Consider the following 72,089-nt stretch of genomic DNA (forward strand, 5'->3'; position numbering starts at 1 on the left):
CCAAGTCCCCTTTAGACCATGCACAGATTCAGCTGAAGTTACAAAAATTCCCTGTTTTGAAATCTTCAACCCCCTTCTAAGGCAATGAACTACTGATCTAATAAGCTAGAAGGGGATATATGGTGAATATCTTCCACACTTAAGTTGTGGAGATTGATCTGTTATTTATATTATTATGGAAGTACAATGTAAAACAGAAAATGGTTATGATCCTAGTAAATAGCTAAGACCTGACTAGATCAATTGGACTATGTAACAAACGTTGCAGCTGGCAAAGAGTCTTGCTGAAGACCTGGGCTAACACCCTCCCTCAAGTTGAACCGGAGTTGACGAATGTTCAACTTGTCTCGGAGTAGTTGGAACCTTGGAGATGATAGTCCTTTGGTGAAGATATCCGCCAGCTGATCCTTGCTGCTGACAAACTTCACATGCAGTTGTCTGCGTGAAACTCTTTCCCTCACAAAGTGATAGTCTATTTCTATGTGCTTTGTGCGAGCATGGAAAATGGGATTAGCTGTGAGATACGTTGCCCCTAGATTGTCACACCACAAAGTTGGTGAAGCACACTGAATTCCCAGCTCGCGCAGCAACGACTGAATCCATATAAGCTCAGAAGTAACAATGGCCACACCCCGATACTCAGCCTCTGTGCTTGATTTGGAGACGGTTTTTTGTTTTCTTGCACTCCAGGTGATGAGATTTCCTCCAAAGAATATACAGTAACCACTTGTGGAACGCCGATCATCAAGACTACATGCCCAGTCTGAATCAGAATAAGCATACATAGTATAATCTTGACTAGGTTTAATGAAGACACCATAATCTATTGTATGCTTCAAATATCATAGGATTCGTTTAACTAGCTCCCAGTGTTCGACATAAGGCTCATGCATAAATTGACAGGCTTTGTTCACTGCCACAGATATATCTGGCCGTGTGATATGCAAGTACTGGAGAGCTCCAACAACACTTCTATACAGAGTGGAATCCTCAAACTTCGTAGAACCCACCTTGTGAAGCTTTGCATTTGCAGCCATGGGTGTGCAAACTGGCTTGATGCCATCCAGTTTTGTTCGTCTTAACAAATCTGAGATATATTTTCTTTGAGAAAGCACTAGAGACCGTCCTTGTTGCAAAACCTCAACGCCTAAGAAGTAAGACAATGTCCCCATATCTTTGATTGCAAACTCACTACCCAAATCTTGAATTAAGTTAGCAACCTTGTTTGAGTCGGAACCTGTGACAATGATGTCGTCTACATAAACCAGTACATACACTACTGAGTTACCTCTATGTTGAAAAAATAACGAAGAGTCTGCAATGGAGTCTGTGAATCCTAGTCTTCAGAGATGATTGCTGAGGCGGGAGAACCAAGCACGAGGAGCTTGTTTAAGGCAATATAGCGATTTGTGAAACTTGCAAACATGATTTGGATAGTTAGGGTCTATATATATCCAACACGTTGCTTCATGTAGACTTCTTCCTCTAAGACTCCATGGAGAAATGCATTCTCCACATCTAGCTGACAAAGAGACCATCCTCTCATAACTGCAAGTGTCAGAACCAACCTTATTGTACACGACTTAATAACAGGCGAAAAGGTTTCTTCATAATCTATACCTTGTTGTTGGGTAAAACCTTTCGCTACCAAACGAGCCTTGTAACGTTGTATTGTGCCATCTGGATTTCTTTTAATTCGGAAAACCCATTTAGATCCAACAATATTCATCCCTTCTTTGTACTCAACCAAGGTGTATGTGCCATTTTGAATCAAAGGATTTATCTGCACGTCCATTGCATCACGCCATTCTGGTATCTGACAAGCCTTAGAGTAACAAGTAGGTTCCATGAAGTCTTGATCAAGAAGTGGATGTTTGGTGTCAGTCAGACAGAGTCTCTGTATTGGCTTTGAAATCCCGGCTTTGGCTCTTGTGACCATTGTATGCACTGGAGCATCTACAACTTGAGCTGGCTCGTTGCCATTCTGGTTTTGAGATACTTGAGGTGATGGTAACACAGGTGATGTTGCAGGAGTATGTTGAGGGGTGAAATCCCGTAGTATTGCTTGGGAGTTCGGCTGGACATTAGCCGGCTGTACATTATGCTGAGGTTGCACTGTCACTGTTTGATTATGAGGGAATATAGAAGACCCAAAAATATCAGTACTGGTTGCATGAGTGTCAGACCTTACCTCGGGAGTACGCTCCAGGGAAGAAGAGAATGGGAATATGTTTTCTTCAAATCGAACATGCCGCGATATATATATTGGCGATTGGTTGGTAGATGAAGGCAAATGTAACCCTTATGAGCTGAACTATATCCTAGGAATATGCAGGGGAGAGACCTAGGTTCTAGCTTGTTGGCATTATATGGTCTTAGGCATGGATATGCTAAGCAACCAAAAACACGCAGGAATTGGTAGTCTGGTTTTTTTTTTAAAGAGTAACTCAAGTGGTATTTTGTGATTAGACGACTTGTTTGGTGTCCTGTTAATCAGATAACAGGCTGTGGTAAAATCCTCAGGCCAAAAATCTTCTGGAATATGTGCTCGATATAATAGAGCTAGACCACTCTCTGTGATGTATTTGATCCTTCGTTCTGCTAATCCATTCTGAGCTGACGTATGAGGGCAGGAGAAACGATGATGTATGCCTGTGTTACTTAGATATGTAGTTAGTTTCTTGTATTCCAATGCGTTATCAGACTGAAAGATTTTTATTTTATGGCCTGTGAGGTTTTCTACTTGTTTTTGAAACTGAGAGAAGATATTGAAAACAATAGATCGTTGCACTAATGGATAAATCCATGTATAATGAGAATAAGCATCCATGAATATCAGAAAATAACGAAATCCATTACGAGATGTTTTTGGTGAAACCCAAATATCAGACACAATAAGACTTAAAGGAGTATCATAAGTTGTAGTACTAGGAGTAAAAGGAAGGCGCCTACTCTTGCTTATATGACAAGAGTGACAGAAGCCAAAGCTCTTATTTTGAACTGGAAGGGAAAACTTTTTGACAATACTAGAAACCGTGCTCAGCATTGGATGCCCGAGCCGCTGGTGCCATACTGGAATGCTTGCTGAAAGAAAGGTTGCGGGAGATTGAGATGACTGCACGCCACCATCACTATCCAGCACATATAGCCCATTCTCATTCCTTCCTGTTAGCAGCGTTGCCCCCGTGATTTTGTCCTTCACAACAAACAAATTAGTGTGAAACACAAAGTATACATTGTTATCCTTGCAAAACTGATGAACAGATAGCAGATTCTTTTTGATCTGAGGCACATGATAGACATTATTTAAAGCAAAATTTCGATATCTAGAATTGAACTCAGTGTTACCAATGTGTGCTATTTGTAGAGCATTGCCATTACCAACTCTCACTTGATCAGGTCCATCATATTCATGTGGTATACACAAATTCTGAGCATCAGCAGTCATATGATTTGTCGCACCCGTATCTGTGACCCACTGAGTATTAGTTGCGTCAGGAAAAGCAACATAAGCCTCTGCAGGCCTCTGCCGATTGTCATTGCTCCTATCATAATGAAACCAACAACGATCTGCAGTGTGATTTCTTTTCTTACATATCTGACAGTATACATCCCATTGAGGAGAACCACGTTGCTGGTTAGGTGGACGACGATTGTTATTGTTTGCTGGTGAATTTCGTCTTGGATGATTGTTGTTCATCCTTGGTTGATTTCTGCTGGAAGATGCTGTACTCGCAGTTACAAGATTTGCTATGGGTTGGGATTCCTGAGACAGTTGATTCTCTTGACGCATCTCGTAGGTAAGGAGATGAGACTTAAAAGTCTGGATATCCATATTATCAGCAGTACCCAACACAGTAACTATTGGATCATAAGACTGATTCAATCCATTACAGATGGATTGTTTCATTTCATTAGCAGGAACTGTGTAACCAGTTGCTGCAAGTTCATCAAACAAATGTTTAGCTTCATTTAAATAAGCTTTCAAAGACTTGTTACCTTTGGATAAGTTATGCAGCTTCTTCTTGAGATTCATCTGGTGAGCAAACGTCTTAGGCGCAAACTCAGTTTCCAGTGCATCCCATATTGCTTTCGAAGTATCTAGCTTTGCAACAACGCTGAGATCTTCTGGTGTAAGGGTGGAGTTTAACCAACCAATGATTAACGCATCTTGTGCCTCATATGCAGTGAAGGCAGGGTTGATTTCATCACTGTCTGGAAGAGTGCGTTCTGGTATTTCTTTTGATCCATCAATGAATCCAGTTAGTCAATGACCCTTTAGGATAGGTTTGAACTGAGCTTTCCATAGGATGTGGTTTGTTTCAGTGTGTTTCAAAGTGACAAGATGATGTATTTGAACTTGTCTAAGAGCGTTTGTTGTATCTGCCATATCTGTTTCTGTGATAATGGTGTTTGTTCTTCACGTTTTTTTTTGTGATATTTGCGGAAGGTGAACTTGGATCGAGAGCCTGATACCAAGCTAGAAGGGGATATATGCTGAATATCTTCCACACTTAAGTTGTGGAGATTGATCTGTTATTTATATTATTATGGAAGTACAATGTAAAACAGAAAATGGTTATGATCCTAGTAAATAGCTAAGACCTGACTAGATCAATTGGACTCTGTAACAAACGTTGCAGCTGGCAAAGAGTCTTGCTGAAGACCTGGGCTAACATAATACGTTATATACCGACACCGCTGCCACTTTACTTCTACAATGACCAGCAAAATACGAAGAACACCACCAGCATTTCCTCGACCCTTTTCATGATTTTCATCATCAACACCATCCTTTTTTTACTCGCACTGTCTAGTCACTATGCTACCGCCACTTCTTGTGATTCTTCGATTTCCCACTCTGGAACATCACGGCTGCTGCCAAGTACTAGCAGCAATAAATATAGACCCGCAACCACCGTACATTCATCATCAGAATCATCAGATGTTCCCAAAAATGACATCGACTTGTTAGAATTCCCATTGAATATTTAGAGTATCTTGAAGCAGAATTTTTCTTGTGGGGTGCTTTAGGCTATGGACTTGATAAGATTGCTCCTCAGCTAGCCCTTGGAGGTCAACCACCTAAGGGTGTGAAGAAAGCAAGACTTGACAGTTTTACTCGGGATATCATTACACAATTCGCGTTCCATGTTGGGCAACCATCTAAGTTAAGCAACATTACTCTGGGCGTGTATTAATTCTTTTGGTGTACGCATATCAAAATAAACATGTACATGAACACTGGTTGCAGGGCCATAAAGGAAGTCGTAGGAGGTGGATTCCCGAGACCATTGCTTGATCTGAGTGCAAAAAGTTTTGCAAAGGTGATGGATAGTGCCTTCGGTTTCGCATTGGTACCACCATTTGATCCTTATGCTAATGAACTCAACTACCTTCTAGCAACTTACCTGGTTCCTTATGTTGGACTTACCGGTTATGTTGGATCCAGTCATCTCTTCAAGGGTGACCGCTCTAAGAAGGTAAGTCTACTGCATATGTAGCAATAAACGAAGAAAAATGAATAAACTAACTTCAATGTTCAAACTGCATGCAGCTTGCTGCGGGGCTTTTAGCCGTAGAATCAGCACAAGATGCAGTAGTTAGAGCATACTTGTACGAGAGAGCAATGCAGAGGGTGCGGCCATATGGTATCACGGTTGCAGAGTTTACGGCCAAGATTTCACAGCTAAGGGACAAGCTGGGTGGTGACGGGCTCAAGGATGAAGGGATTGTTATACCACCTGCAATGGGTGCAGAGGGGAAAATAGCCGGAAATGTGATTGCCGGAAATGATTACTCAGTGGCATTCCGCACAGGAAATACTGAGGATAGTATATGGCGGCAATGGGGACGAGCATGTACCTGGTGGATTCTTCCCTAATGGTGCTAATGGCACCATTGCTACGTCTTACTTATTATAGGCAAGGGGACTGAAGCTAGACACTTGGGGTGATAAAGCTGCAAATTCGGCTAGGTTATTTTTAGATCAGAGACTAGATTTCCATGTTGCACATGGGGCAGCATGTGATGAGCAGCACAAACATTATTTTTTTTTCCATTCAGCATAATTAGTTGATTAATCAAGAACAATAATATTTTTAACCAGTTCTAAGCAATTATCAGTTGTTTTAATTCTGTCAGAGTGAGGCGGTGATTGGGAATATTCTTGCAAGATTGGTCGTTTTGTCTGTCACAGATGGCAAACTTTCACATGCAAAAACACACCAATAAGGCTGCCCACTAACACATACTTTGTACTCTAATGCGCATTCCCCATCATGCATATTCCTTCCGCCAAAACGCTACCTGCCCTTGCCAAATGATATAACTACTACTATTACCAATTATTAAGAGATGAGATCTTTCACTCTATAGTGATCTATAAAAACGCACTGCACAGTAATGAGAGGTCACATATCAGTTGATCTTTTTTCAACCAGGGTTCACATATCAGTTAAGAAACCCAAGATCTTAAACTTTACTAAGAGATTGAGGATGGCTTCTCAGAATCAGTTTGAAGATGTATTTTTGGAGAGCATGAACAATACTAACAAGTGGGTGCGTAATCATCAGCGGCACATGAGCAGTGGTCTGAGAATCATGAAGCGATCGTTGTCGATGAACGACTCAAACAGCCCGAGGTCAGTGAACAAGCAGCAACCACAGGCATGCGTCTGTGCTCCTCCTACTCACTCAGGTTCATTCAAGTGTAGATTTCACCGTGTTAATTCTCTTGGACCACGCAACCCGAAGCAGCAGCTATACTCACCGTCATCAAATGAACGTCATCCTAATCATCTCACCTCATCATCTACTACTACTACTACTACGGTTGCACCAATTTCATCAACTGTATGTATGAAACAGCAGCAAGCTAGTATGATGATGAACAAGACTGCAGCCAGCTCCGTCGAGGCCCAATAACTAAAAAGATTTTGGAACTATTCAAAATCATATGCTTGTTTTATTCTTTCCAAAATGAAAATTACGTGTGTACCGGTCACTTGCCTTATGGTGTAGGTAGTAGTTTTCTGGTGTCTGGTCATTTGTATGGGATGAACAAACTTTGGCTGTAAAACAAAAAGAAGTACATTTCGGGAAATGTTAATTTCAGTTTTTCAATTTAATTTTTGCGGACAAAATATATTTACTGTTTTTCTTTTATTATTTAGAAAAATTATTAATTAAAAGAATAAATATTCACACAGATATTAAAATTGTCTAGTGTGGCGCATAAGTAAAATGGTGCCATGGCACCCGAAGGCATAAAACTATGTTGATGTGGTGCATTTGAGAAGGGAAAAAATACGGTTTAGTCCAAAAACGCATTCAAAAGTATGGATTAGTTCATCCGAGTTAACTAGGTACAATTTAGTCCAAAAATTATTTAAAATATGAAAAATACATATATAACCTTCTTTATTTACCATTTAGTCCAAATATTTACAGTTTAGCGCAAAATGACTCAAAATGATGTCAGCAATTTTAAATAATATAAAAACAATTTATCTTTGGAACCATTTGTCCAAAATTCGCAAACCTTATGTATTCGGAAAGCTCTTTTAGAGAGCTACAAAAAGAATACCCATATGACTATATAATTCTCATTTTTTTCTAAATCTTAGTTTACATTGGTGTATAAACACGTACACATCTATAAAAATCCAAAAAATCCATAGACATGACAATGAGATAAAATGTAGGTGCAGGCATAGATGCACCAGATGTATTTGCACGATAGAATTTACATGCTAAACCAGGTACAACTGTTGGTGCAAGAATAGATGCACCAGATGGATTTGCACGATAGAACTTGCATGCTAAACCAAACTTGCATAGTTTCGTCTTCATATAATACGGACACTTTGTCTCAACCTAGCATTGTAAAACAAAAGATTAGTATCTGAATATGAGCTTATTATAGCAATTTGTGCTCAAAACGGCAGGTATATAAAAAAGTTTTGCACCTAAAAATGACATGTTGCATTTGACATCTATGCTTACTATAACTACACAAGGTTTTCGCGTATAACGTTTACGCTAACCGCGGAATTATTGATCACTACAGAAATAAGCATTGGTCAGCTACATGCAAGTTCTATCAAGCCCCTTTTTCTAGAGTTCATCTTTTCTAAGTAGTACACCACGAAGAGGTAATCAACAATCACACTGTCATCTTGCCGGCAAGAAATTCAACCATAATATCCTACAAGTAATTATCTGTAATGAGAAGACTATATTATGAAACCGCATGTGCACCAATTTGTACATCCTAGTTATTTTCTGAAGTCACATTTGCTAACCTAATACGAATACCCAAGCAAGCGCGTATAATTGACTATCATTTTCTTGAATGTTATAAAAGAAGACTAATAATCAATTTTACATATAATAAATTATAAACTAGACTCAATCATCATCATTTACTGTCACAATCAACCACAACAACAACATCTCTTGGACAGAGAAAAGAGGGGATGTAAGAAATTCTTCTTTCCTGGCTCTCTTGAGTTAAAATACAACCCAAACTTCTACATCATCTCGAGCTCCCGATTCTTCGAACACAACCACCAAAACCCATTTAATCAATCAGTCCCAGATCCCCTTTTCTTTGTTGATTTCAGTTTTGCAACTTCACCAAATTCCTTATCTGATCTTCTAAAACTTCATTCATAATCAATTACAATCAATTACATCAACAAATCAGACCCTAACTTCTTCCTCTCAAACATTACCTCAACTGCAGATGATTCGAATCACAAACGAACCCTTGAATACACCCAATCCAGTTGACAAACGGACCCAACTTGGTTGCTGCAATTTCTAATCTCAATCGAGATTTTAGACTCCTTCGGCAGATAGGAAAGAAAGCTTTAGGGAGATACGAATATGAGAAGAAGAAGAAGAAAAAAAAGACCGAAACATAATTTCAAAAATTATGGGCTTGAGAATAATTTTCTTCCAGAAAATGGATGCGCGCCTGTATTTTTCTAAGCGTGGGTTTCATAATGGAAAAGTATGGGAAAATGGGTCTCCCTTTAGTTTTCACTTGTCGAAAGCCTAACTAATTTGGAATTAAACGTCTATTTCTATTTTGAGAAACGGATAGAAAGAGAAAAAGCCCTAGCTATATCATATCATTTAGCTATTACTGTGAACAAGTTTTCTTTATCAATCCCCCTCTCATGGATCGCTACGAGTATTTACAGAAAGATTGTGCTGAAGAAGATGATGATAATGACTATGATGATTCAGTGAGTAAGTACTTTTGTCCATCCTCTTACAGAATTACAGTCAAATTTGATGTCAAATGCATGTTATATGTCTTCCAAACAATCTTCAGTTACAGTTTCACTGAGTTCTAGTGCTTTTCGCAATCAGCCTTCTTCAAATTTTCTTTTTACGCTTTTTCAGTAAATTTGATTGAGTGACTGGTACTTGGTTTGACTTTTATTAGGGTTTTGAACCTCCATTAATGGAGGTTTCATAGAGCTTCAGATCCTCTGCTTGAAATTCAGTTATCTATAGATAAGTAAAAATGATGGATTGGTTGATATTAATGTGTTGTTATTTAAGAAATCAGGGATTTTATTAAATTTTTGACCTAATCAAAAACTTAATACTGTTAATTTTATTGATAATTCAACACAAGTTATATCAATTAATTTTGTTTATGTAGCTCATGGTGAGGGTAATTTTGATTGTGAGGGTGATGATGAAGAGGGCAAAGGGAATGACTAATGAGATGTAGTCCTTCGGGACTGTTTCGAACGATGTCGCCATCTTAGCTGATGAGCGGAGAAAACAAGAAGTGTTGGGAACAAGAATGGATACACAATTGATTTTACATCATCACCACAGTGGTGGCAAACTAGTTGAACTTTTTTCTTATTCGTATGATTTTATAGTTTGTGAGAAACTCAACAAACTCTGAGTGAAGTTGCTCGTGACATTTAGGTGCCTATGCAGAAGTTGGCCATCTTTAATTGAAAAAAGATCCCTACTTCACTGATCAAACTCTAATACTGTCCGTTCTCGGCAGTTTGCATGTATAAAGAATCTGTGAAGATTTGTTATTAGCGGATCCAATACTACCATCTGTCTCCAGATGGTAGAGGAGGAGGAACAGATGCGATATAATTCTACTTAGTGAGTTGTTGGAGTCCATTTTCTTTGTTTGCTATTTACTTAGATATTCCTGTCCTGTTTAATAACATTTTGAAGTACTGGACCTACTAGTTAGTGGATGTCCTTCTTTATAATGGTCTTGTACGTTGGTTTGATCCTTCAAATTTACAGATGAAGAGAAAACTAACATGCATATTGGAGATGGAGCTTCGGAGGAGAATATGGAAACTGAGAGGAAAAAAAGGGAGAAGCGCAAGTCATGGGAGGATGGGGTTGGATCGGAGCAGAACGGCGGCATTGAAATTGACATTGAAGTGAAGAGGAAAGAAAGGTCTATAAGTGAAAGGTGTGCTGCAGATGCTCTCAAAGACAATTTCTTAGACACGGAGATTGCAAAACAAATTGTCGAGATTTACGCTAAGATGAATGCGGCACAAAGACAGATTTTGTTGCACCGCTTGGAGACAGCCCTTGACACTTTTACAAAGGAGATTAATGAACCCATTAAGGGCAAGCCGGTTGGTAGGCGAAATATCAAAATGCCCAGGAAAGAGGAGAGAAAACTCAGGAAGTATAAGTAAGTTTATCATATATATGTTCTTATTTTCTTTGTTGGTAAGTTAGCTATTTAGAGGTGTTTTAGCAAGCACTGCCCTTATATGTGTTTTAGTATTAAGCTTTTGTTAGTCATCCTATTGTAGAATTGACCATATACAATGTATAAGATGTCGTGGAAGCTGAGAGATCGCACTGGATGTTGCTGCAATGAATGCAGTAGTTGCTCAAAACAGAAACTTATCTAGAAATCGGTTGTTTTGTGCATTGCTGCGCTATGTTTTACACAACATGCTCCCTTGTGTTCTTGAGTATTCCAATTTATGTGGGAATGGTTGTTGGCAAAACACTGTGACTTGTTAAAGTTACAGATTTGTTCTTAGGCATCAGTGGTTTGTCATTCAAGCTGTACAAGTACCCATTTTTGGTTTCTTTAAAAGATCTCTACTAAAAAGCAGATGGTGTGTTTTGTAATCTTATTTTTGTTTTATAAGGTAAGAGTTGTTTATGATTTTCTACGCAACTGCAAAACCAGTGTCCGTAAGTGTCGTTCTAGCATTTGGTATGATCTTTGATTCCTGTGTGTAAATTATCGCAACACATTGCTAAATTTTGAGTAACCTCTAGGCTTTGCCTTCATGGATCCCTCCCTCTCCCTCTCTAACTGTTCTTGAACCCTAAATGGAGAATTTTTTGGTGGCTAAAGAACGGAGAACTTATAAATGTATCAAGTTTTTGCAAGCTCAAATTGGTGCTCTTGAATTCATGGGCTCAATTCAGGTAAAGCTAAATCATATTAAGCCTGCCAGTGCGAGTGAAAATTGACATTTCAAAATCGTGCCAGGACAGCGGGCGCAAAAGCAAAATTGTGCCATGGAAGCGGACGGAAGTCACGGAACAAAACGGATGTGTGGTGATGGGACAGTAATGTCATTTTAGCTGTTTCACATGCCCCTTCTTCTCTTTATAACCTTTTTGTACTCGACAGTAAGACAGATAAAAACCCTAGATATTAGCGTGAGCAAATTGTGATGAAGATTTGAATCAGCATGGATCTCGGTGCGTTTTTAGATGAAGATTATGATTCGGATGACTATGATCATTCAATAAGTAAGTATTTTTCATCCTTTTTACAATCAAATGCATGTCGTCCCAAATACCTACAGTTTTTAGATTTCAATTTCATCGAGTTTTAGTATTTTCGCGAACATCATTTTCCAATTTCTTGATTTTTTTTTTTCTTTTTTACTGCACTTTTCAGTATTGAGTTCTTCTTGTGGTACCTGTTAGGGTTTTGAATCTCTATTAATGGAGGCTCCATAGAGCTTAGAATGCCCTGCTTTGCATTTACTTATGTTATAGGGTACATAGAATCAATTGATTGATTGAGTGTTGATTTAACTTGTTTGTGAAATTAGGATTTTGTTAACTTTTAGCATAATTAAAATCTTGCTGATGCTAATTTGATAGTAATCAATATCAATTAATTCTGTTTATGATTGCAGATTATGGTGATGGTTATGATGATTATGAGGGTGTAGATTTTAGTGAGTATATTGATGCTGAAGAAGGTGAAGGGAGTGAGATGTCACCCGTGGGGACTGTTTTAAAGGATGGCACATGTGACGAGAAGAATAAATCAGATAGGTCAGAAACAAGAAGGGATTCTCAAATTATTCTACATCGTCACAGTGGTGGTAACAATCTCAACTTTTCTCTTGTTTATATTAGTAGCTGTGCTGTAGTCATCCTCTAGCCGCTGATGGTTTTATAGTTTGTGAGATACTCAGCAAAATCTGAGTGAAGTCGCTCGGGAGGTTAAATTGCTTGCGTAAGTTGGCAATCTTTAATAGAAAAAGATTCCTACTTCACTGATTGAAAACTAAAGAAAATCTGAAGTTCTATTAGCATATCTTGTACTACCATTCGTAGATGGCCGAGAAAGATGAATAATGAAGCAGTCGTAACTCTAGTTAGTGAGTCGTAAGAGTCCATTTGCTTTGTCAATTCCTTTGTTTGCTATTTACTTAGCTATAGGTTTTGAGATACTCAGCAAAACCTGATGCAGTTGCTCATGAGGTTCAAGTGCCTCCGCAAAAGTTGGCAATCTTTGATTGAAAAAGATCCCTACTTCATTGACCGAAAACAAACACTGTCCATTCTCGCCAATTTGTGTATTTAAAGAAATTATCAAGTTCTATCATCAGATAGAGTACTACCATGGCCGAGAATATGAACATTGAAGTAGTCATAAAGTCTAAGTAGTGAGTCGTAAGAGTCCATTTGCTTTGTCGATTCTTTCGTTTGCTATTTACTTAGGTAATTCTGTTGAAAAACATAACGAAATAGTTCTGGTTAGTCAATATCCTCCTTTATAATGGTCTGATACACTGATTTGTTTCTTGCTTGTTTGTAATGAATTTGCAGATGAAGAGAAAACTAACATGGATATCGAAAATGGAGCTTCAGAGGAGAATATGGCAACTGAGAGGAAGAAAAAGGAGAAGCGCAAGTCGCAGGAGGATGGGGTAGAATCAGAGCAGAACGACGGTATTGAAATTGCTATTGAAGTGAAGAAGAAAAAGGATTCTATAATCGAGAGTAATGTTTAAGTAAGTTTATCATAAAAATGTTTATATTTTCTTTGTTGCTAACTTAGCTAAGAGAGGTGTTTTGGTAAGTACTGCCTTCCGGGTTTAGTACTAAACTTTTGTTAGTCAGCCTATTGTTGGATGGACCATATATAATATATTCTGCAGCTATTATTTCATATTTAAATTTCGTTCTCCGGTTATTGAGTTTGAATTTACCATAGAAATGGATGGAGAAATGAACTGCCATGCCTCTCTCTGTTCATGTACAGTTGTTGAAGAACAATATGCTTTCACAGTCTAGTTTTATTGATGGGAAAAATGCAAGTGTACTATAGAAGTGGTTGCACACATAAAAGGTACAGCGCATAAATCAACTAAGAAAGTGTCATAAGGAAACTCAAAGTAGATTTACAATCTGTTTTTGTGAAGGCAGAGCAGGCGAGTAATAAATATGACAATTCATCTGTGTTGTCATCATCAGTGTTTGGTTCACTTAGTCTAATCCTGCATCAGCACTTGGATAAATCCTTCAAAAAATGACATCTGTTTCTGTTGGAAATGCATGCATCTTTTTATCATAAGGAAATGATTAATAGAACGAGACTTTGTGCTTAGATAACCTTAGATATCTGGCCTAGGTTCTAATAAGCAGACTAAGCAATTAGATGTTATCTGACAAGGAGCTCTGCACTTCTACAGTTCTACACAATAGCAACCAGTATTCTTGTTTTGTTAATCCCTTTGTTTAAAGAAATTGTGAAGATTTATTATTAGCAGATGTGTTGATGCCCGCGGGGGATTAATGATCTGCAGTCCTAGTTCTAGTCAATGAGTCGTAAGAGTCCATTTGCTATGTTAATTCCTTTCTTTCCTATTTACTTAGATGTTCCTGTTTAATAACATTATGATACAGTAGTGGTTGGTTGGTATCGTCCTCTATAATGTTCTGGTACCTGGTGTGTTCCTCACGTATTTGTAATGGATTTTCAGATGAAGAGAAAACTGGCTTGGATATCAAGGATGGGAGATTTAGAGGAGAAAAAGGAGAATAGACAAAGGAGCATGGGGTCAAATCAGAGCAGAACGACGGTATCGAAACTCCATTGTTGTGAAGAAGAAAAAGAAGTCTATAACCAAAAGTGAAAAGTGATGTTTAAGTAAGTTTATTTCTTTGTTGGTAACTGGTAAGTAAGCTATAGAAAGGTGTTTTCACAAGTATCGCCTTTGTATGTGGTTTAGTATTAAAGTTTTTTTAGTCAGCCTATTGTACAAATGACCATATCTAATGTCTACAACTAAGTTTGTGTGAATAACTTTTTGCAGGTTATACACGAAGATAAAGCCATTAAAGAACGAAGTCCGTCCATTCTTTCAACAAGATGTGCAAAGGCCGCCTACTACTCCAGTGCGATATCATTCATTTCGGACTTGGGGACGGCTGAAAGGCAGGACATTTCTCTGTCTATATGGAAATATTGGTTGGAAGGTGTTTCTGGAATGCTGTTTTCTCTTGATTAGGTAATGCCTCTTGCCGAGATTCAGGGAGGTTTCATTTCTGGATTTTAGGTTTCTTACCTCCACATTTTTTTCTAGCTTCAATTCCTTCTTTATGAACTTTTCTTGATAAAGGGTTTATGTATCTTTGGGTTTAATAGGTAAACATTTGCTGCAGGTTATATATGGCACGAGGCACAGGTTGGCTGCTTGGAATGTTACCTGGGCCTTCCAGAGCTGTGAACTGTGCTGGATGGAAACCGTGGAACCTGCACATGCTGGTATTATTTGCAAGTGAAGGCCGTACTGTTCCAGTTAGAGGTTCAATATGTGTTAGCTTGAAGCAAAAAGAAACCCATGATAATCGGGTCGTCTGCCATAGCAATGGATGGAGCTCTTCAGTATCAAAAGATGATATGCCAATCATCTTAGTTCGGGTAATTTTCTCTTTGTTTCCGCTAATAACATTGTTTGCTGATTTAACAATTTTTTTTATGAGAAATGATGTTTTTCTTCTTTAACCGCATTAGAACCATCATTACTAATCTCTACTTTTTGTTTGGAAAGTAGACTCTTGGTTTATCCTCTTTTACATGTTAAATACTTAATTTGACATTCATTTTTAAATTTGATGGCATACATACTCTTAACTAGCTATTTGGACCAGTTTGTCATAGCTTGATACCTATTAGCAAAGGCATGCAACCATTACAGAAACAAAGATCAAATTAAGTACTTTACTATTAAGCATAGGATATAATAATGATGTGATTACACATATAAAAATGATCTTCAGTTCATCACTCTCTTCTGTTGTATGCTTAACGCAATCATTAGAACCCTTGTAAAGAAGGCCCAGTTTTGTAGTATATTGTCACTATTGATTTCAAATACGTAAGACATTTAGTTGGTTATTCTCCATATGACAAAATGCTGGTGTTCTGTTAGAAATGGGCATAAAAATAGTGATTCTATGTGTGAGTTATTTTCTATCACCTGATGGTACTACTAGTGCTGGGATTTGTACTATTATGATCGTTTTCATGCTTTTATTGATTGTGAAAGCTGTAGTTATTTTGGCAATGTTAATATGAAGATAGAGTAATAACAATTTTTACCAATAGCAATTTTTTACATAGTTCTGCCTATCTTAGGCCTATGTTCATACGTTTATCCTTTTATTTGCATAATTCTCTTACAATAACTCTTGGACTTTCATTAACAAGGATGAAGCTCTATTCGAGAAAACATTGAGAGTTAGAGGAATTGAGTTCTTTCTAGCATGAATTCATTTCTTTATAATGGAAGGATTTTTTTTTCTTTCTTTTTGTTGTGGGTAGAGTGATAAATTCCTTAAGGAAGTTCTAAAATATTGTATCAGAAGGAAAAAATTTGGGTTTCTATAAAGTAAAACCTTGAAAGTTCGATTTTCTCTGACACAAATCTGATTCAATATCAAACTTGAGATTTGTAATTCTTTTGTCATCTTCGTTTAGGAATTTTGCAAAATTTGTTCTCGAATTGTAACTGTAAAAAAATCCGGTAGTTATCCCGAACTTTATCTAATGGTCCTAGCCTGAGGCTTACATCCACTGGTTAGTGTATTCATTGGTTTTGTGTTCATATAAGATACATGAAATTCTATCAAAAAGGGGTAGAAGCTATAAAGCTGAGATCAAGAAACGAATTAAATTCTGCCCGAACCTAAATCACTATTCCTTTTATAAGAGAAATGAGCACATTTAAGTTTACAAAAGCCTTTTTACTCACACTCCTTGTAAAAAGGAAAGAGATTTAGGTTAGGGCGGATTTTTGTTCTCTTGAGTTCACTCTTCGGATCATATCTCTTTTATTTATTTATTTTCAATTTTCCTACCACCTAGTTGTCAAGATTATTTCCCAAGTAATATTGTTGTCGGAGAGTTGCTGAATTTTCTCATACATCTGGTAGTCCAATATTTCTGATGCAGGTAGCTTTTTACTTGATCTGTATTTTGTGATGCATTTCGAACCCATAGCGAGATAAGATAATCTTGGTTTGGGACATTACAGATGCTAATATATTGACAAATTTGCTGTGCACAATAGAAAAAAAAAGTAATTAATTAGAAAATGCTTAGAAGTTAAATCATACTTTTGTTCAACTGTCAGTGTGTGGAGTCTGCTACTTTGGTGATGTTCTAAATTCAGTTTATTGGCTATCCAATTTCTGAACTTCTCAACTGCTTGTGGAAATGCTTGAGAGGTACGATGTTCGTTTTTGAATTTTATTAAAGATTAAGATGTCCTTCTGGCTATTTGGAATTATGGATCAGTTTCTCATAGTTTTTGATACCATTAATAGCAGAGGCAATGATACTAAAAACTATGAGTCCTACAGTCACGCGCACAGCCTCGTGGCAGCTATTATGAACCTTCATAAATGGATATAATATAATAGACAGCTCATTGGTGCGGGTTCATAATAGCTGTCACGCGGCTGTGCGTGTGACAGCAGGACTCAGAACTATTTAGTATATTTGGCAGAAAATCCAATTCCACTATTTGGAGGTGGAGATTATCGCTAGTAAAATTGATGATGATTGTGCTAATAAGAATATAATTAGGCATTTAAAAATTTGATAAATTTAGTAAGTTATTAAAGAAACAGTTGGGATAAATTAGTTATGCGAATACATCTTTAGCTTAGTAAAGCATGTGGGGATGCCAGTAGCTATTAAGCTAAGAAGATTGATGTAACTGATCTGTACTGTCTTTAAAAGGGAAAGTGATTTAGTGATTTAGGTTATTTGTTTTTTTTTTTTCCTCTCTGTCGGTAGAGCTTCAACTCACTGTAATGTGAACTATGCTAATGAGAACAAATAAAACCACTTAAACCGGTAATTGGTTTCAACACGGGCTTGAGATATGTAATCATTCGCATCATTTTCATCTGAGATTTTTGCAAAGTTTGTTCTTGGGTAGATTTTGATTTTTATCCTATTTGGATTTGTTCTTCGGTGAAGATTTTTCCGTTCCTACTTCTTCTGAAGTTCTCTCCAAATCTGCTTTTTGTTCTTTGTAGAAGCAACTTCACGTCTTTCTTTTTCTGATCTCTGGTTATAGATGTTGTTTGTTGTCTGAAGCTTGCTTGTTTTTGGATGAAAAAACTCATATTTGTATCTGTAACTTGTTGATCTATCATGAAGAGTGAAACTTTATGAACAACTTCAAAACTTTGTATGAACTAAATTTTGTTATACCTAAGTTTTTCATCAGTTTTGTAATGATCCCTTTTTCTAGCGCCAAATTGTAGTAGCAAGAAACTTGTTATTACAGTTTGGCGCTAGAAACAAGGATTGTTACAGTATTGTTGAAAAACGTGAGGTTAACTCAAAGTTGCTCAAATGCAAAGATCTGTCATCCTAACGTTTCATGTTTCATATGATATTGGCTTAAATTTTTCTTGATAATAAACCCGATCGGTGTCATAGTGATGATTGAGTGAGATCTTATTCTAGCACATGCTGTGGATGATGTAAAGAGAAGTCTTTTTGGCCTCATGGAGCAGAGTCTCGCCACATAGCAATATTTAAAAGTACTGGATGGTCGATATCCTTCTTTTTAATGGTCTGGTACTCTGGTTTGTTCCTCATTTATTTGTAATGAATTTGCAGATGAAGTGAAAGCTAACATGGAGAAGCGCAAATTACTGGAGGATTGGATCAGAGGAGAAGGGCGATATTGATACCAGTGAAGTGAAGAAGAAAAAGGATTCTATAAGCAAACATGATATTTAAGTAAGTTTATCACTAAAATGTTCTTATTTTCTTTGGTGGTAAGTTAGCTATAGAGAGGTGTTTTTGGCAACTGAACTGCCTTTGTATGTGGTATAATAGTAAACATTTGTCAGTCAGAGTCGGACTATTTTAAGTTTTCGTTCTCCAGTGAGAAACAAACTGCCATATATGTGAAAAACGTGTTCCATATACGTTTTAGTTTCTACTTCTCTCTGGTTTCATCTACAGTTGTTAAAGGAATAAAATGTGCTTCACAATCTAGTTTCATTAATGGAATAAAATGTGCTTCACAATCTAGTTTCATTAAAGTGTATAGAGCATATGTTAACTAAGAAAGTGCTGTACGGAAACATGGTTTACTCTTGCTACTCAAAATAAGATAACCGTAGATCTCCGTCCTAGGTTCTATGAAGCAGACTATGTATCTATATGTTTTCTGACAAGTAGCTCTGCACTTCTACATAATAACAACCAGTATTCTTGCTTGTTAATTCCCTTGTTTAAAGAAATTGTGAAGATTTTTTATTAGCACAGTTGTAGATGACGGAGGAGGAACAATGATATGCATAAGTCTAGTCATTGAGTCTGAAGAGTCCATTTGCTTTGTTAATCCCTCTGTTTGCTATTTACTTTGATATTCCTGCTTAATAACATTGTGAAACAGTACTGGTTAGTCGATATCCTCCTTTATAAGGGTCTGCTACTCTGGTTTGTTCCTCACTTATTTGTAATGAATTTGCAGATGAATAGAAAACTAACATGGATATATACTGAGGGTCCAAGATGGTGCTTCAGAGGTGGAGCTGAACGAGAGGATTGAAACTATTAATGAGTTTGGGGATTTGAATAGAGGAGCGCAAGTACTGGGAAAGTCCCCAATCCAATAAAAACTACTGGACAGGTTTCCCTTTAAATTTTGTAATAGAAATGGTCTAATATTTCCTGGCAAGATGAAATGATTTCGAATCTTTTAGATGCTTGAGAGTATCCATAGCGCGAAATGCGAAAAAAAAAAGAAACAAAAATGCTTAAATAAAAAGAAGCTAAATTCAGGTTTAGGTTTGGCATTGGAACTGAAAACCCGCAGTGGTGGTTAGGATATTAAACGAGGCGTCCCAGGTGTAAACTGTGTTTACCAGGCTCACTTTTAAACCAAACCTGGTGCAACTAAGCACAGTATAAAAACACGCTATATAGCCATGGTCATTTTAATAGTGAGCCTAGCAAACAACTACAGTGGCTGAATTTGACTATTGCCAGAAGGTGAATATTTATCACTGTTCACTGCGGCCAACGTTAAGATTATTTTTTATTTTTTTTCTGTTCTGTAACTCTACATTGTGAAATGACCACACATAATGTCTACTACTAGGGTTGCTTTGATAACTTCTTTGAAGATTCTGCATGAAGATAAAGCCATCGAAGAACAAATTCCGTCCATTCTTTCAACAAGAGGTGCAAAGGCTGGCAACAACTCGTACAAAGAAAACCTGAAACTTGTGTATGATCACGTTAAAAGATAGAAGACGATCTAGAACTTGGTGAAGATCTTCTAAAAATTTCTGAGAGACGAAATGCTGATGAAAACCATGCTATTTTTGGCATACACAGCAGAGGGGCATAGTAGGTTGAAGGCTGTTGATATATGTTTGTCCTTGGATCAGCAAAATCCCAATGTTCAGATGTTCTGGAAGCTGAGAGTTTGCGCCAGATATTGCTGCAGTCAATGCTGCAGGTGCTCAAAGCAGAAGCAATAACTAGAAAACTTGTCCAGTAATTGATTGTTTTGTGAATTTTTGTTTTTCAAGTACCCTTTTTTTGGAGTAATTATTTCTCCCCATTGATGATGTTCAATACAACTGCAGAGTCAGTCAGGTTCTGTAGCAGATTTTGACTTTGACTCTGACTCTAACTCTGTTGAGTAAATTATCACCCTCCCCATCTCTTACTTGTTCTTGAACACGAAATGGAGAAATTTTGGGGGATAAAACTTTGGGTACCCCGAGCTTTACCCTTTTCCTCTGAGCCAACTCGAGTCCCAGCCAAGGGCTAGACCACAATTATTATCTTGGACATTGTTGGGTTCCTCTTTAGAAAAGAGAAACCCTAGAAAAAATAGGCGTATGCCGCTTATAAGTGGCAAGCACACGGTATTCTTTAGTAAAAGGCGAAAGAATAGTTCGCTTTGTGCTTACCGCAGCATTTGGAAGGGCCAATACAGGGCATTTTGAGTACATTTGTGCTTCCAGCTCTTTGTGGGACTAATCATTTTAACTTCGACTGAGATTTGTAGGCTTTGCCAACCAAAGGGGGAATAATGGGATTCAAAACTTCTGAATTTTAGTCAATCTGTTGTTTCCAAGGAGAATGGAAAGGAAAGGCTACCTTCCTCATTTTGTTAGAAGGCTCCAGTCTACACTTCGATCAAGGATTACGCCCAACCCCTCAAGCATATGAAATCTTGTGAGCTTTCTGTCAATGATTATGAGCTTTTGAGTAGAATGATTATGCAGTATCAAGATACTGCTTCAAAAAAGAATCTTATCTTTTAGGTGATGAATAGATTAAGAAAGCGGCATATTAATGAAATGATGTTTTTGTGCAAGTACCACCTTCCTGACTCAATTCCGTAGCCAAAAGGCAAATTTAGCTGAAATGTTTGTTATTACGCTGAATAAGCTCATTTCAAGCATTACTGTATCACTCGCGGACGTTAATTATTTTGTATGTTTGATTTGTATTTGTAATGTATCATTTTTTGTGATTTGTATTTAAAGCACATAGCAGTTGTTAGTCTTCTGGCTAATTTCTCCTTGATATATCTAGCAATGTAACCTTGAACTACATAGTACAATCGATTTATTAATTTAATGGAATGAGTTTAGTAGACTCAAGTTTTTCCACCCTCGAATTGTAGCCGGTGATGTAATGCACCTTGGTCCTAGTGGTGGTGCAGCATTGAAATCTTTCATGATGCTAGAACCCAAAAGAAAGAGACTACAAGAACTCAAAGAGTTGAGCTGTGGAACTTGCAAGTTGGGGATGTAGCTCAGATGGTAGAGCGCTCGCTTAGCATGCGAGAGGTATGGGGATCGATGCCCCACTTCTCCATCCTTTTTTCCTAGAAAAAATGGTGTTATCAAACAAATGCACCAGATGACACTGGATTCTGGTCATGGTAATGGTATTTGTTTTGTCAGAGCATACACAATGGTGTATGTGCCGTGCCCTTGTCCATTGTCATGTATGTTTATTTCTCGAGCGACTCTAATGGCACAAAAACAAGGAAAAATACAGCATTACTCCGTGCTTGAAGCCAATGAAATACAAAAGGAAATTCACAGAGAGGGTTAATTTAATATAAATGAATAACCTTTTGTAAGGTTTGTAGATAGAAGTAAGTTTGTGAGCAACACCAAGTGATTCAAGAGCAATCTAAGCATTTGACAAAAGATTCAAGCCAGGACCAGTGACCCTCAGCTCATTTGCTCTAGTAGAGAGCTTCAAGTAAGGCCTTTCTGTGTATTCTAAACTAGACCTCAAAACTTCAGTTACAGTACCAAACAGGCAAACACCAATTTTAGAAGACAACCTATCAGAACATGATTATGCTGGGCATCATCACTTTACTTTCAGGCAAAAAATTAGTTTGATGAATGATAGACAAAAAGAGAAACAACCGGTGTTTGGTTTTGCTAAAAGACCAAAACACACTTGGCTGTGAGTTATCTATTCACCTAAGTGCAGCAAAAGATTAGCTTTGATATTTGGTGGGGGTGCGCCAGGCCATTGCAGTAGTGCAACGCAAGGGCGACGGGTGAGAACCCCAGCAGCAAAATTAATTTAATATGCTGTGATAAGAACAGATACTCCCCCATGAAAAAAATTAGTTTCCATCCAATGGATGGTATATCAGATATTAAACTGATAAGAACAGATACTACACTTGATCTTAGCCAAAAAGGCCGAGAAAGATATGATTCTAGGCTTCTGTTTTTATATCGTCTTGTTTCCATTCCTCTGCTCTGGACTAGTCTACGTGGGACTAAATGTTTAGTTTGCTGCCGCTAGGTGTGGATGTTGGCTTCATTGGAACATACTAAAATAAGAGTTGGCAACGAATACCGTGTGCACAAAGCTTGAGACAGCTTCTGTGTAGTAAGCTCATAAAACTTGAGACAGCTTGAGTAGTCAAGATACAGTTTTCTGCTTCCTTACTTATGCTCATTTGACAAAAACTAATACAGGTACTGCTTCATTTTGATTTGTTTCCTTTACAGAAATTTTAAAAAAATTTAGCATTCCCTCAGAGTAACTGTCCCAAAATTTGAATTGGTTTTCATGACATTTTGAATGGGTTTAGATGTAATGGTTCTCATGAATGAAGCTTTGATGAAACTTTGGATGTATGTTGAACTTAAACTATGTAAAATACAACATCTGTTACTGTGAGCACACAAACCACGAGGGGGTCCGAACGCTCACAATCAATCATTATCATCTAAAGAGATTATGATGATGGTACCCTGGTGTTGATTCATTGGCTCAAAACCTTCGGGTTTATCATGGCCTCATCCAACAACTCCATGCGTGGCGTTTGTGCATGGGATATAAGTATTAAGGAAAACAAAACATATAAGTAAACATGCACGGAGCTAAATGAATGTAAAGTGCTGAAATGTAAATAAGACCAAGGTTTACGTGGTTCAGCACTAAGGCCTACACCCCTGCTGTTTTTGCCGGTAAGTTTTTCTTTTCTTTATTTCCACCGTTTTATGCTGTGTTGATTTGTGAATTCTCTGCTACTGTTGTTCCTTGTTTGTGATGAAGAACTTCTTCTGATGCTTGCATACTAGTTTGCCGCTGTTCTTCATCTTAAATTAAGGAAGCCATTACTTCGAGGGTGAAATTTTGAGCATGTATACTAATTTTAGGGTTGCTACGTTATCGTGGTTGTATTGCTATGGATGTGTTTTTTGATTTTTGGTAATGTTTTTTGATTGTGTGTAACTTTTTCTTGATTTTATTCTTTCCGCAGCCATGTCTGACCGTCCGCGGCCTACTTATCAGACTCCTGATTCTGGGTTATCGAGATCTCCTCCGCGTCGAGAGTCTCAAGATGATGTTCGTCGGAGTCGAGTTTCTTCTGGAGCGAAAGCCTCGTCCTCTAGGGAAGAGATTCCTCCGATAATTCCGTCTGGTTCTCGAAGAGTCTTTGATCGCTCAGTGGCTCGTCCTCGTGATGATACTAGGAGTACGCAGGCTCCGCCCCGCGCTGTTGCTTTTGACATTCCTCCTCTACGTTCGTTAGTGCACGAGCATCATCTACGGTCTTCTCCAACTTTTAAAGGGAAGAATACGAAGGGTGTAGCTCCTAGGGTTGAATCTTCAAGGAATCCCCCCGTGAAGAGAAAAGCTTCGGAAGCGTTCGTTAGTTCATCCGGCCCCGCCGAGGAGGATGAGGCTGCTCCCTTAATACGCAGTGTCTCTGTTAGCAGGAAAAAAGTAACCTTCAAGCATATCGATCTTGAAATATTCAAGGAAAAGCATGAGCTTCAAGCCTTCGGGGTTCGTTTCTATGCCCCTGAGGATGATATTACGTATGAGCTTATCTCCAAGTATGAGTTCGATGAATTTCATTTGTTAACGACGGTTGGGGCATTCGAAGTTGGTCTCATGCTGCCGTTGTACAAATCAGGTGATTCCTTCTACTACGACGTGCTCGCTAGTCGTGAGGGTTCTTCCACCAATACTCACAGCCGTTCCGTATCCCAACTATCGGGGAATTATCTCCGCGCCCTGAAGGAATGCTATCTACGGAGTAAGGGGGAAACGTCGATGACCTGTTACGTCCCCAATCCCATGGAGAAGGAATGGTATACTCCTGAGAATTTCAATAACTCCTTCGGTGATTACGTCAATAGTAGGAATCGCAAGCCGTGGAGTGTCAGCCTTCGGAATCTCCCTGCTCCTCGAGGCGAGATTCGTCTGTTAAATGAGGTCAGCGATGCCAAGCTGAAGTATGTTCCTGGCACGGAGGCGTCCAGTAGTCGTAAACTCTTCCCCGCGCGAGAGAGGATCAAGCGCGATCATGACTACGAGTGGCACGCCACCGTTGTCGAGATAGTTGGTCCGTGGGCTTACGGTTGGATTCCTGGTCCCCGCGGTTGGCGGCCTACCGAGAATAGTAAGCCGCGCGAGTCTCCTCCTGTTCGCTATGGAGATTTCTGCCCCTGGCGTCTGAACTTTGCGGGCATGAATTTTCCTTATGACCTGGACGTCGTAGAGGGAGACGAGGAGGATGGTTCCGGTGCTATACTCCCACCGAAGAATATCTCAGCTGCTCAGGTACGCAGATTCTAGCTGCGCTTCTTTTTTAGAACTTCCATCAGACGGGAAAAATAATTCTTTTTGTGGTGTTGGTTTCAGGTATTGAAGAAGAAAAAGATTAGGCCGAAGCAGTCTTCTACTACGGTGATGGGCGAGGTTGAAGCCCAAGAAGAAGTTACTAGTCCAGTGAACGAAGAGTTTGCTGAGGACGAGATTACAGATGGGGAGGAACGTACTGGTACCTCCCCTATCAATGTCGAAGAAGAGGTCTTCGCTGGTCACGCTGGTGATGAAGGAAGGAACAAAGCTGTGGTGGCTGATGACGTTGTCATCGGGGATGTTTCCGTCCCTGCTGGTGATGTCGCGGATACCCTTCCCACTTCTCAAGAATTTTCTTTTGATCGGATGTATTCCACGGGGGAGTTCTTTGACGAAGCCCTCGATTTTCCCGAGGACTTCTCTTTACTTTCCCCCAATGATGATTGGGATGTTCTTGGTGGTGATGGTAATGGGGATGCTACTGTAGAAGATGTTGGTGCGGAGGAGCCTGCTGTGCATGTAGGCGCGGAGGAGCATGCCAACATTCGTGCTGAGGGGGTCGTGTCAGAGAAAGGAAAATCTGTCGTTGATGCGCCTGCCGATAGTCTTCCCCAGTCGCCGACGTCTGAGGGTGAGGACGCCATCATGGATTGGTTTAAGGAAAAGAATCTTCTGTTTGTCTCTCATCCCGCTCCTGTTGTTGCTGGGGAAAAGGAATCAACCGCGTATACCCGTCGCATGATGGAGATGTCTTCTAAGGCGCAGGTGTCTGAAGCCTGGGGAAAAAGGTTGACTGTTCCCGAAGCTACCCTCGTGCCGGAGCCTCCTACTTCCGTTGCCGATATGATGGCTATCACCGACGGGTATCAATATGGCTTTCCGCAGCAACGTGTGCTGGAGGTAAATTTTCGTACATACTTCTACGTGACGATCAGACGCTTCGGTGAAATAATGTTTTGTCATCTTGATGTGTAGATGATGAGGAGCGAGCATTGTAACCACGTGCTGTATCAGTTCTTCAAAGCGAAATCTCTGAAGCTCGAGGCTAAGCTTCGTCACCGAGAAAAGGAATTATCTGCGGCTGAGGTGGAAATAGAAGAGCTGAAGAAAAGACTTAAGGAGAAAGAAAAGCTGGGTGAAGCAGAGGCTGATCTTCGTTCAGAACTTGTTGCAGTGCGCGCTGAGTTAGAGCAAACTCGTAGACAAGTTTCCACTTTCACAGGTTTGGTTCTTTTCCCTCGCCGTATGTCGTCATTCTTTTATCTCTTAGTTGTTCTGTCTGAGTCTCCCCACCCTATCTCCAGTGGGTGGCGTCCCCGAGCTGATATGGCTTCGAAACGAAAGAGTTCGGCAAAAATCTCGTATTAGAGATTTGGTTGAGAAAATTAAGAGTGAAGCTAAGAAATGGGATGCTCGGGCTGAGGTATGGCGCGAGCGGCATGTTAAGATGGTCGACATGCAAAATCTGTACAACCATGATCGTGCTTTATTTAATGGCACACTGCTGTGGACCCGTGATAATCTGCGGGAATCCCGTGAGCGCACTTCCTTGTTGGAATCTAGGATTCAGCTGTTGGAAGAAGAATTACAGACGGCTCGATCCATTCCTCTTTCAGGGGTCCAGGATAATATGCTCTGTCTTGCCAGAGAAAGAGATGATGCTCGTGCTGAAGTCTACGCTCTCAGCAATGCTCTTTCCGCGTCTCGTGCAGACGTAGCTCGTCATGCTGAGTCTGAGAGGAATCTCGAAGTGTGCATGTACAGACTCAGCAAAGGGGTCTCAGAGATAAATAAAGAGGTCGACCACCTTCGTCATATGGACTCGATGAAGCAGGTAGAATTAGATGCCTGTCAATTTACTCTCACCAACCTTCAACTAGACTATAAGAAATTATCCGCGGAATATGATCATCTTGATGAAGCGCGAGATGCGGTTGTTAATGAGTATGAAGAGGCTTCGGCTTGTGTCAAAGGTATAATCCCATTTCATCGAGTGTGACCTTGTTTTTTTTCTACGCTAACTCCGTGGTGTTGTCTTTTTCAGAGCTCGAGGGACGCCTTCGCGTCACAAATGAAAAACTTGAAAAGGCTCAATCTTCCTTAGAGCAGCAGGAAAAACAGACCAATCACTTCAAGAATTTAGCAGCAACCCGCGAGGAGGCCGTTGGTGCTGCTTCTAGAGAAGTGAATCGGCTATCTTCGTTATTATCCCAAGCCCAACAGCGGACAACAGTTATTAAACACAAGGCTCGTTGTCAATTGGCTGAGGAGACGAACAAGATGCTGGAGAGGATAGAACTTGGCCTAAGGAATGAACATGGTCTCGTGAAGAACTATCCTCGTCGTCCCGTTCCTTCTGCCTTGCCCAGCTCCTCGGTCCCCTCTTCTAGTGGGAGCGTCCCATCAAGTCTTCGGAATAATCCTGCCGATGGGGCCGCCACTTAGGTAGAGATCGCAGCGTTTTGTAGGATCCGCGGCATCATTATACTTTTTGTAATCATGTAACAAGGATATTTTTTGCTGATGATCCTGTAAAAGGAATATTTTTTGATTGTGTATCCTTGATTTTGGCCTTTCACTTCTTGTAATCACCCTTTATGAAATGAATCCTCTTCTTGATATACCTATAATGTTGTTTTGTTTTTATTTTAAGTATTTGTGAAAAATCAAAACAAAAGTTTTTAAGTGTTTTTGAGTGCGATACCGAAGGAAGGTACCTTCGTGATCGTCTTGAGACCTGTCACCCCGCTGGCGAATCCTGGGCCAGAGGATTCCCAGACGGTGGGGGCCGGGGAAACGTTCTAGGATATGGGATTAAAATATTTACGCACCCATTCCGTCGACCCGTTGCCTTAAGATTGGTTGGGTATCTCTTTCTGCTGGGTGCCTTCCCCCTGGTCCTACACTTATGGACACTGATGGGGGAGCCCTGAGAGATTGTAGATTAACTACTTTCCCCAATATTGTAGGTAGATTCCACTGACTTGATAATTTGAAAGCTTGTTTGATTGATAAGTTGAGGTCTGCAATTCCTCTTCCAGAGATAGAAACATGTGGAGCGGTCAGGCTCCCTTCTTCTTCTGGTACACTCCAAGCAGATTCAAATATGCGTTGCTTCTATGGGAAGTATGGTTTGAGCCATTTAGCATTCCAAGGATGCCGGAGGACCTCGCCTTTTAGATTACGAAGGTAGTAGGAACCGTTACCCGCAATGTCGTGGATCATAAAAGGTCCTCCCCATGTAGGTGCTAACTTTCCCCATTTCTTTTCTTGCTGATACCGTGGGATTGTTCTCAACACATACTGTCCCTCTACAAAATTCCGTAGCTTTACCTTTTTTTTGTACTCCCTTGCTAGTCTTCGTTGATAATTTTCCATCTTTTGCAATGCTACTTCCCTTCTTCCTTCCAAGTCGTCCAACCTTTCTAACATCATATCTGTTGTGAGGTTTTTCTCCCAAGCTTCGGTCTTCGTGGTTGGCATGAGGATTTCCGTAGGTATGACTGCTTCAGCTCCATAAGTTAGAATAAACGGGGATTCCCCGGTAGCGGATCTTCGTGTTGTCCTGTATGCCCATAAGACATTGTGCAGTTGTTCGCACCATCTTCCCTTATGCTCGTCTAATTGTTTTTTGAGTATAAGGGCGAGGGTCTTGTTGGTAGCTTCCGCTTGTCCGTTGCTTTGAGGGTATATGGGGGTGGACTTGTTCTTTCTTATTTTGAAAGTGTCGAAGAGCATGTCTATATTTTTTCCCTGTAATTGCTTGCCGTTATCAGATACAATTTCAGCAGGTATACCAAATCTGTAAATGATGTTCTGGAATATGAAAGTGAACACATCCGCGTCTCTGATCCTGGCCAAGGCCTTAGCCTCCACCCATTTACTGAAGTAGTCCGTGGTTACTATCAAAAATCGTCTCTTCCCTGATCCTTCGATGAAAGGCCCGACGATGTCTACGCCCCATTTTGCAAATGGCCACGGGCTATCGACAGAGTTTAACATTGTTGCCGGAGCGTGGATTTTTTTCGCGAAGCGCTGACATTCTTCACATCGTCGGGACATCCTCGCGGCATCTTGTATCATTGTCGGCCAGTAATATCCTTGCGTTTTTGCTTTGTCAGCTAGTGATCTCATGCCGCTATGATTCCCCGCGTCACCATAATGGATATCATTTAGAATTCGATGCCCCTCTTTCCGGGACAAGCAGCGTAGTAATGGTCCAAGGAAGGATTTCCTATACAGGACCCCCTCCCGAAGATCATATCTTCCCACTTTGGAGAGCATCTTCCTAGCTTGTTTCCGATCCGCAGGTAAGCTTCCTTTTTCGAGAAAGGCATGTATTGTCACCCTCCAGTCATCTTCGTTGCTGAAGTCTTCGTCTTGATTTTCTCTTGACAGGATGTCCTCTTCATCAAAGTCATTATGGATGTCTTCTCCTACCCAGTCTTCGATATTTTATTCCATCACATCTTGATTGGTAGCGAAGGAGAATTGAGATGCAATCGAAGGCTCGTATACCCTTGCTATTTTAATACCTTCGGCATTTTTATCCCTCAGCATGGATGATATATATGCTAGGGCATCCGCGTGCCTGAGGTCCCTTCTGCATAAGTGCCGGAACTTAATGTTCGGGATTTGTGATGCCAATGTTTGGACCAAGGCCATGTAAGCTGAAAGGGTGTCATCGTACACATTATACTCGAGCCCTATTTGCCGTATGACAAGCTGCGAATCACTTGTAAGCCTTACATCGGTTACCCCCATCTCTATTATTATACGTAGGGCATGTACGACAGCTTCGTATTCAACAATGTTGTTGGTATGCTCTTTGAATTCCAATCTAAGTGCCTGTATAATCCTTTCTCCAGTTGGGGTGATAATGACAATACCTATTCCTGCTCCTTCCTTATTTTTAGATCCGTCGACAAAGACTTCCCATTGTATATGACTCGCAGGTTCGAGGATATCCATTGGATCCTTGATTTCTTCCTCGGCTTCTGGTATTCCCTTAATCTCTTCGTCGTTGTCAAGGGGGAGGTCTGCTAAGAAATCTGCCAGCACTTGGGACTTCTGAGAATGTTAAATTTCATGAATGATGTTGAATTGGTCCAGATGGGTGTTCCATTTGGCTATTCGGCCCACTTTTCCCGTGCTTTTGAGGACTGCTTCCAATGGTGCTTTGCATGGTACCCTGACGAGGTGAGTTAGGAAGTAGGTTCTCAGTTTTTGGGTAGCCCATACCAGTGCGAGGATGAGTTGTTCAATCTTAGTATAATTTCTTTCCGCGGAATTGAGTGTCTTGCTGACGTAATAGATAGGCTGTTCTACCTTTGTATTGGTTTTGACTAATACCGCGCTGACTGCGTCCTCCGTTGCTGCTATGTACAGTGCCAAAACTTCATCAGGGTCTGGCTTCTGCAGGATCGTGATTGAAGCTAGATGTTCTTTGATTTTTTGGAATGCTTCCTCGCATTCGGCGGTCCATTCGAACCTGCTCCCTTTTTTAAGAATATTGAAGAAATGTTTGCATTTGTCCGAAGACCGTGCAATAAATCTGCCCAACGCTGCTATGGACCCATTGAGCTTCTGCACTTCCTTCAGATTCTTTGGGGACGGCATCTCTACTATGGCTTGAATTTTTGCTGGGTCTACCTCGATGCCCCTTTTCGTCACCAGATACCCGAGGAACTTCCCCGAGGTGACACCGAAAGTACATTTCTCCGGATTCACTTTCATGTGATGCTGTCTCATTGCTTCGAAGATATTCCTCAGGTCCTGATGGTGATTTTTACGCAGCTTGCTTTTGACGAGCATGTCGTCCACGTAGACTTCTAGGGTTCCTCCAATCCATGTCTTGAAGATAGCATCGACCATCCTTTGGTATGTTGCCCCTGCGTTTCGGAGCCCGAAAGGCATTCTGGTATAGCAATAAAGGCCATGTGGGGTATAGAACTCTGTGTGTGGCTGATCTTCTTCTGCCAGGGCTACTTGGTTGTAACCAGAATATCCGTCCATGAACGACAACTCTTCGTACCCTTCAACTGCTTCAACCAGTTGATCTATGCTCGGCAGGGGATAGCTGTCCTTTGGACATGCCTTGTTGAGATTAGTAAAGTCGATGCATATTCTAACCCCTCCATTTTTCTTAGGAACAATGACCATGTTGGAGATCCAGGTAGGGTACTTGACTTCCTTGATAAATCCTGCATCTAGTAGCTTTCGAAGTTCTGTTTCTACCGCCTCATGATATTCTGGAGCCACTTTTCGTATTTTCTGCCTGAACGGGGGCGTGCCCGGTTTGATGCGTAGTTCATGTTGGATTACTTTTGGGTCAATCCCCGGCATATCTCCTAACTTCCAGGCGAACACATCCGCATATTCCTTAAGTAATTTGGTTAAGGAATGTCTTCTTCCTTCGTCCATGATGGTCCCAATTTTGACCATCTTCGGGTCTTCTTCCGTTCCTATGTTGATTTCCTTTACGGGTTCTACTGGTGTGAACACAGGCTTCGGGTTTCCGAGGACTGGGGCGCTCTTTAATTGCTATTTAGCGTGTTTCTGCTCTTCGCTGGTTGTTGAGGTACTTGTTTCCGAGCCTTGGACATTACCATCTTTCGTCAAGCCTTTTCCTGTAGTTTCCTTAAGGAATAGGTCTACGGCTTTCTCTTTCGCGGTTTCTTGATTTCTTACTCTTCGGATTTTTCGCTGCTCTTCTTGCTCATTGTTGATATGATCCTGAGTGGCCTGGCACTCTTGCGTAGCGATTCGATCTCCCTTGATCTCCATTATTCCCTCAGGTGTTGGAAATCTGAGGTATTGGTGGTATGTTGCCGCAACTCCTTTGAGCTTGTGTACCCATTGTCGTCCAATAATGGCGTTGTGGGGGGAAGGGGTGTCCACCACACTGAATCGGGTATCCAGTTTCATGGGCCCTGCGTTAACCTGTAACACGATGTCTCCCAAGGGCTTCATGGCTGCTCCATTGAATCCGTAGATGGTGTGATAAGAGGTCATCAACTGTTCATCATGGAGCTTCATCCGTTTGAATGCATCATAGAATAGGACATTTACAGAGCTTCCCCCGTCTATGAGGATCTTTTTGAGGTTACATCCAGCTACTGGTAATGTTAGGACCAAGGGATCGTTATGGTCTTCCATATCTTCTTCGATATCCTCGGCATCGAAGATAATAGGAGATTCCATCCATTCTTCGTGTTCGTCCACCGCTATCCCATCGACCTTATATAACTCGCAGCGGTCTTCGAATTGCTTCCGTAACCTTTTTCCAATCTGCACTGTGAGTGAGGGTCCTGTGGCTTCGGAACACGAGATGGTGTTGATTGTTCGGTTTTCTTCCGGAAGTTGGACTGGTTTGGTTCGTTTGGATCTGTCCTCGGTAACCTCCTTTCGTATGTAATGTTTGAGCTCTCCCGCATCAATTAATTTTTGGATCATTATTTTAAGGTTCTTGCATTTTTCGGTCTGGTGTCCGTTGAAATAGTGATACTCACAGTAATCTTTAGACTTCTCGGATCTCGGGGGCTGCTTTCCCTTAGACCATGGCCACTCTAAGTTTTCCCTCCCTTTGATCTCTCGTAGGATACGAGCATAGCTAGCGTTGAGTTTCGTGTAAACTTGATCTTCGAATTTTCGGTCGCCTGTTCTTCGTTCATCCCTCCGTTCCTTCCTATCTTCGTGAGGTCTCTCATCTGAGCAACCCCTTTTGGCCCCATTGGTTTGTTCCGCTGAATTGGTGCGGTGAGACCTCTGCGGATATGCCCTCGGGTTTTCCCGTTGAATTTCTTCAAGTCGAGCGTGCTTCTCGATAATTATTCGGAGATCTCCTTCTGTCTTGGGCACGCTCCCGTGAATTTCAACAAATAGGGGACTCATTCGGTCTAAGCCCCATTTGTAGCAGTTGATGCTTACCACTGGGTCCACGCTCCCTATGGCTTGGCAGATCTTATGCCATCTGTTTGTGTACTCCCTCGTGGTTTCCTTGTAGCCAATTGCTAGTGAAAAGAGCTTATCCATCCCGGTGTTTACAGTCTTGTTGTACATGTATGTTCTTAAGAATTTCTCTGCGAGTTGGTCGTATGAGTGGATGGAGTTTGGTGGCAGATTATCAAACCATGATAACGCCGATCCCTTCAAGCTTGACGGGAAGTATCTACAGAGTACGGCGTCGTTCTGACCCCATCTAGCTAAGACACGGTTGTAGTACCGAACATGTGCAGCAGGGTCGCTGGATCCATCATAGCATTCGAACGTCGGGACAGGGCATTTCAGTGGAATAGGGGTGTTGGCCAAGCGATGCGTTAAGGGCGTGGAGTTAGCTTCTCTCATGACCTCTTCTAACCTTCCCCCACCTTGTTTATTTTTTAATTGCCTGATCTCTGCCATCATCTCATCTCGTAGTTCCTCCATTGCGCGTTGGTGTTCTAAATTCTTCAGCTCATTACAGTCTGACTCTCCATCGTCATAATCCGGGTCGGATACGCTACGTCTCCTTGTCGCGTCTTCATTAGCCGCTAGGACGACTCTACAGTCTTGGTTTGGCCCTGGTGCTTTGGAGCTTTCTTCATCAAGTTGTTGGCTGGTCTTCGTGCTTAGAGCAATCCGCTCCTTTAAATCTTGATTTTCTCTGGCCAACAGAGCTACAGCTTCTGCGTAAACCTGCTGGTTCTTCCTCAGTTCCTCAAGCTCAGCCATTAGTCGGTGTGATTGGTTGGACCCCTGATTGGGAGTCCCAGCGCGTGCCGCTACAGCCGTGGTGCCGCCCTCCTCCATGGTCTGTACTAAAGGTGGCAGGGGTTCAGCTTCGGTTGCTGGTGTTTCCAAATTGGAGTGAGCGCCCCTCTGCGGTGCCAGAGCCGCCGCTATGCTTTGATTCTGATTATTTGTAAGCGGCATTCCAAAGGTTAGAATGTGCGCGGGTTGGAATGTTCTGGATTCATCCACCCTTTCTCTTGGTTGATTAAGTTGACTCATGGCGAAGGTATTGCTAGCCTCTGCAGCCTTCGGGACTACCGCAGCCTCCCCGTACTTTATCGTTGCTGCTCTGAGAGCCGCCGCTGCAACTGAATTAGCGTTCATGGGTGAAGTGATTTCTGCAGTATCTTGCCTTCGATTGGTCATTTTAGCTTTATCTCCTTTCTGCTTGCTTCGGGTGATGATCGGGGTTGTCCTGGGTGTTTCTTTTGACAAAGCTTTGGATTTTCCTGCTTCCTGCGTCTTTTCCATCACGTGCCCTTTTGTTGATAATGAAATCTCGCGTAAACTTGCCTTCTTTACTCACAACACGTTCTCTCTGCATAAGTTATTTCAAACAACAGAAACGGGAACATCCACGTGAAGCGGGTTAGTTGGCGAAATACAATTTTTCAAGAGGGAATTAATACCCGCAGGCTATAAAATACGGGTTAGAGTTTTATTAAAGGAGATCCTTAGTATAAAAACTACGAAAATTGTAAATCCGATGGATTAGAACAATAACCCGCTTAGAACAATAACTCTTATCGAAGACCAAAGGTGGGTTTTTGAACATAATACAGTTAACGAATGATCTATACGGTTCGAGCTGATAAAATCAGAGCAATCATATGCCAAATTAAAATGAAATCACAGGACAAGATAAATCTTTTACCGGGACGAAGTCCCTGTTTCTAGCGCCAAATTGTGAGCACACAAACCACGAGGGGGTCCGAACGCTCACAATCAATCATTATCATCTAAAGAGATTATGATGATGGTACCCTGGTGTTGATTCATTGGCTCAAAACCTTCGGGTTTATCATGGCCTCATCCAACAACTCCATGCGTGGCGTTTGTGCATGGGATATAAGTATTAAGGAAAACAAAACATATAAGTAAACATGCACGGAGCTAAATGAATGTAAAGTGCTGAAATGTAAATAAGACCAAGGTTTACGTGGTTCAGCACTAAGGCCTACATCCACGGGGTTTGTTGTTTTACTATGTTCTTCACGGTTACACGAATAGTTGAATGACTTTTGGGGTTTACATGTTTCTCTCCTCTAAGGGATTAACTTACCCTTACTATTTCTCTCTCTCTCTCCTTCCCTTCCTGATATTTTCGATCCCCTCTCCTCTTGGTGGAGATTGGGTATTTATAAGGTTAGAACGTGGGACCCATCTCTGAAGACCGTTGGAACCTTATCTTCTTGTGTCCTTGCGTCCATCACGCGGAGGTCTGCGTTTGCCCCTTGATCCCGCAGAGGCATCCTCGCTCGTTCCACAGGTTGGTCGACACGTACACTGCTCAGAGTGTTTAATGTGGGTAGTTGAGGGGTCTGCTCGTGTCAGACAAGTGTCTTCTGCCCCTGTCAGTCCGTGTCAGCTAACTTTCTCTCCACCGTTGATCTTAGCTCCTCTTTTGGGGATGAGATAAAGTAACTCCTCGGGGTTTATTCGGTGTTTCGTGACGCATCATGTTTTGATGTCTTGGCCTGCATGCTTTCCACGTACCTTTTTATATACACGTGTCTGATAGTGAGATATATGTGTACACAGTTACATGAACTGCAAGACAAAATACCCCAATGAAAAAATTGATTTGGGTGTCTCCTTTGGTACCTTAATTTGTGTTGTGTGAAATCGAAGAAAATAGCAGCTGAATATCTCAATAAACAGATAAGAAAGAGTAGTTTGAGATGATGATTAATAATACAGCCTGTTTTGATTAGTGTCTTTTAATTGTTTGTTTTTGAGTAGTTTGAGGTTTGGGGTTTTCTAAGAATTGTGTCTCATTGAACTTGTTGTCAATTTAGCGGATAATGTTCTTGCTGTCGTCGGTGTATGACTATTTTCATGCTGTGATTGCAAACATGTCTATATTGCTGACTCAGATATTGTGGTATGTGTCTTTTGATTCTTCAAATGAAGAAGCAAAAATCATGAATTTGCATTACTCCTGAAACTGCGGATATATTGCCTCCTTATTTTTGTGTCCAGACTGTGGGTTACAAACTTAAAAGCCACTTTTTTCCCCATAAAATAAACTAATAAAGGCATATTTGATCCATTTATATATTACTTGGTGAATTTGTTTTCTTGCTTGATTTAGTAGCTGAAACATTTTGCATCGTATCTAATACTGTATCGATGTGTTTGTCTCATTTAGCTCTCCATATAAGGTCTCAGGAAATCTACCCGTCGGTCATAAACTAAATAAGTCCAGTCTGAAACAACTTCTGCGAAGCAAACATGGTGATATTATTATGTTTGGAATTCTTGTACCAAAATTTAATAAACAAACTAGCTTTTCACAAAACTTGTTTTCTGCTCCGTATTTCAGCAGCACAAAAATTTTTGGTTCGAAAAGACTAAAACCCTTTGTTCGAATGGAATGGATTTAGTTTGCAGCAGATATCAATGGTTCTAGGTTTAGGGTTTATCTACAAGAGCAGAAAAGTGTTTGCAATGAGAAGAAGAAGTTTTGGGATGAAAAGAAAGGGATAACTTTTGTCCGCGACGATATAAAGTTTGGATTTTGACATGAGTTTTGTCTACCTACTAACGATGTTATTAACGTCCAGCAAAGATATTGGTGTAATCCTAGTTAGTAAGTTCGCGAATGATTCGCGAATCATTCGCGAATTTTTCCGTATCATAAATTTTACCGTCTTATTCGCGTAAGTTTGCAATTCCGAACCCAAGTTGCGTATTATGTGGCATTCCCGGATTATTCGCGAACCGTTCACGAATTTTACGTATTCCGAATGATATGTCCGCTTAATTCGTCATAAATTCTTTAGCTTTTACTTTTCAAAGACTCCATTTTTTGGGCTTTACTGTCTCCCGAGCATACACGACCGAATATTAAACGTGTTGTAATTTTTATGAAACAAAAACGACTGAAGAGATTTGAAGGTGAAGGTGAGAGAGATCTCAAACTCACTAACCAAGCATCTAAACCACCATACGACGTCCTCTTGGATAACTAATGTTGTATATATTATTAATATCATCATATTAAGTTTATTTTTTCTTTAAATAACTCACACATATGCATAAAAATTGGTCTATGACCTTATAAATACAAATTATTTGTTATATATAGATACCGAATTTTCAGAGCCGAACTCACATTTATAAATCGAATTATACACGTACGTATGCCGTTCCGAATTACTGACGAATCACGTCCCGTTGACCGAATTTTGGACCGAATCTGGATTTTACAAAACCGTATAATACTCGTACGTTTGGCGTTCTGTACGTTTGCCGAATCCCGAATTGCTAACTAGGGGTGTAATTAATCCAAGTGTGTAATTTAGGAATTAGCTGTGAATCCAAAACGAAAGTGTTGTACACCTCCGTTTATGTTAACGTGCTTAGAAACTGCCAGTTAAATATAAAGTGTAATTAACTGGTAATTGCCTAGCATAGAAATGTTCCAAAAACGTGCCATTTAGGGGTAATAAAATGTTCGACCAGATTAAAATGTTCCAAAAACGTGAGGGTTAATCGGTAATTTCCGAGCATAGAAACCTAATTCTCAATCGTGCTTTCACTTTCTAGCTTTTGTGTCCAATACAGCCTAACTCTCGGTCCGTGTCTATCCCATCACACACGAACTCTATTCGATCCGAAGATTGTGATTTTAAGAAAGTTACGGATGCACCATGAAATTTGATGGATTTGTTGCTTTTCCTTCTTTCTTGTTTTCTTCATCTTTTTCTCTGTATTTTATTTTATTTTGATCCAATTTCTTAAATTCGAGATGATTGGAGCTTATATAAATCAATTGAGAATTTTTGGAACTAAATTGAAGTAAAGATGACTTATCAGCGGCGGTGGTGATGGTGTTTGCGGCGGAGACGGTGCTGGTTATTGTGGTAGTGTTAGGTGGTGAAGGAATTACAAAGAGTATTCATTAATGTTTGGTCGACTAATTTATGTACGAATTGAAATATATCAGATGAATATGTAGATTTGTATATGAGTTGTGAAGAAGCATTCGGTGCTGTATGAATTCAATTAAAATTAAATTGGTCACATTAAATTTATGTATTGGGTGGTGATGGTGATGCTGGTTTGAGGGTGGTGGTGTTATCTTGTGTAAGAAGAAGAAGTGGTGGTTACGACTATGGCTACAGTGGTGGTGATGATGGTGCTCTTCAGGTGGCGGTACAAGTGTTGATGGTTATTAACGAAACGTATTTACTGGTGGTGCTGGTGGCGATGCTTGGTGGTGTTGTTTTGCGGCGGTGGTGGTTGTGGCTGCGCTGGTAATGGTGGTGGTGCTGGTGCTGGTGTTACAGAAGAGAACAGTGAACGAAGAGGAGGAGAAGTTGAAACTGAAGTCGAAGGAGAGAGAGAAAAAAGAAATGTGAAATCGTGGGTTCACTGTTCGACCCCAAATCCTTTGGTCGCCTATTTTACAGATATAGCCTTGATAGATGAGGATTGATACCTCTCATGTTGGAGGGTAGTTTGGAAATTTCGCGGGTATGACACCAAATCCAATCTTTTTTGTCAAATTGAAAAAAAAAATCATGTCCCATTTGACACAAATTTCGCGGTCGGCCTAATAAAAACCTTAATAATATCTTTTGTCATTACAGTGAAAGTATCTTTTGTCATTACAGCCAAAGTAAAGGGAGATAATCTCCTAAAAGTAAATAAGGTAACAAGATAATATAAAGTCTATTACACCCCCTTAGTCTGAGCGGGAGAGGAACAAACGCTAAAACTAGAACGAAAACGAAAACGAACAAATAACTGTCGAGGAAGCCCCTTGGTGAAGATGTCAGCATACTGATTCTCAGAGGGGACGTGTAAGACTTGAATGGCACCAATACGAACTCGTTCTCCACATGTTTGGTGCGCTGATGTTGAACAGGATCTCCAGACATATATATCACACTTACATTGTCACAGTAAACAATGGTAGCACGTCGTAGAGGTAGATGGAGCTTTAGAAGAAGGTTGCGAAGCCATGTTGTCTCAGCAACCACATTTGCTACTCCCCGGTATTCAGCTTCAGCACTGGATCGAGAGACTGTTGCTTGTCGCTTGGAGGACCAGGAGATGAGATTGTCACCAAGAAACATACAAAAGCCAGATGTCGATCGTCGATCGTCAGGGCAACCCGCCCAGTCAGCATCAGAGTATGCTGTTAAGCCATAAATAGTGGAAACCGAGAGAAACAGTCTGTGGTTGATAGTGCCCTGAAGATAGCGAAGGATTCTCTTGAGGGTATGCATGTAAGGCTCACGGGGGTCATGCATAAATAAACATACCTGCTGAACTGCGTATGCAACATCTGGCCGAGTAAAAATGAGGTACTGAAGAGCACCTGCTAGGCTTCTGTATAGAGTGGGATCCGAAAATGCTGGGCCAGAGGTGGCACTAAGCTTGGAATCGGTGTCGACCAGAGCAGCCACTGGATTGCATTTTTTCATGGAAGCACACGCGATGATGTCATGTGCATATAATGACTGAGACAAAAATAATCCTAAGGATGAACGAGTAACCGTAATGCCCAGAAATGATGTAGTGAACCAAGGTCAGACATAGCAAACCCTCTCTTCATCAGATCAATGAAGCGGCATAGGAGAGCATCAGTAGAGGCAGTCAAAATAATGTCATCAACATATAAAAGTAAGTATATCGTTTCGGATCCTGATTGATAAACAAAAAGTGAGGGTTCATTGACAGTAGGAGTAGTAGGAGTAGAACTGTAGGAAATGTGGTGTGAATGAAGGGGAGAAGAAGTGGAGGAATCATTTTCAGACACGGGTGTTAGAGGATTAGTGAAAGGAAATACATTCTCGTCAAAGTTACATGACGGGAAATGATTATTTTGTTGGTGGAAAGGTCAAGGCAGCGGTATCCACAGTGGTTGGGAAGAAAACCAAGAAAAACACATTTAGTGGAGCAGGGGGCAAGTTTGTGAGGAGTTGTGGAAGAGAGATTTGGATAGCAAAGACAACCAAATGTACGAAGATGGTCATAAGTTGGTTGGCGTTGATAGAGAATAGACACATGAGAAGAAAAATTTAGGATTTTTGTGGGAAGAATATTATGAAGATAAGGAGCCATAAGGAGAGAATAAACCCAAAATTTTGGTGGAACGGAAGCGTGAGACATAAGGGTGCGGGCGATATCATTGACATGGCGGATCATGCGTTCGGCCTTGCCATTTTGAGAGGAATTTTGGGGGCAGGAGAAGCGAAAAACTAGACCATTAGTACGAGCAAAGTTGTGAAAAGAAGAGTTATCAAATTCACGTCCCATATCGCATTGAAAACTTTTAATTTTACGCTCAAATTGGATTTGAACAAGAGAACGAAATTCCAAAAACTTGTTATAGACTTGGGATTTAAATTTTAAAGGATAAACCCAAAGATATATAGTTGGTGAAATCATCCAGTAAAATAAGATAATAGCGAAAATCAGTATCAACATGTAATGGAGAGGTCCAAAAATCACTGTGAATGATACAAATGGAGCAAAAATATTGGAATTTGATTCATAAAAAGGTAATCGAACATGTTTACTAACTTGACATGAATGACAAAGTTTAGAATGTTGATTCTTATTACAATGAATAGAATTATTGATACGAAGAACATCTAAAACAACTTTGCCGGGATGACCAAGACGACTATGCCAAATATCTGGCGAACAAACAGCAAGAGATATAGGGGAAGACTGGGACGATTTTTGAGCTGGCACGACAGAGTTGGTGATAGGGTAGAGCTCCCCGGAACTATTGCACCGAAAGATAATCCTCCTCGAACTCAGATCTTTCGCATAAAAACCATACGGATCAAACTCAACAGACACACGATTACCAGTGGTGAACTTACGAACGGAAACTAAGTTTTTGATAATATCGGGAACAACAAGAGTATTTTTGAGTTGAAGGGTGCGAGAAGGGAGGTTTATGAGCTTGGTACCACTAGCAGTAACTGGAATGCTATTGCCATTGCCAACTAAGATAGACTGTACAATACTAGAATTGGAAACGTTATGTAAAGTACCTGAATCAACAGTGAGATGCGAGGTAGCATCAGTATCCATGTAGAAAGCATCATCGGGTCGCCGTAGATGCATAGAACTATATGCTTCAGCAATGTCTGTGAGCTTTAGTAGTTCCGTCGCAATTGATTTTAATGGTTTATAGAAAATAGGATCGTCGGGGCTGATACCATCTTGGATTTTGATGATAATTCCCTTGAGGAGAAATGTTCTACAGGGACCAATATATATAAAAACCTTAATAATATCTTTTATCATTACATCCAAAGTAAAGGGAGATAATCTCCTAAAGGTAAATAAGATAACCGGATAATATAAAGTCTATTATTAATATCTCGACCAACAGAATCTCGTCAAGTGTTCTTTTCAGGTTTACCAATGCCTAAAGCTCATTCAGATAAGGGTTCTTCTCACCGTTTTGTTTTAAGAGGAGGTTTTCTCACCCTCAACAATTGACAGAAAAAACTCTGATAAAAAGAAAAAATATATCCTCGTGATGTTGCAAGTTGATTTCCAATTTCAAACTAGTGACAAGACACTGTCAGTAATAAAGACTGTACGAGAATAATCCTTTTTGGGAAACGCGGTAGAGATAATGGGGTTAGTTGTAGTAGGAGGGCTTATTTAGTGTTGCAGTGATAGCGCCCCCATAGCTAGGGGGGTAAATATTTTCTGCTCACTGATCATCAGTTTGAAAACCAATCCAGCTCATTTCACAAATTTCAACTTTATATTCTTCGCCTTTGTTTGATATTTCTGAGACTGGAAATTTTATATAATGAGGTTTTCTTAGCTGAAAAGTAAAATACTAGAAAAAGAAGTCTGCAAGAGTTTTAATTCATACCATCAACTCACTTACTACAAAGAAGACATATTTGATACCTAGCCCCTAGTTTTCATAATCACAAAGAGATTGACAAATTTTGGAGTTTATATTCCTACACTGAAATTCACTTTAATGCTCTCTGCCTAACCTAAGAATCCTTGAATCAAGAAAAATACATCAACATTACCCATTGTTAAACGATTCCTGAACAGCCATTCTTAGTCTCAGTTTTTCACTAGTTCCTAACTCTTTCCATCTCGTTCCCTCCTTCTTCCTCCCAAATCCAAATCCAACCTTTTCCATCTCTCCCTCTTTCTTCCTCCTCACATCAGTGACTTGAAAATCAGAATGACAGAGCCTGGCGATGTTGTGTTCGGACCTTCGGACTGCATTCGGGTGCTGAATGCCGGTTGCGATCTGACACAGGTTTTTTTTGCTTGTTTCTCCAGTGTATTTTTTGCTTGTTTTTTCCAGTACTAAAATTTGGTTTTATTTGTGAATGCAGGATGATTTAAGAGGTCTGTTCTTGCCATTTGGTGGAGTCAGTAGGGTTGTGATGTCGCGATTCAGGAGACAGGTTCTTGAATTGAAGTTCCGTTGTCTTTCTTTCTTTCTTTCTTCCGGTTACTAATTTATTTTCTTCTTTTCTCAACAGGCTGTGGTTCGGATGGAAAATGTTGCCGCAGCTACCAGTGCAATTCAGCATTTCGACCTTCAACCCGCTGGGTACTAAATTTTATCTTCTTTGATTGCTTTTTGTTTATTTATTTCTGGAAAAATAAAGGTTAGAGTTCAAAATTATCAAGATCAGTACAGCTGATCAACAAAGAGATTAATCAGCTTCTGGGTGATTTTAAACATGAGTTTACTGGAGCAGATCTGCTTTTATAGAATTTTCCGTTGTCGCTTCCGAACTAGTAGCGAGATGGGATATATAGGAAAGTATATAATTTTAGTAATACGTAGTCTTCTGTAGGTTTTGCTTCCGACCTTTCCCACTGTAGATATGTTTCCATCCCAATTTTGTCTCCTTTTGTCTTTAGGGCTTTCTTATACTTATCCATCCCAATTTTGCTACCAAGAAGAAATAATGTCGACTAAGTGGAACTGCTTCATTTGGAATTATCATGGCTTAAATTTTTTTTCGCATATCCCTTGACTGTTACATATTCGACCATCTTCCTGTGTAAACAACTCCCACAACTTGTTTCTCGATTCTTTTTTTTTAGGTACTCGATCTTAGAACTTCCTGCATATACCCGATCATCGATCTCGATATCTTCTTATTGTTATTTCTCGTTCAGTTTCTACCCAATGGGTTCAACTTGTCGTAACATTGCTGCCCATACGTAGTTATATATCGTTTCTGGCAATGGTCAGCAGTTGATTTTTCTCTGTGATGACAGTGAGACTGTCAGTCTGTCAATTCCAACTGTGTCAATTATGATTAAAACAATTCCTTCCAAAATGCACTGCTATGCTAGGAGAGTAATGGTCTTTTGCTTCAAGACTATGGGTCTGAAGCAGGAGCTAGAGGTCTGCGACTTTTTGTCGTGGTTCACCCAGTTAAGCATGTTTGCTGCTCCCCGTTGCTGCTATAGCTGAGTAGCCACAAAAGGTTGATCTTGTTAGTTTAATACCATCCTCATATAATATGGACTTACATTTACATCCCCGTGGCTCCTTGAGCTGGTAATTAGAGGTTGGTGATGAATGCGAGAACTATTGGAGAGTATGGATTCAAAAGCTTTGTAGTTGATGGTCACAATATTCGTACTCCCACCTTGGAGGTACTGGAGTTGTTCTTCAGCCCGAGTTTACCAGCTTTAATTAGTGAACCTCATCATGGTCCTGTGTTACAGAGCGAAGATCGTTGCTCGGTGGGTCATAAGTTGGTATTCAGATGTATATATGTTTGATGAACATAGATGACGTATCCTAGAGTATACAGGTTTTGAGGTGTTATAGGCCTCATCATGGGTCTCTGTCTTGTATTAGCAGGATCTCAGGTTGCTTTGGTTTTCTTACGTCTAAGGTGTAATCAATTGCACTGTATAGGAAACTCGGTCATGTCTCCTTTCTGCAGTTGGCTTCGAACTTCAACAGCAACTAACTAATAGGATGCTAGTTACTTTTTTCGTGACTCCTTGTTGGTGCATTATTCATTTTCGTTCCCCATTATGTTTGAGTAAATCTTTGGCATCTTTTCTTGTGGACTTCCCAAACTATCTGTATTACTTGAACCTCAAACTTTTTCATAGGTACTTGTCCTTCGATCTTGTTCACCTAGTCGATTTTTTTAAAACCTTTGGCATAGTCGATCCTGTCCCAACGACCAGTTTTTTTAAACATTAGTGCGATGCAGCTGTATATATTAGCAATCAAACTTAATAACTTGCTGGACCCTGTAGTTAATGTTGAGCTGCGGACAACGAGTTGATCGATGTAATCAATTTATCTGATTCACAATCTTGGGCGCAGAGTTCTGCAAATGTGTGAAAGTACTATCTTCTCGCCCCCAGTGGAAACGAAGTCCTCAAGTGCATTCTATTGTTCTCTTGTGCCTTGTTCGCACTTTGATATCAATCTTAAAGCTTTTCAGGTTTAAGAACCCCTGAGATTTCAGTGAAATACCAGAAGAGACAGAATTTCCTGAAACACAGTTATGGAAATCAATGCTTGCCTGCCATTTTCAAAACTCTCCCTGGTGAAAAAGAAGCACTCTTGAAATCAATATCATTCCTCATTTTACACAAGTTCCAGAGAATTCAAAGACCCATTTCGAATCCATGTTGTTAAATATCTTCCATCCACTCCAAAAAAAAACACTTTAGGGTCTTAAACTATCGGAAACAAAGGAAATCGAAGCATTGAGAAATATAGTTCTTACCCACTGGAAGTTGAAGAGTAAATGAAGGATAGACTCGTCTTCATGTTTATACAGAGAACAGTACTGTTCAATATTATTATTGAATCTTGATAGGTTATTTTTAACTGCCAGCCCATTATGAAGCAGTTTCCAACCGAATAACAAAATCTTTGTGGTTTCACTTCTAATATAGATGTTTGTAATAAACTCGAATACGATGTAGGGAATCCAGGAGATCAATATTCCATTCAGTAGTGCCTGGGAGAAGCAGATCTGACACAAACTGGATATCTGCCGGGAAATTGTCTGGCTTATGAAGAATATGATCTTGCAGATTAGGAATCCATGATTCCTCATAAATCTTAGTGTTAGAAGATTCAGATATTTGCCAGAATACGTTATTTAGTAATATGTCACGTACCTGGAGAAAACCATCCCAAATTGAAGAGAAATTCCTAGGATATTCAGCAGTCCATAATCTGTGCCCATACAGCATCTTTGTTCCAGAAATCTCCAGACTAATTTGCAAACCAGAGACTTATTCACCCATTCCATGTTTCGAATACCCAGTCCACCATGCTCTTTTTGCATCAAGAGTTTATCCCAGAGTGTCATGTTTTAGTTTGGGTAAAACATTTTTCTCACTGGGAGTCTCCTGTATCAAACAACAGCACCAATTCTTCTCAAAGTCGAACTAGTTGCTGAGGCTAGCTTCAGCCAGCATTCTGCTATACTTCTTCGCTTCAGGATCAGTTCTTAACCTAAGGTGAGCGAGCTGATGCTTCACCAACTACCCCAAGGAAGCAGTAGTGATTTATGCCCATACGAATGATACCCATGCCAAGGCCGAGATCAGCCAATTGAACGACTACTGAATCGCCCATTAAATCCACCAACAACCTTAGCAAATGCTGGTGATATCATGCTGACATGCTCGGAGTCCAAGTAATGAACAGATTGCCATTTTGGACTAGTTTAATGAAAAAATATGTGTGCTCAAGTATCACCTTTGGTACTGTACTCTTGAGCTAGTTAGAGTTTGGTAGGGCAACAAACTTAAGATTATGGAAATAGAGAAGAAGAGAGACTACAGAGGTCATGTAATGGTGAGTGTCTGTTTCGCGACTTGTTATTATATACTTGCTTATTGACACACTATGAAAATCTGTAAGTGTGGAATGGAATGGAATCATAAAATGAAAAGGCACAGAGGAAAATCTGCAAAGCAAGCGAAATCTTCTATTGCTGACATACAAACGATAGTGATACTTTGGAAATGAACTTTAACATAGCTTATAGCTCTGCTTCAGCACTGAGGATCTATACCTAGTTTGCTAGATCTGAGAACAATTATTTGATGCTTTTCATATTCTATTTGAGCATTAGTTTTGATTCTACCTCTTAGAGGAAAGTGAACTTATTGGTAATTCAGAAAGTGTTAAGCTGATACTCCAAGACAACTGGTATTTTTAGGCTGAATAATTGTTCGATTGTGTGTGAAAACAACCTGCTGGTGTGGGTCTTATCAATTTACTCACCTATCCTAAAGCCTAACCACCACAATCATGCAATGTGAAAAGATACAGAAACCCACATGGTTGAGCAGTCTGCATATAAAACCAAAAAGCTAGAGTAATAGGAAATGTGTTGTTTTTCTTTAATTTTATGAACCTAAGAGTTCGATTAATTAGTTGTTCTATTTGTTGTTGCAGTGCTGGCAGGATCTTGAGGGTCCGGTATTCTTCACAGCAGGAATTAACTGCCATGGTACGTTATTTCGTTTATTCGTATATACTCGTACAAAAGAACTTGAGAGTTCTGTTTACGTCGTAATGCCATCTCAATTGCCACCTCTTCTGCTGTTCGTTTTGCAGGTCCGAAGCACCTTCTGGGAGACAACTATTGCCATGTTGGTTATTGTGATCATAGTCATTGGGGTAGGACTTCTGATAGGTTTCTTCGCTGGTGATCACCCCTATTGATGCAGGACATCTCTTATCCTTATCATTTGAAGACTGAAGATTCTCGTCTTTGTTCTATTTCCTAGTTTATATACTTCCCCTTAAATATTACTTATCAGACTCTTATTCCCAACTCCTAATGATTTTCGACGCATAAGTTGATGTAATTCTATTTGCAAAACCTGTTATATCTAAAATGATCTCTACAACTCCTAAAGTTCTATGTGCTTTACTAGACAACATAGTAATACACACTATGAAAAGGATTTTCGGTAATATTGGAGTTGTGGCCATTAAATTTTACATTCTAAGACATTTAATGTAAACTCCCAACAAGTTTATGCAAATCCCAGCTAATTAATGAAGATTATTGTGAACACGTAAATCACGAAGGCATCTATATGTTCACAAACAATGTTCGCACTCTATATACACACTCGTACTGATGAAATGATTGTACTGACTCCTTGGCTCAAAACCTTCGGGTTTATCATAGCCTCATCTAATAGCATCACTAGAGGCGTTCACATAGAGGAAGATAAAGAAAACGTAGTATAAAAGTAAAACTCGTGGAGTATCAAATGAACGTAAAGTGCTGAAATGTAAATAAGACTGGGATTTACGTGGTTCAGCACTAAGGCCTACATCCACGGGGTTGTCGTTTCACTATGCATTAGATGATTACAGAGGTAGTCGAATGACTTTGGAGTTTACATAGGTCTGTGAATTGTACAAAGATAAACTTACACTCACGATCCTTCTCTCTCTCCTCCTCTCTCTCCTTTTTTCCGACCCCCTCTCTCTTGGTGGAGAGGGGGTATTTATAGGGTTAGAGTGTGGGACCCGTTTCTGTGGGCCGTTGGAACCTTATCTTCTTGTGCTTTGTGTCCATCACGCAGAGGTCTTCGTTCATTGCTTGATCACGCAGAGTCATCTTCGTTCGTTCCACGGGTTGATCGACACGTATACTGCTCAGAGTGTTTAATGCGGGTAGTTGAGACGCATGCTCGTGTCAGACAAGTGTCTTCTGCCCCTGTCACGTCCATGAGATAAAGTAACTCTTCGGGAGTTATTTAGTGCTCCGCAGTACATCGTGTTTTTGGTACATCTTTTAACTTCTGCCCTTGGATTTTTTTCGGGCATAGATCTGACGTCGACGGGATGGGCTTCTTGGCTGTGGGCGTGTGTCATCATGTTTTGATGACTTGGTCCGCATGCTCTCCACGTGTCTTCCTACATACACGTGTTTGATGATGAAATATGTACACACAATTTGCCCCTTTTCTTCGGGCTTGATTGTTTAGTGGGAGCATTGAAGAAAACAGACGTTACATATTCTTCCTCTCTCCTAATAACTTCTCCTAGATACTTGGGTACGTTTCTTACTCGTGCATTAACTGCTCATTTAATGGGTACGTTTCCCATTCCTCCATTAACTTCCTTCTCTTTCTTTCGAGTATATTAAGGAGAGGAGAAAAATTAATTTCATTCTCCTTGAAAATTAATTTCATTCTCCCTGTCAGTCTTCGTTCTTTGTTCTTCAACCATTAAATTCTCTCTGCCCTAGTATTAATCACACTCATTTCTTCTTTGTTTCTGGTTTGCTTTCTTCTTTTGGGATTTTGTTTGTGGTGGTAAGGTTTCTTTTCTTCGTTTCTGGTGTTTTAAGTTTTGTGTTGATTGTGTTGACTGTAAATTTCCTGCTGTGGTCGTACCTTGTTTGTGATGAAGAACATCTTTTGATGCATGTATGCTAGTTTGACCCTGTTCTTCTTCTCAAGTCGAGGAGGCCATTGTTTCAATTGTATTGATTGAACTTTTAAGTTTAGGGTTTTAGGGTTTTAGGGTATACATGCATGTATGCTAGTTTTAGGGTTTCTGGGCTATGTTGAGATGAACTGCTAATTTTGTGGTTTTTTGATCTTTGGTGATGCCCTCGTGTTTGCTTCTAACTTGTTTTTGTTGTATCTCCTCGCAGCCATGTATGACCGTCCGTGGCTTCCTTATCAAACTCCGGCTTCCAATCTGCCAAGCCTCCACGTAGAGAGTCTGATACATATCCACCTGGGGGAGATTTTTCTAAATTGTCGCAAATGGATCCCCGTGGTAGTAAAGTTTCGTCTTCTTCTGGGACGAAGGCCCCTCCTCCTAGGAAAGGGGATCCATCGAAGGGTCCTTCCGGGTCTCGATACGCTGCCGGCCGTGCTGCTTATCGTCCTCGTGATGACTCTAGGTGTACGCAGACACCTCCTCGTGGTGGCGCCTTCGATATTCCCCCTCTACGTTCTATAGTGCCCGTACAGAACCCTCTGCCGCCGCCTACAGTACTTTCTTTCAAAGGGAAGAACTCCAAAGGTGTTGTGCCGAGAGCCGAATCTTCTAAGAATCCTCCTTTGAAAAGAAAAGCTTCCGAAGCTTTTGTTGGTTCGTCCGATCCCGCGGAAGAGGATGAGGATGCCCCGGTGATACACAACGTTTCGGTCAGCAAGAAGAAAGTCACGTTTAAACATATTGACCTTGAAGTTTTCAAGGAAAATCATGAGATTCAAGCCTTCGAGGTTCGTTTCTATGCCCCTGAGGATGATATTACTTACGAGCTCATCTCGAAGTATCAGTTTGATGAGTTTCACCTGTTGACTACGGTTGGAGACTTCGAGGCGGGTCTTATGCTGTCGTTGTATAAGTCTGGTGATTCCTTTTATTATGATGTGCTAGATGGTCGTGAAGGCTCTTCCACCAATACTCACATTCGTTCCGTGTCGCAATTATCAGGGAACTATCTCCGTGCACTGAGGGAATGTTATCTGCGGAGTAAGAGGGAGACGACGATGACATGTTACGTTCCAAATCCCGCTGAGAGGGAATGGTATACTCCTGAAAACTTCAACAACTCCTTTGGGGATTATGTTAATAGCAGGAACCGTAAATCGTGGAGTGTTAGCCTTCGTAACCTCGCTGCTCCTCGGGGCGAAATTCGTCTCTTAAGTGAGGTGAGTGATGCCAAACTGAAATACGTTCCAGGCACCGAGGTGTCGGGTCAGCGGAAACTTTTTCCTGCTCGCGAAAGGATCAAGCGTGACCATGATTATGAGTGGCACGCCACTGTTATTGAAATTGTTGGTCCTTGGGCGTATGGTTGGATTCCTGGTCCGCGCGGTTGGCGTCCTTATCAGAGTAGCAGGCCTCGTGAATCTCCTCCTGCTCGTTATGGAGATTTCTCTCCCTGGCGTTTAAATTTCGAAGGCATGAACTTTCCTTATGATCTCGGCGTTGTTGAAGGAGACGAGGAGGAAGGTTCTGGTGTTATGCTTCCGCCGAAGAGTGCTGCTACTGCCAAGGTATGGTTATTGCAGATTCTGGCCACGCCCCTCCCCTTTTTTCTTTGAAAATCAAGTTGTGTATGAGGAACTAACTCTTTTTGTGGAACGTGTATTGGCTTGTAGGTGTCGAAAAATAAAAAGATTGGGCCCAAGCAGTCTTCTACCATTGTAACGGGTGAGGCAGAGGTTCATGAAGAAGTTACCAGTCCAGTGAACGAAGAGTTTGCCGAGGATGAGGAAATGTCTGATGGGGAAGAACGCACTGATACTTCCCCTCCCGATGTCGAGGAAGAGGTTGGTGCGGTGTGTGATGGTGTTTAAGGGAGAAATAATACCGTGGTGGCTGACAGAAGTGTTATCGCGGACATGTCTGCTCCTGCTGTTGAGGCTGCGGAAACTCTCCCCACCATTTCTCAAGAGTTCTCTTTTGACAGGATATATTCCGCAGGGGAACTCTTTGACGATGCCCTCGATTTTCCCGAGGACTTTTTTTTGCTTTCCCCCAATGATGATTGGGATGTGCTCGGGGGTTCTGGTAAGGAAGATGCTGCTGTTCAGAATAAGGGCGCGGATGATCGCAATGCGCGTGGTGATGCCGAAACTTGTGCCGATGGGGCAATGTCAGCAAAGGGGAAGTCTGTGGTTGACTCGCCGTCCGAGGATTTCGCTAATTCGCTGATGTTTGAGGGTGAGGATGCCATAATGTATTGGCTCAAGAAAAAGAGTCTGTTGTTTGTTCCTCATCCTGCCCCGGTGGTTGCTGGTGAGAAAGATTCTGATGCTTATACCCATCGTATGATGGAACTATCTTCTGAGGCGCGTGTTGCTGAGATGTGGGGGAAAAGCTTGAGTGTTCCAGAGGCTACCCACGTATCGGACCCTCCCTCTTCTGTTGCTGACATGATGGCCATAGCCGATGGGTACCAATATGGTTTTCCCCAGCAGCGTGTCTTGGAGGTAAGTCCTCGTACATATCTCTTCGTGACAATTGAATCCTTCGGTGTAATAATGTTTGCCGTTTGATGCGTAGATGATGAGGAGTGAGCATTGTAACCATGTGTTGTATCAATTCTTTAAAGCGAAATCTTTGAAGCTGGAGGCTAAGCTCCGTCACAGAGAAAAAGCATTATCTGCGGCTGAGGTGGAGATACAAGAACTGAAGAAAATCCTTAAAGAGAAAGAAAGGTTGGGTGAAGCGGAGGCTGGTCTTCGTTCAGAGCTTGCCGCCGTTCGTGCTGAGTTAGAGCAAACTCGCGGCCAAGTTTCAGCTTTCACAGGTTTGGTTCTTCTTCATCTTTTATCCCTCGTAATTCCTCTCTACTACTTAGTTGTTCTGTTTGAGTCTCCCCACCCTATCTTCAGTGGGTGGCGTCCCCGAGCTGATATGGCTTCGAAACGAAAGGGCACTGCAAAAATCTAGTATCAAAGAGCTGGTCGAAAAAATTAAGAGCGAAGCCAAAAAGTGGGACGCTCGAGCTGAGGGATGGCGCGCAAGGCATGTTCAGATGGTTGATATGCAGAATCTGTATAATCATGACTGTACTTTGTTCAATGGTACGCTGCTGTGGACACGTGAGAATCTGCGGGAATCCCGTGAGCGTACTTCGTTGTTGGAGTCTAGAATACAACTTCTGGAAGAGGAATTACAAAAGGCTCGCTCCCTTCCTTTTCCGGGAATTAAGGAGAGTATGTTGTGTCTTACCAGAGAAAGAGACGATGCCAGAGCCGAAGTTGGGGCTCTCAGCAAAGCCCTTGCTGCGTCTCGCGCTGAAATAGCCCTCCAGGCTGAGTCTGAGAGGAATCTCGAAGTATGTATGTACAGACTTAGAAAAGGGGTAACAGAGATAAACAACGAAGTCAACCACCTTTGTCACATGGATTCGATGAAGCAGGTAGAATTAGATGCCAGTCAATTTTCTCTCACCAACCTTCAACTAGATTATAAGAAATTATCCGAGGAACATGACTATCTTGACGAAGTGCGAGATGTAGTTGTTAATGAGTATGAAGAGGCTTCGGCTTGTGTCGAAGGTATAACCTTATTTCGTCGAGTGTGATTGTGTCTTTTCTGTGTTAACTCCCTTGTGTTGTCTTTTTCAGAGCTCGAGGGACAACTCCGCGCTGCAAATGAAAAATTTGAAAAGACTCAATCTTCCTTAGCGCAGCAGGAAGAACAGACTAATCATTTTAAGAGTTTGGAGGCATCCCGCGAGGAGGCCGTTGGTGCTGCTTCTAAAGAAGTGAATCGTCTATCGTCGTTGTTATCTCAAGCCCACCAGCGGACGACATTTATTATGCATAAGGCTCGGTGTCAATTGGCTGAGGAGACAAACAAGATGCTGGAGAAGATTGAGCTTGGCCTTAAGATCGAGCATGGCCTCGTCAAGAGCTATCCGCGTCGTCCTGTACCTGCCTCCTTGCCTGTCTCCTCGGGACCCTCTTATGGTGGGAGCGTCCCTTCAACTCTTCGGAACAACCCTGCTGATGGGGAAGCATCATCTAAGTAGAGACCACGACATTAGCCTTCCGTTAGATTTTGCTAGTATTTTGTAAAAGGATATTTTTGATGTGTTTTTCCTTGAAAGGGCCTTGCCGCTTTTTGTAACCAACCTTTATGAAATGGATCATTCTTTTGATATACCTGCAATATCAGTTTGTTGTTTATTTTAAGCATTGTGAGGAAGGACACTAAAAACAAAAGAAGAGTGTTTTAAGTGTTTGGGTGCGATACCGAAGGGAGGTACCTTCGTGATCGTCTTGAGACCTGTCACCCCGCTGGAGAACCCTTGGCCAAAGGATTCCCAGACGGTGGGGGCCGAGGCAACGTTCTAGGATATGGGGTTAAAATATTTACATACACTCATTCCGTCGACCCGTTGCCTTAAGATTGATTGGGTATCTCTTTCTGCTGGGTGCCTTCCCCCGGTCTTACACTCATGGAAACTGATGGGGGAGCCCTGAGAGATTGTAGATTAACTACTTTCCCAAATATTGTTGATAAGTTTTGTTTACTCGAATTTCAGAAAGCTTGTTTGATTGATAGGTTGAGGCCTGCTACTCCTCGTCCAGAGATAGAAACATGTAGAGCGGTTACGCTGCCTTCTTCTTCTGGTATTCTTCACGCAGATGCAAAGCTGCGTTGCTCCTATGGGTAGTACGGTTTGAGCCACTTAGCATTCCAAGGATGCCGGAGAACCTCTCCTTTCAGATTGTGAAGATAGTAGGAACCGTTTCCCGCAATGTCGTGTATTATAAAAGGTCCTCCCCACGTAGGTGATAGCTTTCCCAATTTATTTTCTCGTTGATACTGTGGGATTGTTCTTAGCACATACTGCCACTCTACAAAATTTCGAAGTTTTACCTTTTTGTTGTACTCCCTTGCTAGTCTTTGTTGATAATTTTCCATCTTCTGCAATGCTGCTTCCCTTCTTCCTTCCAGGTCGTCCAATCTTTCTAACATCATGTATGTTGTGAGATTTTTCTCCCATGCTTCAGTCTTTGTGGTTGGCATGATGATCTCTGTTGGGATGACTGCTTCAGCTCCATAAATAAGGAGAAACGGGGATTCTCCAGTGGCAGATCTTCGTGTTGTCCTGTATGCCCATAGCACATTGTGCAACTGTTCACACCATCGCCTCTTATGTTCGTCTAATTGCTTTTTGAGGATAAGGGCGAGGGTCTTGTTAGTGGATTCCGCTTGTCCGTTGCTTTGAGGGTATATGGGGGTGGATTTGTTCTTCCTTATTTTGAAAGTATCGAAGAGCATGTCTATATTTTTCCCTTGCAACTGTTTACCATTATCAGACACGATTTCTGCTGGTATGCCGAACCTGCAAATGATGTTTTGGAATATGAAAGTAAACACATCCACGTCTCTGATCCTGGTTAAGGATTTAGCTTCCACCCATTTACTGAATCGAAGTAGTCCGTGGCTACTATCAAAAATCGTCTTTTCCCTGATCCTTCGATGAAAGGCCCTACGATATCTATGCCCCATTTTGCAAATGGCCACGGTCTACCTACAGAATTTAACGTTGTTGCTGGCGCGTGTATATTTTTGGCGAAACGCTGACATTCTTCACATCGTCGGGACATTCTTGCGGCATCCTGTATCATTGTGGGCCAGTAATATCCTTGCATTTTTGCTTTGTCGGCTAGTGATCTCATGCCGCTATGATTCCCTGCGTCACCATAATGGATGTCGTTTAGAATTCGATGCCCTTCTTTCCTGGACAAGCAGCGTAGTAACGGTCCGAGGAAGGATTTCTTGTACAGTATTCCATCCCGAAGGTCATATCTTCCTACTTTGGAGAGTATTTTCCTGGCTTGTTTATGATCCGTGGGTAAAGTTCCTTCTTCAAGAAACGCATGGATCACCATTCTCCAATCATCTTCGTTGTTGAAATCGTCGTCTTGATTTTCTCTTGACAAGATATCTTCTTCGTCAAAATCGTTATGGATGTCTTCTCCTACCTGGTCTTCGATATTTTCTTCCTCTGTATCTTGATTGGTAGTGAAGGAGAATTGTGATGCAATCGAAGGCTCGTATACCCTTGTTATTTTTAATGGCTTCGACGCTTTTTTCCTTCAGCATGGATGATATATATGCTAGGGAATCCGCGTGCCTGAGATCCCTTCTGCATAAGTGCCGGAACTTGATGTTCGGAATTTGTGATGCCAATGTTTGGACCAAGGCCATGTAAGCTGAGAGGGTGTCGTCGTACACATTGTACTCGAGCCCTATTTGCCGTATGACAAGCTGCGAATCACTTGTCAGTCTTACATCGGTTACCCCCATCTCTATTATTAAACGGAGGGCATGTACGACTGCCTCGTATTCGACGATGTTGTTAGTATGCTCTTTGAATTCTAACTTGAGTGCATGCACGATCCTTTCTACGGTTGGGGTGGTGATGACGATGCCTATTCCTGCTCCTTCCTTATTTTTGGAACCATCAACGAAGACTTCCCATTGTCTTTGACTCGCGGGTTCGAGGATATCCATTGGATCCTTGCTTTCTTCCTCGGCTTCTGGTATTCCCTTAATCTCCTCGTCGTTGTCCAGGGCTAAGAAATCCGCCAAAACTTGGGATTTTCGGGAATGTTGAATTTCATGAATGATGTTGAATTGATCCAGGTGGGTGTTCCACTTGGCTATTCTGCCCACTATTCCTGCGCTTTTAAGGACTGCTTCCAGTGGTGCTTTGCATGTGACCCGGATGAAGTGAGTTAGGAAGTAGGTTCTCAGCTTTTGAGTAGCCCATACCAATGCTAGGATAAGTTGTTCGATCTTCTTGTAGTTCCTTTCCGCAGAATTGAGGGTCTTACTGACATAATAGATAGGCTGTTCTATCTTCGTATTGGTTTTGACCAACACTGCGCTAACTGCGTCTTCCGTCGCTGCTATGTACAATGCCAAAACCTCATCAGGATCAGGCTTCTGCAGGATTGGAATTGAAGCCAGGTGTTCTTTGATTTTCTGGAAGGCTTCTTCGCGTTCTGCGGTCCATTCAAACTTACTCCCTTTTTTGAGAATATTGAAAAAATGTTTGCATTTGTCCGAGGATCGGGCAATAAATCTTCCCAAGGCTGCTATGGACCCATTGAGCTTCTGCACCTCTTTTAAATTCTTCGGGGATGGCATTTCTACTATGGCTTGAATCTTCGCTGGGTCTACCTCAACGCCCCTTTTTGTTACCAGATATCCGAGGAATTTCCCTGAAGTGACACCAAAGGTGCATTTCTCTAGGTTTACTTTCATGTGATGCTTCCTCATTGCTTCGAAGATATCTCTCAGATCCTGATGGTGATTTTTGCGCAGCTTACTTTTGACGAGCATGTCATCAACGTAGACTTCTAAGGTACTACCAATCCATGGCCTGAAGATAGCATCGACCATTCTTTGGTTTGTTTCCCCTGCGTTTCGAAGTCCAAAGGGCATTCTAGTGTAGCAATAAAGTCCATGTGGGGTGTAGAATACTGTGTGTATTTGATCTTCTTCTTCCAGGGCTACTTGGTTGTAACCAGAATATCCATCCATGAAAGACAGCTCTTCGTATCCTTCTACTGCTTCAACCAGCTGATCTATGCTTGGCAGGGGATAGCTGTCCTTTGGACATGCCTTGTTGAGGTTAGTAAAATCGATGCATATCCTAACCCCTCCATTTTTCTTAGGAACGACGACCATGTTGGAGATCCATGTAGGGTACTTGACTTCTTTGATGAACCCCGCTTCTAGTAGTTTCCGAAGTTCTTTTTCCACTGCCTTATGGTTCTCCGGTGCAACTTTTCTTATTTTCTGCCTGAAAGGTGGCGTGCCTGGTTTGATGCGCAACTCGTGTTGGATTATTTTCGGGTCAATTCCGGCATATCTCCTAGCTTCCAGGCGAATACATCCGCGTATTCTTTAAGTAATTTGGTTAAGGAATCTTCTCTTCTTTCGTCCATTATGGTCCCTACTTTGATCATCTTCGGGTTTTCTTCCGTTCCTATGTTGATTTCTTTCACGGGCTCTACTGGTGTGAACACCGGCTTCGTATCCCCGAGGACTGGGACGTTCTTTGATTGCTATTTGGTATGTTTCTGTCCTTTTTTGGCTGCTGAAGTACCCGTTTCTGTGTTTAGGACATTATCATCCTTTGTCAAACCTCTCCATGTGGTTTCCTTGAGGAACAAGTCTATGGCCTTCTCTTTCGCGGCTTCTTTATTTTTAATTCTTCGTATTTTTCGTTGCTCTTCTTGTTCGTTGTTGATACGATCCTGAGTGGCTTGGAACTCTCTTGCAGAGACCCGATCTCCCTTGATTTCCGTCACTCCCTCAGGTGTAGGGAATCTGAGATATTGGTAGTAAGTTTCCGCCACTCCCTTGAGTTTATGTAACCACTTTCATCCAATAATGGCGTTGTAGGGGGATGGGGCGTCAACCACGCTGAATCGTGTTTCTACCACTACGGGAAAAATCATCATTGACGACACAAGATAAGAGTTGCAGTACCCCTACGACAACTCCGTTTCATGCATTGTGGAACGGGGGTATTGTAGAAAGTCCAAGTTTTTCTACAATGGTTGACAAGTGTTGTAAAGGGTGATGTGATTTATGGTTCGACAATAGTTTTTCAATGTTGTGATTCTCTTTCGATTTTTTTTGATAACCTAACACAACTCTTGCTTGTATTGTAGAACAATCGTGGACAACATAAGTAGCATATCGTAGAAACATATGCAACAACAACTACCAATATTATGAATAATATTTGCACAACAGTTGTATGAATTGTCGAACTATCTTGGACAACACAAACTTATGTTGTAAAGTAGCTGTTTCACAATATCTAGTTTATGTAGTTGAAAACCTTTTCACGATGTCTAATAGTATTGTGAATACTCCTCTCACTACACTTCCTTGAGTTGTATAACTATTCTGAACAACACCTGCTGATGTTGCAAGATTTCATTTTACAATGATTGTGGTATGAAGTAGAAATTGTTAACACAACACTTACTAGTATTGTGAATATTACAGTCAGTACACTTGTTAGCATTGTAGAACATTTGTTTTACAATTATTGTCATGGGTAGCAGAAATTTTTAACAAAACACTTATTAGTATTGTGAATATTACAGTTAGTACACTTGTTAGCATTGTAGAAGTACCTTGATACAACTATACTATGTGTAGTAGGACTATCTTGGACAACACATAGTTATGATTGTAAATAAACTATTTTACAATACTTGTGAATAAGATCAAACCCATATTTCAGAATATATATTTCACTTTTGTCACTACTATTTGTGAAATGTAAAGAAACAACTAGATTAAACTGAAATGTAAATAAACAATTGGATTAAACTGAAAGATTCATTCAAATTAAACCAAACCCAGAGTTAAAGCATTCACATACCAATGTGATATACACAAAACATACAAAAAAGTGGCAGTGATATGTTTGTTACCAAAAGTTAAGTTTCCAAAAAGATCACAGAAGATTAAGAAGTCTATTGGTAGATTATTCTATCTTTGGGCCATGTGATAAAATTTGAAACAACATCATGAACAGTTATGACTTCTGAAGTATCTTGGTAGACAAGAGCATCATCCACATAAGAAACCTTCACACATACAGTGTAGGCTCCAAGACCGATTGGTTTTCCATGTATCTGCTTACTTGGATCTGTTTCAGCAATTTCAGCCTCTGCAACCACCTCGTCCTCCTTGTACCAGCTTAACAACTTGCAAACTTGGAATCTCTTTGGCACTTGAACCTCATTTTGTTTCCTGACATGACTTGGAGTGGTATCAGTTGAGACTCTTTCATTACAGATAACATTTCTGCTAGTGCTAGCCTCATGATTGTTGCCGGGACTTAACATGTGAGAGGGTAAGACTCCATTGCAGACACATTTTGATTTCGTTCCTTATATTAAGACCAATCAGCAGTATGAGGGGCATTATCGAGTTTGAGTTTATCAAGAAAAGGAGACCTAATAAAAGACAAGTTAAATTCTCGCCTCTAGCTGCACCACTCGATCACTCAATGCTTTATAGGATTCTTGACACTCTTTAATCATCATCTTATAGTGGGACTGCGCAAAAACCTTTTTACGTGTCGCTCCAAAACCAATTCCTTTAAGTCTCCCTTTAGTTTTCTTGTCCTCACCAAAGGCCTTTGCAAGAATATCATCTGTCACGGATGATCCACAATCAGCATGATACTTTTCTCGAGCTTTTTCAAGTTTTTCCTGTGTAAGCGTGTAAAACATCAGATATTTTTGACTTTTTCAAGCACACACAAATAAAACAAAGCAACATGAGAAGATTTCTTACCAAATCTTCTACAACACCAGGATGTGGTTTCTTTCCTTTGCGCTGTTTATGACCAACTTTCCAGATTATAGCTCTATCAATCTCTTTGGTTGTGTTTTGCTCTTTTTGCTGCCAAATAAATGTATCAATACATGAGTCATCAAGAATAGCATAACAACATGGTATTATCTCAGAATATTTCTAAGATAAAACTTTGTAGAGAACTTCAAACAATTATATTTTTAACGATGCAATAGCTTTCACATGGTGAATATCAAGACTGTAGAACATACCAATTTCACCTCCAATCGGGCGTAACCTTCTCGACTTATGGTATGTGGGGTGGTGTGTTTTGAACGATTTTCTTACATTTTTATTCTTCTGACCTGAATAGAAAAGTAAAAAAATCATTTGACAGACTTTAAAGTTTTTAATACAAATATATAGGCATTCTATACAATAGAAATTACTTACTCTGAATTCAATAGAGTCTACATGTTTCACAAACTCTTCCCACTCCCTAACTGTCATGGTCCTGGGAATTAACTTCTCCAGCCGTTTCTTTTGTTCTTCCCCTTGTAGCCGATCCAAAGCGTCGAGTACCAAACCATCTTTCCTTGACCTTGCTTCTCTAAGATAAGTTCCCATCTTGCTGAAATAATAGTCTTTGTAATACTCAGGCACAATGAATCGGTTCTACAAATAAATTTAAATAATTGAATTAGAATACGCTATGAATTAAATAATTGTTGACTATGACTTAAATAATTATTGACGAATGAAAATAGTTAAAGAGTTATCAATTGCGAACCGAGACTATCTTCCATATGTTTTCTTTGGCTTCATAAGGGACAAGTCTCCAATCCTTGTACGTTAATGGAAGTTTCCAAACAAGCACCCCTAGCACACTGGAAAGTTGCACAGATGGATCACCAATCGGTTGTTCATTAGCGTTGAAGGAAATTGTTCTTTTCGGATCAGCAGAATCTAACTTCAGTGCATACATCTGGGTTGGACCACGTGGAATATATTTTCTTTTCTTCGCTTCTTTTCCTTCTTCACCTTCCTCATTATCATCATTACCATTATCATTTCTTCTTCCAATTCAGGCTCATCACCATTACCATTATCATTCTCTTCTTCCACATCAGGCTCCACATGATCAGAGTTATCCTCTTCCACAACTTCCTCATCCTCTTCCTCTTCTTCTTCATCTTGAAAATCTGCGAGAGTGTCGTGTGGATCCCTAAGTTGAACATTCAGACATGGGCATGTGCTGCTTGTGTCAAGTTTTCGCTTTACATTCTTTCGCTCTACTCCAGATTTTTCAGTATATCCTTCAGAGCTTTTTGATTGAGACTTTGTAGTTGTGGTATGTGAATGTTGAGCACTTTCAGATTGCACATTCTTCTTCCTAGTAGCCTGTCTCTTTGTAGTTGGTGATGACATTTTAGCACTTTCAGGTTGTCGACGACGCTTTGGAGTTGTTGCACATTTAGTTAGAGAAGAAACATCATCACTTGGTTCTAAATTCTTGTTCCTTTGTGATGATCGCCTACTTCCAGGTGAAAGAGATGGTTCTGCGGACTTGGTTTGAGTCGAGGTTTGCAGCTTTGAAGTGAGTGAAGCACTTTCAGTTGGGGACTGTTGAGTGCTCTGCTTGTTTTTCATTTGCAAAAAGTGTAGCTTAGTTAAAATGAGAAGGTAAGCAGTTTTTGTGAAATTGAGATGAAAAGTATTTACCTTTATCGCAAACTTCTTGTTCCTTGGTGATGATCGCCTACTTTCAGGTGGAAGGGATGGTTCTGCAGATGGAGAACCTTTATCAGTTTTGGATTGTTTGTTTTTCATCTGCAACAACAATGCATATAGGTTAGTTAAAATGATATGGTGGATAAATTTATTTACACTGAAATTGAGATAAGAAGCCTTTACCTTTATGGCCAACTCCCTGACCAGCTTTTTCTTTGTTGTTTCCTTGTTACTCTTCATTATTGCAGTTATGCCTTGCAAAAATATAATCACAATGGCTAAACTTCATGCTTTGGCACAAATATAATCAAATCATACACCTAAAGATAATAAGGTTACACCTATCAAATCACAAATTCTTACGAATTCTAAATTATACTTCATGCATCGAACAAAGGGGGGATTTTTTGTTATAACACAGAACAAAGACCTAAAAAACTAGAATATGAGCTGCAGAGACAATCATCGAAATCAAAATCATCATAAAAAGACCTAAAATCAAAAATTCCCAAAATTAAATAGGACCCAATACCAATTTCATCATGGAAACAACAAATCCTAAATTGCATGTGAAGATCTGAACATTTATGTGAAGAAAAAAAAACTCAAAATTACTAAAATAGAAAACTGGAACAAAGAGATTTATTTTCTTAAGATTTGAGAGTATGAGAGATTACCCCTTCGTGAAATCCTTTTCTTGAAAATTTGTTAGGGTTTTCTTCAAAGTTGAAGAGCTCTGAGATTAATAGATAGTTATGGTTTTCTGAAGAGTTTGAGTGATTGAGAGATTGTTAGGGTTTCCTGATGAGAGATTGTTAGGGTTTTCTGATGAGAGATTGTTAGGGTTTTTCGATAAGAGATTGTTAGGGTTAGAGCTTCACAGTTGCAGACATGGCGATAGGTGAGAGATTTTTTTTCTTTTTTTTTGGTGAGAGAGTTTTCTTATTTTTGTGAAGAGTGAAGAGAATAATGATTTTGGGCGCATTGTGAAAATACTGGGGGGAATTAACATGGGATAGGACACGTTGCAGTGGTCAAACATTAAATATTGTCTGAAAATTTCTTGGGCAGACACGTGACCAAATTTGGGCGGGATCTGAGGCGGGAAAGTGGAATATTCTGATTGGTCTAAGCAAAAGCATACGGATTGGCAAAGAAACACAATTTTTGACAAACAAATACAAGATTCCCAACATTAAATTTAGTAGCAGTTGCTTCCCTAACTTTGGTACGTTGGATTAGACAAAATTACAAAAAAAAAAAAATTGGTGGTAACACTCTAAGTAACGTAGATATAACCTGGCTCCGAGCTCGAAACCTGGCGGTAACTGGTAAGTGGACTATTCTAAGTCAGAGACTTCGTAAAAACGATGAATCCGTCTATCTATAAATAATATCGGTGTCATTAGAATATTCCTCCAACCCTTAAACCTGTCCGGTTTTGGCAACTTCGAAATATAACATGGCTCCGAGATCGAAACATGGCGGTGAGTGGACTACTCTAAGTCAGAGACTTCATAAGAACGATGAATCTGTCGATTAATAGGTAAGATGCTTTCATAATATTCCTCCAACCCTAAAACCTGACCGGTTTTGGCAACTTCGAGACATAACATGGCTCCGAGATCGAAACCTGACGGTGAGTGGACTACTCTAAGTCAGAGACTTCATAAGAACGATGAATCTGTCGATTCATAGGTAAGATGCTTTCATAATATTCCTCCAACCCTTAAACCTGACCGGTTTTGGCAACTTCTAGACATAACATGGCTCCGAGATCGAAACCTGGCGGTGAGTGGACTACTCTAAGTCAGAGACTTCATAAGAACGATGAATCTGTCGATTCATAGGTAAGATGCTTTCATAATATTCCTCCAACCCTTAAACCTGACCGGTTTTGGCAACTTCTAGACATAACATAGCTCCGAGATCGAAACCTGGCGGTGAGTGGACTACTCTAAGTCAGAGACTTCATAACAACGATGAATCTGTCGATTCATAGGTAAGATGCTTTCATAATATTCCTCCAACCCTTAAACCTGACCGGTTTTGGCAACTTCGAGACATAACATGGCTCCGAGATCGAAACCTGGTGGTGAGTGGACTACTCTAAGTCAGTGATTTTATAAGAACGATGAATCTGTCGATTCATAGGTAAGATGCTTTCATAATATTCCTCCAACCCTTAAACCTGACCGGTTTTGGCAACTTCGAGACATAACATGGCTCCGAGATCGAAACCTGGCGGTGAGTGGACTACTCTAAGTCAGAGACTTCATAAGAACGATGAATCTGTCGATTCATAGGTAAGATGCTTTCATAATATTCCTCCAACCGTTAAACCTGACCGGTTTTGGCAACTTCGAGACATAACATGGCTCCGAGATCGAAACCTGGCGGTGAGTGGACTACTCTAACTCATAGACTTCATAAGAACGATGAATCTGTCGATTCATAGGTAAGATGCTTTCATAATATTCCTCCAACCCTTAAACCTGACCGGTTTTGGCAACTTCGAGACATAACATGGCTCCGAGATCGAAACCTGGCGGTGAGTGGACTACTCTAAGTCAGAGACTTCATAAGAACGATGAATCTGTCGATTCATAGGTAAGATGCTTTCATAATATTCCTCCAACCCTTAAACCTGACCGGTTTTGGCAACTTCGAGACATAACATGGCTCCGAGATCGAAACCTGGCGGTGAGTGGACTACTCTAACTCGGAGACTTCATAAGAACGATGAATCCGTCTATCTATAAATAATATCGGTGTCATTAGAATATTCCTCCAACCCTTAAACCTGTCCGGTTTTGGCAACTTCGAGATATAACATGGCTCCGAGATCGAAACATGGCGGTGAGTGGACTACTCTAAGTCAGAGACTTCATAAGAACGATGAATCTGTCGATTAATAGGTAAGATGCTTTCATAATATTCCTCCAACCCTTAAACCTGACCGGTTTTGGCAACTTCGAGACATAACATGGCTCCGAGATCGAAACCTGGCGGTGAGTGGACTACTCTAAGTCAGAGACTTCATAAGAACGATGAATCTGTCGATTCATAGGTAAGATGCTTTCATAATATTCCTCCAACCCTTAAACCTGACCGGTTTTGGCAACTTCGAGACATAACATGGCTCCGAGATCGAAACCTGGCGGTGAGTGGACTACTATAACTCAGAGACTTCATAAGAACGATGAATCTGTCGATTCATAGGTAAGATGCTTTCATAATATTCCTCCAACCCTTAAACCTGACCGGTTTTGGCAACTTCGAGACATAACATGGCTCCGAGATCGAAACCTGGCGGTGAGTGGACTACTCTAAGTCAGAGACTTCATAAGAACGATGAATCTATCGATTCATAGGTAAGATGCTTTCATAATATTCCTCCAACCGATAAACCTGACCGGTTTTGGCAACTTCGAAACATAACATGGCTCCGAGATCGAAACCTGGCGGTGAGTGGACTACTCTAACTCATAGACTTCATAAGAACGATGAATCTGTCGATTCATAGGTAAGATGCTTTCATAATATTCCTCCAACCCTTAAACCTGACCGGTTTTGGCAACTTCGAGACATAACATGGCTCCGAGATCGAAACCTGGCGGTGAGTGGACTACTCTAAGTCAGAGACTTCATAAGAACGATGAATCTGTCGATTCATAGGTAAGATGCCTTCATAATATTCCTCCAACCGTTAAACCTGACCGGTTTTGGCAACTTCGAAACATAACATGGCTCCGAGATCGAAACCTGGCGGTGAGTGGACTACTCTAACTCATAGACTTCATAAGAACGATGAATCTGTCGATTCATAGGTAAGATGCTTTCATAATATTCCTCCAACCCTTAAACCTGATCGGTTTTGGCAACTTCGAGACATAACATGGCTCCGAGATCGAAACCTGGCGGTGAGTGGACTACTCTAAGTCAGAGACTTCATAAGAACGATGAATCTGTCGATTCATAGGTAAGATGCTTTCATAATATTCCTCCAACCCTTAAACCTGACCGGTTTTGGCAACTTCTAGACATAACATAGCTCCGAGATCGAAACCTGGCGGTGAGTGGACTACTCTAAGTCAGAGACTTCATAAGAACGATGAATCTGTCGATTCATAGGTAAGATGCTTTCATAATATTCCTCCAACCCTTAAACCTGACCGGCTTTAGCAACTTCGAGACATAACATGGCTCCGAGATCGAACCCTGGCGGTGAGTGGACTGCTCTAAGTCAGAGACTTCATAAGAACGATGAATCTGTCGATTCATAGGTAAGATGCTTTCATAATATTCCTCCAACCCTTAAACCTGACCGATTTTGGCAACTTCGAGACATAACATGGCTCCGAGATCGAAACCTGGTGGTGAGTGGACTACTCTAAGTCAGTGATTTTATAAGAACGATGAATCTGTCGATTCATGGTAAGATGCTTTCATAATATTCCTCCAACCCTTAAACCTGACCGGTTTTGGCAACTTCGAGACATAACATGGCTCCGAGATCGAAACCTGGCGGTGAGTGGACTACTCTAAGTCAGAGACTTCATAAGAACGATGAATCTGTCGATTCATAGGTAAGATTCTTTCATAATATTCCTCCAACCCTTAAACCTGTCCGGTTTTGGCAACTTCGAGACATAACATGGCTCCGAGATCGAAACATGGCGGTGAGTGGACTACTCTAAGTCAGAGACTTCATAAGAACGATGAATCTGTCGATTCATAGGTAAGATGCTTTCATAATATTCCTCCAACCCTTAAACCTGACCGGTTTTGGCAACTTCGAGACATAACATGGCTCCGAGATCGAAACCTGGCGGTGAGTGGACTACTCTAAGTCAGAGACTTCATAAGAACGATGAATCTGTCGATTCATAGGTAAAATGCTTTCATAATATTCCTCCAACCCTTAAACCTGACCGGTTTTGGCAACTTTGAGACATAACATGGCTCCGAGATCGAAACATGGCGATGAGTGGACTACTCTAAGTCAGAGACTTCATAAGAACGATGAATCTGTCGATTCATAGGTAAAATGCTTTCATAATATTCCTCCAACCCTTAAACCTGACCGGTTTTGGCAACTTTGAGACATAACATGGCTCTGAGATCGAAACCTGGCGGTGAGTGGACTACTCTAACTCAGAGACTTCATAAGAACGATGAATCTGTCGATTCATAGGTAAGATGCTTTCATAATATTCCTCCAACCCTTAAACCTGACCGGTTTTGGCAACTTCGAGACATAACATGGCTCCGAGATCGAAACCTGGCGGTGAGTGGACTACTCTAACTCGGAGACTTCATAAAAATGATGAATCTGTCGATTCATAGGTAAGATGCTTTCATAATATTCCTCCAACCCTTAAACCTGAACGGTTTTGGCAAATTCGAGACATAACATGGCTCCGAGATCGAAACCTGGCGGTGAGTGGACTACTCTAACTCGGAGACTTCATCTTACCTATGAATCTGTCGATTCATAGGTAAGAGGCTTTCATAATATTCCTGCAACCCTTAAACCTGACCGGTTTTGGCAACTTCGAGACATAACATGGCTCCGAGATCGAAACCTGGCGGTGAGTGGACTACTCTAAGTCAGAGACTTCATAAGAACGATGAATCTGTCGATTCATAGGTAAGATGCTTTCATAATATTCCTCCAACCCTTAAACCTGACCGGTTTTGGCAAATTCGAGACATAACATGGCTCCGAGATCGAAACCTGGCGGTGAGTGGACTACTCTAACTCGGAGACTTCATAAAAACGATGAATCTGTCGATTCATAGGTAAGATGCTTTCATAATATTCCTGCAACCCTTAAACCTGACCGGTTTTGGCAACTTCGAGACATAACATGGCTCCGAGATCGAAACCTGGCGGTGAGTGGACTACTCTAAGTCAGAGACTTCATAAGAACGATGAATCTGTCGATTCATAGGTAAGATGCTTTCATAATATTCCTCCAACCCTTAAACCTGACCAGTTTTGGCAACTTCGAGACATAACATGGCTCCGAGATCGAAACCTGGCGGTGAGTGGACTGCTCTAACTCGGAGACTTCATAAGAACGATGAATTTGTCGATTCATATGTAAGCTGCTTTCATAATATTCCTCCAACCCTTAAACCTGACCGGTTTTGGCAACTTCGAGACATAACATGGATCCGAGATCGAAACCTGGCGATGAGTGGACTACTCTAAGTCAGGAACTTCGTAAGAACGATGAATCTGTCGATTCATAGGTAAGATGCTTTCATAATATTCCTCCAACCCTTAAACCTGACCGGTTTTGGCAACTTCGAGACATAACATGGCTCCGAGATCGAAACCTGGCGGTGAGTGGACTACTCTAACTCAGAGACTTCATAAGAACGATGAATCTGTCGATTCATAGGTAAGATGATTTAATAATATTCTTCCAACCCTTAAACCTGGCCGGTTTTGGCAACTTCGAGACATAACATGGCTCCGAGATCGAAACCTGGCGGTGAGTAGACTACTCTAACTCGGAGACTTCATAAGAACGATGAATTTGTCAATTCATAGGTAAGATGCTTTCGTAATATTCCTCCAACCCTTAAACCTGACCGGTTTTGGCAACTTCGAGACATAACATGGATCCGAGATCGAAACCTGGCGATGAGTGGACTACTCTAAGTCGGGGACTTCGTAAGAACGATGAATCTGTCGATTCATAGGTAAGATGCTTTCATAATATTCCTCCAACCCTTAAACCTGACCGGTTTTGGCAACTTCGAGACATAACATGGCTCCGAGATCGAAACCTGGCGGTTAGTGGACTACTCTAAATCAGAGACTTCATAAGAACGATGAATCTGTCGATTCATAGGTAAGATGCTTTCATAATATTCCTCCAACCCATAAACCTGACCGGTTTTGGCAACTTCGAGACATAACATGGCTCCGAGATCGAAACCTGGCGGTGAGTGAACTACTCTAAGTCAGAGACTTCATAAGAACGATGAATCTGTCGATTCATAGGTAAGATGCTTTCATAATATTCCTCCAACCCTTAAACCTGACCGGTTTTGGCAACTTCGAGACATAACATGGCTCCGAGATCGAAGCCTGGCGGTGAGTGGACTACTCTAAGTCGGGAACTTCGTAAGAACGATGAATCTATCGATTCATAGGTAATATGCTTTTATAATATTCCTCCAACCCTTAAACCTGACCGGTTTTGGCAACTTCGAGACATAACATGGCTCCGAGATCGAAACCTGGCGGTGAGTGGACTACTCTAACTCAGAGACTTCATAAGAACGATGAATCTGTCGATTCATAGGTAAGATGCTTTCATAATATTCCTCCAACCCTTAAACCTGACCGGTTTTGGCAACTTCGAGACATAACATGGCTCCGAGATCGAAACCTGGTGGTGTGTGGACTACTCTAAGTCAGAGACTTCATAAGAACGATGAATCTGTCGATTCATAGGTAAGTCGCTTTCATTATATTCCTCCAACCCTTAAACCTGACCGGTTTTGGCAACTTCGAGACATAACATGGCTCAGAGATCGAAACCTGGAGGTGAGTGGAATAATCTAACTCAGAGACTTCATAAGAACGATGAATCTGTCGATTCATAGGTAAGATGCTTTCATAATATTCCTCCAACCCTTAAACCTGACCGATTTTGGAAACTTCGAGACATAACATGGCTCCGAGATCGAAACCTGGCGGTGAGTGGACTACTCTAAGTCAGAGACTTCATAAGAACGATGAATTTGTCGATTCATAGGTAAGATGCTTTCATAATATTCCTCCAACCCTTAAACCTGACCGGTTTTGGCAACTTCGAGACATAACATGGCTCCGAGATCGAAACCTGGCGGTGAGTGGACTACTCTAACTCAGAGACTTCATAAGAACGATGAATCTGTCGATTCATAGGTTAGATGCTTTCATAATATTCCTCCAACCCTTAAACCTGACCGGTTTTGGCAACTTCGAGACATAACATGGCTCCGAGATCGAAACCTGGCGGTGAGTGGACTACTCTAAATCAGACTTCATAAGAACGATGAATCTGTCGATTCATAGGTAAGATGATTTCATAATATTCCTCCAACCCTTAAACCTGACCGGTTTTGGCAACTTCGAGACATAACATGGCTCCGAGATCGAAACCTGGCGGTGAGTGGACTACTCTAACTCGGAGACTTCATAAGAACGATGAATCTGTCGATTCATAGGTAAGATGCTTTCATAATATTCCTCCAACCCTTAAACCTGACCGGTTTTGGCAACTTCGAGACATAACATGGCTCCGAGATCGAAACCTGGCGGTGAGTGGACTACTCTAACTCGGAAACTTCATAAGAACGATGAATCTGTCGATTCATAGGTAAGATGCTTTAATAATATTCCTCCAACCCTTAAACCTGACCGGTTTTGGCAACTTCGAGACATAACATGGCTCCGAGATCGAAACCTGGCGGTGAGTGGACTACTCTAACTCGGAGACTTCATAAGAACGATGAATCTGTCGATTCATAGGTAAGATGCTTTCATAATATTCCTCCAACCCTTAAACCTGACCGGTTTTGGCAACTTCGAGACATAACATGGCTCCGAAATCGAAACCTGGCGGTGAGTGGACTACTCTAACTCGGAAACTTCATAAGAACGATGAATCTGTCGATTCATAGGTAAGATGCTTTCATAATATTCCTCCAACCCTTAAACCTGACCGGTTTTGGCAACTTCGAGACATAACATGGCTCCGAGATCGAAACCTGGCGGTGAGTGGACTACTCTAACTCGGAAACTTCATAAGAACGATGAATCTGTCGATTCATAGGTAAGATGCTTTCATAATATTCCTCCAACCCTTAAACCTGACCGGTTTTGGCAACTTCGAGACATAACATGGCTCCGAGATCGAAACCTGGCGGTGAGTGGACTGCTCTAACTCGGAGACTTCATAAGAACGATGAATCTGTCGATTCATAGGTAAGATGCTTTCATAATATTCCTCCAACCCTTAAACCTGACCGGTTTTGGCAACTTCGAGACATAACATGGCTCCGAGATCGAAACCTGGCGGTGAGTGGACTACTCTAACTCAGAGACTTCATAAGAACGATGAATTTGTCGATTCATAGGTAAGATGATTTAATAATATTCCTCCAACCCTTAAACCTGACCGGTTTTGGCAACTTCGAGACATAACATGGCTCCGAGATCGAAACCTGGCGGTGAGTGGACTACTCTAAGTCAGAGACTTCATAAGAACGATGAATTTGTCGATTCATAGGTAAGATGCTTTCATAATATTCCTCCAACCCTTGAACCTGACCGATTTTGGCAACTTCGAGACATAACATGACTCCGAGATCGAAACCTGGCGGTGATTGGACTACTATAAGTCAGAGACTTCATAAGAACGATGAATCTGTCGATTCATAGGTAAGATGCTTTCATAATATTCCTCCAACCCTTAAACCTGACCGGTTTTGGCAACTTCGAGACATAACATGGATCCAAGATCGAAACTTGGCGGTGAGTGGACTACTCTTACTCAGAGACTTCATAAGAACGATGAATCTGTCGATTCATAGGTAAGATGCTTTCATAATATTCCTCCAACCCTTAAACCCGTCCGGTTTTGGAAACATCGAGACATAACATGGCTCCGAGATTGAAACATGGCGGTGAGTGGACTACTCTAAGTCAGAGACTTCATAAGAACGATGAATCTGTCGATTCATAGGTAAGATGCTTTCATAATATTCCTCCAACCCTTAAACCTGACCGGTTTTGGAAACTTCGAGACATAACATGGCTCGGAGATCGAAACCTGAAGGTGAGTGGACTAATCTAACTCAGAGACTTCATAAGAACGATGAATCTGTCGATTCATAGGTAAGATGCTTTCATAATATTCCTCCAACCCTTAAACCTGACCGGTTTTGGCAACTTCGAGACATAACATGGATCCAAGATCGAAACTTGGCGGTGAGTGGACTACTCTTACTCAGAGACTTCATAAGAACGATGAATCTGTCGATTCATAGGTAAGATGTTTTCATAATATTCCTCCAACCCTAAAACCCGTCCGGTTTTGGAAACATCGAGACATAACATGGCTCCGAGATTGAAACATGGCGGTGAGTGGACTACTCTAAGTCAGAGACTTCATAAGAACGATGAATCTGTCGATTCATAGGTAAGATGCTTTCATAATATTCCTCCAACCCTTAAACCTGACCGGTTTTGGCAACTTCGAGACATAACATGGCTCCGAGATCGAACCCTGGCGGTGAGTGGACTGCTCTAAGTCAGAGACTTCATAAGAACGATGAATCTGTCGATTCATAGGTAAGATGCTTTCATAATATTCCTCCAACCGTTAAACCTGACCGGTTTTGGCAACTTCGAGACATAACATGGCTCCGAGATCGAAACCTGGTGGTGAGTGGACTACTCTAAGTCAGAGATTTCATAAGAACGATGAATCTGTCGATTCATAGGTAAGATGCTTTCATAATATTCCTCCAACCCTTAAACCTGACCGGTTTTGGCAACTTCGAGACATAACATGGCTCCGAGATCGAAACCTGGAGGTGAGTGGACTACTCTAAGTCAGAGACTTCATAAGAACGATGAATCTGTCGATTCATAGGTAAGATGCTTTCATAATATTCCTCCAACCCTTAAACCTGACCGGTTTTGGCAACTTCTAGACATAACATAGCTCCGAGATCGAAACCTGGCGGTGAGTGGACTACTCTAAGTCAGAGACTTCATAAGAACGATGAATCTGTCGATTCATAGGTAAGATGCTTTCATAATATTCCTCCAACCCTTAAACCTGACCGATTTTGGCAACTTCGAGACATAACATGGCTCCGAGATCGAAACCTGGCGGTGAGTGGACTACTCTAAGTCAGAGATTTTATAAGAACGATGAATCTGTCGATTCATAGGTAAGATGCTTTCATAATATTCCTCCAACCCTTAAACCTGACCGGTTTTGGCAACTTCGAGACGTAACATGGCTCCGAGATCGAAACCTGGCGGTGAGTGGACTACTCTAAGTCAGAGACTTCATAAGAACGATGAATCTGTCGATTCATAGGTAAGATGCTTTCATAATATTCCTCCAACCCTTAAACCTGACCGGTTTTGGCAACTTCGAGACATAACATGGCTCTGAGATCGAAACCTGGCGGTGAGTGGACTACACTAAGTCAGAGACTTCATAAGAACGATGAATCTGTCGATTCATAGGTAAGATGGTTTCATAATATTCCTCTAACCCTTAAACCTGACCGGTTTTGGAAACATCGAGACATAACATGGCTCCGAGATCGAAACATGGCGGTGAGTGGACTACTCTAAGTCAGAGACTTCATAAGAACGATGAATCTGTCGATTCATAGGTAAGATGCTTTCATAATATTCCTCCAACCCTTAAACCTGACCGGTTTTGGCAACTTTGAGACATAACATGGCTTCGAGATCGAAACCTGGCGGTGAGTGGACTACTCTAAGTCAGAGACTTCATAAGAACGATGAATCTGTCGATTCATAGGTAAGATGCTTTCATAATATTCCTCCAACCCTTAAACCTGACC

General features: G+C 40.9%; 2 protein-coding genes, 1 long non-coding RNA gene, 2 other non-coding genes and 2 pseudogenes across 7 annotated transcripts; 5 read left to right on the top strand and 2 right to left on the bottom strand.

Annotated features, from left to right (window-relative positions):
- The first annotated feature begins 4,770 nt into the window (after window positions 1-4,770).
- Window positions 4,771-5,924, top strand: LOC113287680 (annotated as a pseudogene).
- A 3,166-nt stretch (window positions 5,925-9,090) lies between these two features.
- On the top strand, window positions 9,091-11,325 carry LOC113283470. Its single transcript, XM_026532743.1, has 3 exons — window positions 9,091-9,261; window positions 10,303-10,708; window positions 10,833-11,325. Exons 1-3 carry the CDS (start codon window positions 9,189-9,191, stop codon window positions 10,870-10,872), a joined length of 519 nt encoding a protein of 172 aa, XP_026388528.1. The 5' UTR covers window positions 9,091-9,188; the 3' UTR covers window positions 10,873-11,325.
- Window positions 11,326-11,535: 210 nt separating this feature from the next.
- LOC113283473 lies at window positions 11,536-20,484 on the top strand. Of its 3 annotated transcripts, none has more exons than XR_003327465.1 (9): window positions 11,536-11,796; window positions 12,192-12,383; window positions 13,114-13,298; window positions 14,271-14,437; window positions 14,604-14,798; window positions 14,953-15,211; window positions 16,926-17,019; window positions 18,431-18,553; window positions 19,296-20,484. It is a non-coding gene; the product is annotated as an uncharacterized LOC113283473 (long non-coding RNA). The 3 variants fall into 3 exon arrangements; XR_003327464.1 differs by lacking the exon at window positions 16,926-17,019 and having other exon boundaries at window positions 19,296-19,816; window positions 19,926-20,484; XR_003327466.1 differs by lacking the exon at window positions 16,926-17,019 and having other exon boundaries at window positions 19,296-19,454; window positions 19,926-20,484.
- Window positions 20,485-20,636: 152 nt separating this feature from the next.
- On the bottom strand, window positions 20,637-20,758 carry LOC113341201. Its single transcript, XR_003355822.1, has one exon. It is a non-coding gene; the product is annotated as a U5 spliceosomal RNA (small nuclear RNA).
- Window positions 20,759-21,591: 833 nt separating this feature from the next.
- TRNAA-AGC lies at window positions 21,592-21,664 on the top strand. The gene has a single exon. It is a non-coding gene; the product is annotated as a tRNA-Ala (tRNA).
- A 660-nt stretch (window positions 21,665-22,324) lies between these two features.
- LOC113341029 lies at window positions 22,325-22,531 on the bottom strand (annotated as a pseudogene).
- Window positions 22,532-42,107: 19,576 nt separating this feature from the next.
- Window positions 42,108-46,610, top strand: LOC113287757. Its single transcript, XM_026536624.1, has 5 exons — window positions 42,108-42,185; window positions 42,265-42,336; window positions 42,415-42,485; window positions 46,341-46,395; window positions 46,503-46,610. The coding sequence occupies exons 1-5, from the start codon at window positions 42,108-42,110 to the stop codon at window positions 46,608-46,610; spliced, it is 384 nt and encodes a 127-aa protein (XP_026392409.1).
- The last annotated feature ends 25,479 nt before the right edge of the window (window positions 46,611-72,089 follow it).

The sequence above is a fragment of the Papaver somniferum genome, chromosome 1 (genome assembly GCF_003573695.1).
Source record: "Papaver somniferum cultivar HN1 chromosome 1, ASM357369v1, whole genome shotgun sequence".
NCBI classification, from domain to species: domain Eukaryota; kingdom Viridiplantae; phylum Streptophyta; class Magnoliopsida; order Ranunculales; family Papaveraceae; genus Papaver; species Papaver somniferum.

Bases quoted from the DNA above. Each gene is read 5' to 3' on its own strand.
- LOC113283470 (XM_026532743.1), top strand. From the start codon at position 9,189: ATGGATCGCTACGAGTATTTACAGAAAGATTGTGCTGAAGAAGATGAT. The intron at 9,262-10,302 runs GTAAGTACTTTT...TCAAATTTACAG, and splicing joins TGACTATGATGATTCAGTGA to ATGAAGAGAAAACTAACATG. The intron at 10,709-10,832 runs GTAAGTTTATCA...ATCCTATTGTAG, and splicing joins AGAAAACTCAGGAAGTATAA to AATTGACCATATACAATGTA.
- LOC113287757 (XM_026536624.1), top strand. From the start codon at position 42,108: ATGACAGAGCCTGGCGATGTTGTGTTCGGACCTTCGGACTGCATTCGG. The intron at 42,337-42,414 runs GTTCTTGAATTG...TTTTCTCAACAG, and splicing joins TGTCGCGATTCAGGAGACAG to GCTGTGGTTCGGATGGAAAA. The intron at 46,396-46,502 runs GTACGTTATTTC...TTCGTTTTGCAG, and splicing joins AGCAGGAATTAACTGCCATG to GTCCGAAGCACCTTCTGGGA.